Below are 70,696 nucleotides of genomic sequence, written 5' to 3'. Positions count from 1 at the left end.
TTAAGGACTAGAAGATGTGATCCTCCAACTTTCTTTCTAGAGGAAGAGCTGCCCAGAGCTCCTGTGCCTGTTTATTTTCCTTCCCTGCTTGCTGGGGCCCTGAGACACCTCAGAAGTCTCAGTTTTTTTCTCAACTTTAAAATATAGAATTTTCTTGATGTTTGGTTTTAAATATTCTCCTGTGACAGCTGCAATTCAATCGCTGTAGTGTTGTGTTTAAGAGCCTTCTGGAAAGGAACTAGCCTTTAAACAAGTAAAAGCAGTGTTACCAACTCTCACGATTTTGTCGTGAGTCTCACAATAATTGTTTTCCTTAAAGCCCCAGCTCCAGGAGTCAAGTGGATCTGTGTTGATTTCAGCCTTCATTCTTAAAGAGAAATGAAGTTTCTAGCCCTCCTGGCTGTGGAGAAAGCTTCAAAATGTGACCCCAGTGCACTCTAAAGGCTCGAACAGCAGAAGGCAAATAAAAAGAACCCTAAATCTATTTTTTGTACATAATCTCATGATTTTAAAACCAATCTCATGATTTTTGGTGAGCCTGATTCATGATTTTTGAACATTTGGGATTGGCACTACTGTGAAAGTGATTTGAAAGTGACAGTTTCACTCCTGTTTAAGGTTAGTTTCTAGTCTGTTCTTGCAGGGGGGTAACACCCCTAGAGCCCCAGGCAGGTGCAGTATAAACTCATGGGGCCTAGTTGCCCCTAGTACAGCGTTTCCCAAACTTGTTGGGCCCCAGAACACTTTTTAGCCTATTACAGAACACTTATAATATTATTGTGTAGTCATTTGGTTTTCAAGTAAAAAATTGTGTTATTTATGCTCAAATATATTTGATTTTATAAAACAAAGCAACAATACAAATTTAAAATAACTTGAACTAACAATTTCTAACTGGAAAGCGCATATAAAGTAGTACAAAAATCAAGTGCAAGCGTCTTTCACGGAACACCTAGTCACATCATGCGGAACACCAGTGTCCGCGGAACACAGTTTGGGAAACGCTGCCCTACTACGATGTTTCCAATGTTAAATGATCTAGTTCAAGCTCGATGAAAAGTGATAGAAAGTAATCTAGGGTTTTTTACAGTTGTTTCAATTGTATTCCAGAGTTAGCAACAGAGAATAGACATTACAATTTTAAGCCTAACCAGTGTCCCTTAAGTGACATAACATAAGATGTGAGAACATGTTAATATTAGAACTAAGTGGGTCTAATATTTATTTAATCCTCTTTTTTTAATAGGAATTAGATACAGTGCCCTATCAGCTAATTTATAACTTATCTGTAAAAAAAAAAAACCCTAGAGTTTTCAAGTGCCTAAGTAGCCCCTGGAATCATGGTTAAAGTTGCCCCCCCCCCGCCAAATCTGAAATGTGGCCCCTGTTCCTGCCATATGCAAAAGCCATATAAGGAAGGGGAGTGACATCATCTAGGTTCTGCACTGACTCCCCACCCAAGGAAACTCCTGGAAACACCTGAGGAACAAACACTGGAGTGGACCCAGGCTAAAGGGATTTTTAGCCTGTGAATGGAACGCTTGGGATTCTAAGCTGTAAGCAAGTGCAGCTTGGCCCTTAAGAATCTGCAGCCTGCTTGTATCATCACGTAGGGTGAGGATCTGCTATTCATATCCCACCTGTTTAGTGTATTAAGCTTAGTTTGCATTTTTGTTTATTTGCTAGGTAATCTGCTTGATCCGTTTGCTATCCCTTATAATCACTTAAAATCTATTTTTGTAGTTAATAAACTTGTTTGTACTTTGTCTAAAACCAATGTGTGAGAGTCAGAACTCAGGGCAGAAAGCTGTGGCATAGTTCTCTCCACGCTGAGGGAGGGGGTGAATTTTATGAGTTTGGGCTGTACAGTTCCCTGGGCAGCGCTGGACAGTATAATTTTGGGTTTACACTCCAGGGGGGCGGGGATGCTTGAGTAGCTGGGAAAGTTTCCTAGCTGGAGCCTTTCCATGCAGGGCTGATCACAGCGTCTGCATGTAACTGCAGGCGGGTGTGTCCCGGCCTGTATGGGTGCTGGTGACAGAGCAGGCTGGAGCCTCGAGAAAGCTTGTCACAGCAATACAGTGTAAAGGGAGCCCAGGATGGTGGGTCAGGGGGGCTCAGTGGTACCCCAGTTCCAGGTGGCATCCTGGGGGGGAACCCGAGACACCCATCTCAGTCCACTCCCGCCTTCTGAAGGAGGCAAGAGCCAACAGCTGGAGACAGGCAGAGGAATACAAGGAAACAGCCTCATCGATTGTGCTCTCAACACACCCAGCAGCCTGAGTATTGCCAAGTTTTTTATGGGCATCATGGCAAAGAAGAGTTTTGAGAAGGGATTTGAAGGTGGACAAGGGTTGCACTGTGGACCCCATGTAATTGTATCAAGTTATTTACCTGTGCTCAATATTCAGTGCTCCATGGAAACTGAGAGGTGATAATCCTCAGTCCGTTCCTGCAACCCTCATTCACAGGGATAATTCCAGGAGCTAACAAGACTGGTCTTCTTCACATTTCAAGAGGACTAGAGCAAATATTAGCTTGGAAAAAAACTAAATAATGCAATCAGACGTCAAAGCCTTAGCACCTTAGACTGGTGACACATTGCAAAACCTTCCAAGCTCTTGGGAAAGAGAATATCCAAGGTTACCTGGACTGGAGAGGTGGCAGAGCAGGTGCCAGCTTATGCCAAGTTTCCCATGTATCAAATGACGACTGACAAATATGCAGCTGGAATCAGTCTGGCTCAGCTGTGTGTTAGTGTTGTTAAAATAGGTATTAGGACTGTAAGAATGTGTTTGGTGTTTACGCTTTATTGAATGCCTCTGAGTTGCATTAATCTCACTCATTAATCACAGCTGTATCCCATACTGTAAGGTAACATTTGGGCATTTATGTTGTGATCCTCTGCGAGGCGGGAGGGATCGCTCAGTGGTTTGAGCATTGGCCTGCTAAACCCGGTGTTGTGAGTTCAATTCTTGTAGGGCCCATTTAGGGATCTGGGGCAAACATGTGTCTGGGGATTGGTCCTGCTTTGAGAGACAGTTGGACTAGATGATCTCCTGAGGTCCCTTCTAACCCTGATATTCTACAATTGTGTAAATCATGAGACAGGAGAAAGACACTAGCTAGTGCAAAGTGCTGATCTTCAACAGAAGATGCTACATCCCACCCAACAGGGAAGGACTATCAACACCAGATGAATGACTGTGGGATGATAAAGAGGACAAAGGATATTTCCTGTCTTGCCCTTCCCCTGTGAAGAGGAGACATGCAAGTGGATTCCTCCCAACAGCTGAATTTGCAGCTCAGAGCACATGGGGGAGGAGACTAAAAACCCCTAACAAAAAGGAACTGTGTCTCTGTGCTGCTCAAACAAGGGAGGGCAAGGTCTACTAGGCATGACCAAGAGGTCCCCAGCTGTTAAACCTGCCTTAGCCTCAAAGGACATATAGAGCTTGTTTGTATTACATTTTGAAACTTCAGATGTAACTCATTTGTGTATCTATGGTTACCTGCTTTAACCCTGTAAATAACTCTCTTGTTCCTTGTCCTATTTAATAAATCTTTATATAGTTTATTACAGGCTTGGCTACAAGCATCTTTGGAGTGAACTCTAAGGTAGGACTGACCTGGGGTAAGTGGCTGGTCCTTTGGGAGTAGGCTTAACCTGAATATTGCTGTGATTGTTGGTGTAAGGGACCATCCATCACAAAGGCAGGCTCAGCCGGATGGCAAGACAGAGCGGAGCACCCAAGGGGACAGTCCGTGACTCCATGTGAAGGCTGTCCTAGTGCCTGAGGAGTTTTCACTTGATACTCGGCAGGGAAATCCAAGCATAGAACTCACAGCCAATTTGGAGTATGTGCCCTAGTTCCTAAATCTGCCCTGAGGTTGGTCCTCATGCTCTACAGTCACTGCAGGGAGCCTGACAGTGGGAAGAAGGCGGTTGTGACATGCAGATCACTTGAGATGCATCAGGCAAAGGAGGCACAGGAGGCTGCGCATTTCAGAAATATTGAACTACCAGAATTACGGAAGACTCAGGCAATGAATTGCTCTCCCCTGCCCTTCCTGCCATGCCAGCACCTTTCGCTATCCAGGCCGTGCTCTCACATGACACAGAGGTGCACAGAGCCCTAGAGAAATTGAACTATTTCTTGATAACTACGATGCATAATCTTTAGGAATGAACACGCACCTTCAGCTGCAGCATCCCACCTCTTCACAGCCCAGGTTGCTGGGTGCACCTCACCCGGATGTTCTGCTCACTGCACAGGCTCTGCACTGTACATGGTGGAGTTCAAGCCTTCTTCTGATTTTCAAAGCCTTTCGTGGGAATGGTAGGAGCTGCCTGCGAAACACCTTCCCCTCCAAGATCACAATCTCCATCAGCTCCATTCCTATGGGACAGTGAAAGTACTGCCAAGCGATAGGGGGAGAGCTGTCAGAGCAGGAGGCAGAACTTTCAGAGGAGCTGAGCATAGACTGTGTAACCTCCTGCCACAAGAGAGAATAATGATGATGATTTTGATAGCACATTATAGAGTGGACAGACACACAAGCACATGCCCTAATGAGCTCACAGTCACCTTTGGGACATGATGCATTAGATGGGGGGAAAAGGTGAGGAAGGCTCTGAGGGTTACAGCAGTGAGCTTGGTTACTCAGTTTAGGCATGTAAACATGCTAATAATTCAGTTAAAACTTTAGAAGTATGATTCCTTTCCTAGGAGCATCGCTGAGACCATATAGTTAGTGGTGAAAGCCAATTGTTCATCACCCAGTGACGTGTCCCTGACCGAACACCACACTAGCTTCCTATGAACAAACTTGGCTAAAAGTCCTAGCAGCAGGGAAGCCAAAACCAAAACTTGCTGGGGACTGTTAATATCTCTGACTTTGACCTTCCCGATAGCGCACACACAGGTTACCGAACCGCCGCACACAGATTGCAGAAAGCTCTGTGCACGGTCCCGCTCTGTGTTTGCTTTGGAAAAGACCTTTCTTTTCACGTCGGGACTATTGTTTTCCAACTATATTCAGTTCCATTGAACTCTGTGCAAGGACCTTCAGGCCCATGAACGTTGATATTGCTATCTAGGGCCAACAAATCAATGGGAGTCGGAGCTTTGATTGTTTGAGGTAAAATGCAAAGATGAAGAGGGGCATTAGCTTCCATAGGCTGGTGGATTCCGAGCCATCTCTCTTGTTTTACAGAGCCGGAGGCCCCAGCTCCTGCTGCCATGTGAGTGTGAAAAGCTCAGCTTCCGGTTTTTTTTAAAGTAAGTTTCCAGCCTCGCTGGTTGCAGAGAAAAGCTTGAAAATGTGACCCCCAAAGGCTCCAGGCCCAGCTGTCTCCTGATATCTAAGCCACTCACATGGTATTTTGGGGCGTGACTCATGTGTTTTGAACCTTTTCGTTTTACAACAGTGGGGAGAACAGAAGGATCCGGCGAGGTTCTGGCTTTAACACCCCAGCTGCTAGGAAACGCACAATTAGATCTTTAACAATCTGAAACAAGCCAACATCTGAATACCGCTTTTTGTCACGCAAAACCCTCTCAGCGTTCGCCCTAGCGCTGGGCGAACCACTCCTGGTGGACAAGTTACAAGATGAATTTCACCCTTCGCCCCTGTACACTCTTGGATCTTAACACATTGGTTTGTTATTTGCAATTATTTAAATTTCAAGGGAATTTTTCAAGGGAACCGATGTCAGCCCTGGGCCTGGTGGGTTACACTCCAGCAGGACGTTTAGATTTGCCCCAAGTCAGGCAGGACACTGTGTGCTTCCTGCTGACTCTCACAGTCTATTTAACCCTTGGAGACAAGAACCATTTGCAGATACTGAGAATGCAGCCAAGCCAGATACAGCAGCCTCAGGCCTGTGCTAAATTATTATCTTCTTGCAAGTTCACTAAACAAGTTCCCCCCCAGCCTGCCTTGAACTTCACTGAGCTATCACAGGGTTGCCCAGGAGGCCTATCCCCCACCTGGGTATGCTCTTCCCTGGCCTGGCAAGGAAAAGGCCCCTTTCTGCTCAAGACACTACAAGGAGCTGCACGAAACAAGCCGGGAATCTTCCAGAGACTAGCTAGGTCTCCAGGTATGGCGGGTGTCTGCTGAGCTGCTGCTGGTGTCGCCTGTTCTTTCACGGACACTTGGAGGAATGTGGCTCCCAACAAGCCACCTCTACCCAGAAGACACTTTGCCTGCTGGGTACTTTGGGTCTGGTGATTTAACCCTTCTAAACAAGTAAAGTGAATCTCTGGTTCTGAACATAACCCTTCCCGCCGCACCCGCCTGCCTGTCTTCGAACTGCATGGAAATAATGGCTCGGGGAACTCCAGGCAGCGGGCGAGTTCCATTTCAGAACCCATTCCTCAGAGGTATTTACCTTGATTTGTGAGGGTGGGAGGTGAAGAGGCTCTCCAAATATTTTCTAGCTCCCCAGTGGGAGGCTGAGCTGCTCTCTGTGGCGTTTGTTTAGATGCATTATGAGAATGGTGCCCGAAGGCTTAGAGGAGAGAAGTGTCTGACTCAACACCCCTGAGTCAAATATACAGAAGCTTCAATCCCAATCTGCATCTCAGCTTTGCAACAGACCCTCTCTTCAGAACGGGCTGCCCCTAAACCTGTCAACCTTAGGAAAGTTCCCCTCAGGATTTGGACCCAAACTGCAGCTCAGACTTGTCGTTTATTCGCAGTGGAAGCTGTGGCCCCAGAGGCTGGATTGGAGACTTTAGCTTGTCCTCCTCTGGGGCAAAGGCTGGAGAACTGCCATTGGGTTGCCCTGGTCGTCGAACAATTATTGGTAGAACTCTATTCCCCCATTTCAAACCCCCTTTTCCAGGCATGTCTTGCATTGGCCCAGGGCTACGTCTCTGGTGCTGGGTTGGGTGGGTCTTCCTTGCCATGGGTTGCTAATTCCCAGAATTCCAGGGGGCAGGGCAGCGGGGACCGTGCAGCAATAGCAAACAGCTGCTTAACCTTTCGGTTTCATTTTGACCCTGTTCTGCCCTCCAAACCTTCAAACCAGGCCTGTTCCCCATGCAGACGGCATGGGGGAGAGGGGAATCTGTGCTCTGATCAGCCTGATCCAGCAAGTGTGACTCTGCAGCTGGACTCATGGCAATCTCCCAAAGCCTCATTAATCCCTGGTTTCTCCTTTCCAAAGTCAAACAGGAAATAGCAGTAAGGAAGGGCCTGGGATGGGGGTGGGGAGAGCACCAGCTGCAGCCCGAGCTCCGTGTGGTGTTTACCATTGCCAGCCCGGTGTGCGTATCCTGCTTCTCATTCTTATCCCAATACACGGGGCTAGCGAATGGTCAATGTTTCTGTGTCCAGCTAAAGATGCAGCAATGTTCCCCCTTCCGCAGTTTTAGCGATATCAGCTCAAACCTGTTGAAAGCACAGCAGCTGGCTGCCCACCAACAGGCGTGTGTGCGCACCGCACCGCATCGCACCATGGGAGTCACACGAAAGTGAGGAGACACGCGATGGTATCCATCTGATCTGTCTGTGTTCTCTCTCTAGAGACTCTAGGTGACGGCTGGGAAGTTGCCTTGTGGTTGGGGTTGCAATGGCCTTGCATTTCTTGCTTTTCAAAGGTGTTAACCCTGCCCAGAACAGCTGGGGTGCAGGGCACTCTGACCACAACCTCTGCCTCCCTGGAACTGCCCCTGCTGCCCCAGCACACCCTCACTCCATGGACTGGTGGGGAGGAAACTGCAGGGCTGTTCTGCCAGCCCTCTCATCAAGGGAATTTGTGGGTGGGGAAATCTGGCTGGTTTTCAGTCAAAGGAGCAGCCCGGAGGGGCTGGAAGGCAGCCCACAATGGGGACCAGACCATTGATAAAATATCCTAAAAAGTGAAGAAATCAGGCATAGGAAGTGCTCACCCACTTCCTAGGGCTGATTCTCACACTGTGCAATACTTCCTTCTGGAGGAGAGCAGGCAGGACAGGACCTGCTCTGCCTCCAGGCAAACTCTCCTTGATGGTACAGGTAGTCCGGCATGGAGTGTGCTGGCGCACGCCTTCCTCTGACGCCTCTGAGGGCTCTGATGCAACCGGTAGCTCTTTTACCTCCACCCCAGGGGTCTCCTGCGAGACCTCTCCAAGCTGCCGGTCTTCTGCCAGGACCTTCTCCAGACCTGGAAGCTGGGCTCGGCACCAGGTCCATAGCAGCCAGCAAGGGGGAGGACCTCCTCACAGAGCCCCAGCTGCACAACCCTCAGCTCAGTGTGCAGGTAACGGAGTCCCACTCTGTGTGCTGGAGGTGGTCCTGGCAGGTAACACCAGGATTGGAGACCTCCTGGACTGGGTGGATCCCCTGGTGCTCAGCCAGTGCATGGGGCTCTCCACCCCTGGTGTCCCTGGTGCATACTCCAGGAGGTAGCCTTACTGCCCGCCTCTTGGGCCTTCCTCAAGCGGGTCCTATAGGACAGTGCTCCCCGCCAGCCCCTCACCCTCGGACCCCTTCCCTGTGAGCCCCCCCGGCCACCCGGGCTTGCTGTGTATCCTGCAGCTGGTCCAACTCTGAACCATACCAAGGAAACAGCTGTACGTGCTCATGCTCCATACACTTCACTTCCTCACCCTCGTGTCCTGCCCTGACACCAAGTGCTGGGTGAGGAGCACTGGTGGGCCAGGCTGTATTCCACCCTAGTCCCCTGGCCCACCAGGGATATTAGTTGGCAGCTTCTTCCAGCACCTATGTGCCAGGAGGAGGAAGCTGGATGGGGAGGTGCCTACAACTGTGGGGCATATTTCCAATTCTCCCTTAGGTCATCTCTCTGGGCAGACTTCCTCTGAGTCACGTTCACTGGCTCCCTGGACACCTTTGAGGAGTAGTGGGCTCTGCCCGGGGTTCTCTGCTCTGTGGCCCCCTCTGGCTCCTTGCTTATGACCCTGTGACCTTCTTATATAGGCTCTATTACCCTCCACTCCCTGTCCTGATTTTTCACATTTGCTGTCTGGTCACCCTAGTTCCATCATGGTATTGCTTGAGTGGCATTACTGTATCTGCATGGCTCAGGAAGTATATGCAGTCAAGCCCTCCCTGCCTTCAGTGCCTGGGGTTGCTTTTAGCAAAGCTGAGCATTATTGTCATCAAACATTCGGATTCCTTAAAAATATATTGAGCATAGTGTAAGTCACTGCTGTGCCTGGGGCCAGACCCTGGTCATGTGGGGACTGAAAAGAAACCTTTGTCATTTAGGAGCAGAATTGAGAAGTAACTCAGGCCTGGTCCACACTACGCTGTTAAACCAATTTTAACAGCATTAAATCGATTTAATGCTGCACCCGTCCACACTACACTGCTCTTTATATCGATTTAAAGGGCTCTTTAAATCGACTTCTGTACTCCTACAAAATGAGAGGAGTAACGCTAAAATCGATATTACTATATCGATTTAGGGTTAGTGTGGACTCAAATCGACATTATTGGCCTCATTCTTTTACAGTAGCTACCCACAGTGCACCGCTCCAGAAATCGACGCTAGCCTCGGACCACGGATGCACACCACCGAATTAATGTGCCTAGTGTGGACGCGCACAATCGACTTTATAATATCTGTTTTATAAAATCAGTTTAAGCTAATTCGAATTTATCCTGTAGTGTAGACGTACCCTCAGTGTGTGGGAAACATGCAGAGACCTCGAGGATCCAGGTCACAGAGAGTAACTATTGTGTCCTGTGTGACAGAGGCAATCTAACTGGTCAACCAGTAGCAAGAGTGGGATGCCAAACGGCACTAAAGCACTTGGCAAACTCCAAACATCTTTAGCCAGCTCAGGGCAATGTATAGTATCTCTGCAGGGGGAATGGTTGTAGTAATTACTAGCTGCTGTGACATTAACTCTTCTACAACCTGCTCTAACTACCAACATCTGCTTGCAGGAGAGGCAGCCCTGAATGCACCAACTGCACACTAGCATTGCTGATTAGATATATACTAAGATCTGTTCCTGAACCACAGATCTACTTTCTAATGGAGTGCAGCCAACAGAAGCCAAGTCTAACACTGAAATGCTGCAGCCCACAGAATATATTTGTCTGATTATTAGCAGCACCCCCAGCTCCCACCAGAGATAACGAGACCTGGGCCTGCTCATCACACTTGATTACGATGACTTGCTCCATGTGTGCAGCTGCAGCCCCTATAAAAGAGAGCACAGAGGGGTGGGGCCTCTGCCCCACAAAGGTCCCAGCAAACTCATTGCAGGGCACAGACTGTTAGAGCTTCTCTTTGCTTGTAGGTGGGGTGACTTTTAATTTGGCCTGGGATTTTGCAAACAAATGCATCTGTACTAACTGCAGCTCTGTTTAATGGGTTTTCAGGGAGGGGACGAGAAAGAAAAGTCGGGTGATTAGAAAGAGGAAGCAGAAAGAGGATCAGAGAGAGCTAGCTGGGCTAACACAACGGGGGAAAGAAATCACATGTTCACACACACACACACACACACACCATGGATGCCTGCAGCTCGCAACCACGTTTCTAGAAGCTTTGTTTCACTTTCAGGTCCCCACTGAGCTGTGCAGCCTTTTCTCTTCCCCCCACCCCCCGCCTTTGTGGTCTAACCACTTGGGTTCACAGCCCACGCAGTGACTTCCCATCCCATGAACTGAGCCAACTCTCTCGTTTGAGTGGGTGGGCTCCACCCCTCGGCTGCCTTCACAAACAGGCTGTGTAAGCGGGGGCAGATCCAGTGGCTGTGATGGGGAAAATCAAGCCCCACACTGCAGTTCAGACTCACTCCCTTTTCTCAGGGCACAAAACAGATTTCAAAACAGGAGCAAGGCAACCTGGACGCTTGCTAAGAACTCCCAGAGTTGTTTCTGGCTTCCAGCGGGCTGGGAGAGGATGCAAGCCTTTTCCCTAGGTAGGCTCTGTCCTCCCCTCCCAGGTCACCCAGGTGACGAGCAGGCAACCTGGGCTCACTGTGTAACCCCTTCCATGCTGGAACACAAGAAGCACCCTTACAGCTTGTCACAGGGGCTCCACGTAGGTTTGAAGGTCTGCCTGCGCTGCTCTGATGGGGGTTGTTCTGCAGATATTGTAGCGTTCTGCAAGCCATAGCAAAAACTTCCCATCCAGCTGTGCTGTGCAGCAACTCGGTACCGAACTCAGGGCTGAAATAGAATTCAAGGCCTATGCACTGGCCATCAGACCAGCTCCCAGGTGACCCCCACCCTGTGGGGTCACAGAGGAGAGCCCATCCCATTAAGGAAGCACTTCGGAGCAAACGCTTTCAGGGATCCTGCCTCTGCAGTCAGAGGAACAACCAGCCATCGCTCCTTTCCGTGCCCTGAGGCTGTTCGTTGGTCAGGGAGGTTCTGATTACAGGCTAAAGCAGTGACTTAGGAATCAATAGGATCCCATGCCCGCCAGGTGGTATTCCATAAACGAGAGCCAGTCCAGAAACAGGTCTTGAAAGCAAGAAGCGGGTTGCTTAAGCATGGATGGCATGCAGGAGTCAGACTGACCAAATGAACAGACCAGGCCTGGCATACAGGGTAGTACGTTCTTGACAATCCTCAGGGTAGCTTTCGGGGTGAGGTCAAGAAGGGTATGAATACTGGGGTACACTGCATCCATGTGGCATCCTTTTCAAAGCTTTGGAAGGATTGAGATCTGGAGGTTAGCGTGGGGGACTGAAAACAGAACTCCTGGGTTCTAGTCTGAGTTCCGTTACTGACTTAGCGTGTGTGACCTTGGGCAAGTTCTGCCTCAGTTTCCCCACCGTCACAATGGGAGATGCTAGTACTTACTGCAAGGGTGTCATGAAGCTTAATTCATGTCTATCAGGAGATCCTTAGCTAGCAAGCTCTGTGCAAATGCTGCAGTATTACCTGAGTGTTCTGCAGCCATTTGCTTTTACTGACTTCTGAGACGTGCTTAGTTTCACAGTCTCTGTTGAGTTTTTCCAGCTGCCAGCTCAGCCCAGGGCCTGAAAAACCCAGTGGTTCTCTCTGTTTCTTACCTCATCACCAGCGCTCAAATCCTGGATTCAGAGCTTTACTGGTGACTCAGGTATCCAGCCCATCCATTCCGCAGCTGCTGTTCTGGCTCTGCAGGGCTAAGGTCAGTAAACACATCTCTGAGCCTAGTTCTTCAGTCCTTACTCACACTGAGTAGTGCTTACTCAAGCTAAGAGCTTCACATGTTGTTGGCTACTTTGTGTGTTATCTTCCCAATGACAACATAACTTACATTGGTAGCAAAATAATCCTCCCTCCTAAAGTGATCCTACAGCACTTGGCAAACTGTGTTCAATAATCACTTCACCCATCACTGAAATGCAGCCACCTCTGGGGCTGAGCTAGGCAGCTGTGTTTAAAGTTAAAATGCAACAAAAAAAAGTTAATTGCTTCCTTACCATTGCTCTCAGTGGTGATCTCTGGGAACTCTGGAAGCTGGGAGAGCCCTGCCACATTGGCATAACACCCATTGAATCCAATGGGGCCATGAGTTGGTCTCCAGATCACTAGATCTTTTGCAAAGCTTCTCAGCTCTGAGCCAGCTCCTTCCCTTCCACCCTAGGCTGCAGTAGGGAAGCAGACAATGATTATATCACAGATCAGCAGAACAGGCTTTTCTGCCACTTTGTGTTAATGAATGGCCTGAAAGTCTCCGAAGCACCAGAAATGGGAAGGCTGGGAGGTAACTCAACAACTGAGCGGAGCATCCGACTGGCCAAGTCTGTAAGAACAGCCGCACCAGAATAGCCCAGTACTCTGGGGTCCTGTTCACTGGAGCCAGTCCCATATGCTTTGAGGGAAGATATAATGATGAAGAGCTACACTCCACCAATTCCCTCTCCCGCCAGGGGCTGGTGATCAACTTCTCCCAGGAAGCAGGAGGGTTTGATAACCTTTGTCATTTCCTAGTGTGCATTAACTGCAGCTGTTGTTCTTGTTCAAAGGACCAAATTCTGATCTCAGTCATGCTGGTGTGACAGACTTAAAATGTCAGCTCTCCCACAAAGCTCTAAATAACACCATGCAGACTGATAGCAGTAGGAAGGAATGTCTGTTATAACAAACCTCTTACATATCCTTTAGCACCTAACTCTATTTAACCCTTTAAATGTCTCTGCAGAAAGGAGAAACTCTTTTAGCTGCTTATAGCTGAGGGCTTGTATGGATTAGAGCTATTTGGAAAACAGTCTCCACCTCACAGGAAACTCTGATATTTCAACATTTGTTTTCATCTGGAGTTGAGAAAAAAAAGTTGAAATATGGAAAACTTTCACCAAACAAAAAGTTTCAAAAAGTTTCAAACCGGAAATTTTAAACTGAAAAATGCTGATGTTTTCGATTGCAATGGAACATGTTGACGTTTTGAGTCAGAATGTTCATTCCAAATGACCATTTCTAGTTTGTTTGCAACCAAACATCTTTCAAAGTGTCTATTCAAAATGAATTTGTTGGTTTCCATTTTCCTGATGAAAAATCAGAAAATTCAATCAAACTGACATTTTCCAAGGAAACCTTCAATTTGAGCTGTTTCCAAGCCCTAAATTTCAACTAGCTCTAATAACGGACATGCATTTTAATCCCACTGAGCCTGGCAGCGTTTATGGTCTATGTGATATGATGCAGAATCTCCTATCAGCTGACTTCTGAGTTCACAAAGCCCCCTGATCAAATTAAAGCCAGAAGCTGTCTGGCCCCAGGTGTTCATTTTCTCGCTATTTGAATCACTTCTGCGTCTTCCCGAGCAGGCTTTTTCAGTGAAATCACTCTAGTGTTTTTAACAGCCTGTGACTCAAAGCCTTGACATTGTAAATGGCTTGAGATATGATCTATTCCAGGCTATAGGGGACCTTCACTGTATGACTTGCACATGCTGTGTCTCTAATGAGGTTCCCGTTTGCTGTCACAGCACGTTCACAACACTAACCAGAACCAGAAAGGGCGCAGTGGAATATAAAAAGACTGTGGCTTAGCGTGTCTGCGTGTGGGGAGGGAGTTTTGTATGTGAGTGTGGATACATGGGCGGGGGTGAGCATGTGAGACTTCAGTCACCCCTCAATGGCCATTCCCAAATAGCCTTTTGGTCTTTCCATTTCATTTGGAAGACGTTAAAATTTGTGCAAATGGTCAACACAGAAGCTTTTGAAAGAAGTTAAAGGGGGTCTGAAGTGCAGCCCAGTTAGTCACTTCCTGGATCTCCAGGACCTTGGGGTGGTTGCACATGCTCACCCATCGTTTACACCTAAGAATAGCGGGGCCAGATGCTCAGCTGGTGTCAATCGATGCAGATCTGTTGGTTTCATTTCCACTGGGAGGACTTGTCCCATAGTCTGCTATTTCTATCTGAAAGAGGAAGGGTGCCATGCTATTGACCCAGTCTAGAATCACACACAGCTGCCAGCAGCACCCCCCTCCCAGTTTGGGTGGTGCAATCCCAGACTTCAAACCCCAGCTCTGAAGAGCCCGCTCTGGACACTGGAAGCCAGCATGATGCAGGTGCTGTTCTGCATAAGCCACTCCCCACCACACCAGAAAACCAGCAAGACCTGACCTTTAGGGCAATGACCAGGTCCCTCTCTTCTGCTCCCGGGGGGCTCTGCAAAGAACTAGCTGTTTAAATGCAATCCCTCGAGGTGCATACCGGGTACATTTATTCTGTGTGCCTGCAAAACATATACCAGCACGTGGGCTGAATGTGATGTTGAAAGACCCTGAAGGGCCTGATAACCCCATGGACACAAGGAGGTTCAGTTAAGAATGAGAAACCTTTACATGCCACTGCTTCTCCTAGGCATCGCTGGTATCGCTGCAGCCCCTGCTGCTTTCCGAGCCCTGCAGTGTCACAGAGGGAAGGACTGAGGGATGTTCAGTCCTGACCCTGGCTGCCATGGCTTTGAGAATTGTCAGATTCAGTGCAGTAACAGCTGCTAGCAGTCCTGTTGCCTGATGCACGACTGGAAGGTGCTCAGATACTGCCATGATGGGTGTGGTACAAGAACTGGGATAGAACAGAACAGTGTCTAGAACAGAATTGCTGCTCAAACGCAAGGCAGGTGTTGCGAGGTTCTTTGTTAAGTTCTCCTCGTATGTTCAGTATTTGGACTGCAACAGTTCCTTGTCATAACATATTCCCAGATTTGGACCTTAGCGTCCAAAATATGGGTGTTAGCATGAAAACCTCCAAGCTTAGTTACCAGCTTGGACCTGGTAAAGCTGCCACCGCCCAAAAAATTAGAGTGTTTTGGGGCACTCTGGTCCCCCCAACAACTTTCCCTGGGGACCCCAAGACCCAAATTCCTTGAGTCTCACAATAAAGGGAAATAAACCATTTCTCCCCCCCCTTCTCCCTTCCAGGTGTTCCCTCCCTGGGTTCCTGGAGAGATACACAGAAGTAAGCTCCGTGAATCTAAACAGAGGGACTCCACCCTCCCTATTTCCAGTCCTGGAAACAGAAGTACTTCCCTCTTCACCCAGAGGGTATGCAAAGTTAGGCTAGTAAATCTAACACACAGAGATTTCCCCCTGACTTCTTTCTCCCACCAATTCCCTTGTGAGCTACTAACTCAATTCCCTGGAGTTCCCCACTAAAGAAAAACTCCAACAGGTCTTAAAAAGAAAGCTTTATATAAAAAGAAAGAAAAAGTACATAAAAATGGTCTCTCTGTATTAAGGGGACAAATACAGGGTCAATTGCTTAAAAGAAAAATGAATAAACAGCCTTATTCAAAAGAACACAATTCCAAACACTCCAGCAAGTACACACATGTAAATACAAAATAAAAACCATATAAATCACTATCTGATTTTTTGTACTTACAACTGGGAAACAGAAGATTAGAAAAGCAGGAGGCAGAAAAATCCTCTCATAGCCGAGAGAGTAGAGGCAGAACACAAAGAACCAAGGACTCACACACAAACTTCCTTCCACCCAGATTTGAAAAAGTCTTGTTTCCTGATTGGTCCTCTGGTCAGGTGTTTCAGGTTACTCCTTTCCAGGTAAAAGAACATTAACCCTTAGCTATCTGTTTATGACACTCCTGTCTTTCAACTGGTGCATGCAATATTCAGGGCTTAAACAAAACATCTTGCAGTCACTGCCAGACCAGAGAAGAGAGTTTATCTCGTCTAATATTCTGCCTCCATCAGCAGCCAGTCCCAGGTGCCTGGGAGGAAAGACACAACCCCCTGGTAATGTACCTCACAGTGAGCCACTGTACTCGGAGGGAGAATTTCTTGCTGACCCCGCATAGTGATCAGTTTATGCCTTGAAGCATGAAGATGAATTGTCCTTGTCGTTGTTCAGCCTGGATGATGTGATTACAGATGTTGTTTTTTCCGCATAGAACTTCCTAATCCTGTCATTGGTCTTATTAAGCTAAGGAAGTTTTGGATTCATCTTTTGTCTTCAAAGCCAGCCAGCCTGATTTTACTTCCATATTTGGGAGACGGGCGGAATGCATCCCAGCTCTCACTGAACATCACTCCGGTGATGTCCTGCATCAGAAAGTGACAATTCAGCGGCCCTCTAAAAAGCCCTCCTCTCTGTCACAGAGTGTGGGGGAGTCAGGGCCCTGCACCCCCATTTCCTGCCATTCACCCTGACAGCTAGCCAGTAAAACAGAAGGTTTATTGGATGACAGGAACACAGTTCAAAACAGGGTTTGTAGGTACAACCAGGACCTCCTCAGCTGGGTCCCTCTGGGGGGCAAGGAGCTTAGACCCCTGGCTTGGGGTTCCCTGTCTCTTCCCAGCCAGCCCAGAGCTGAAAAACCCCCTCCAGCCAACTCACTTCCCTCCCCCTGGCTCCTCCTCTCCCTTTGTCCAGTTTCCCAGGCAAAGGTGTAACCTGGCCCAACCCCCCTCCTAGCTCAGGTTACAGGCTCAGGTACCGTCCCTCTAATAAAGTCACCCCCTGCTCTCCAATCCCCCATGCAGACAGTCCCAGCAAAACTGGATGACATTCCCAGGTCAATCCACCCCGCTTCCTCCTGCGTCACACGCTCCTTCTCCCTTTTCTTAGCAAATGCTCTTTGTTGATCTAGCATCCTCCCAGCTCTGCTCTGTTGAAAGGAATATTTGGATATCCTTAAAAAGTGCCAGACTGTTCACGGTGCAGAGGCTAGCACAAGGCCTGTGGACCACTTAAATTCCATCTTCTATGAAGATGTTTCCACCAAGGCACATGTGGTCCATAGACCTCTGTGCCAGGCTGAATGCTGCCTTCTGTGCACAGAACAAGTACAGGCTAGTGTTCTCCTGCCACAGACTCCATATAGTTCAGTCTCCATGTTCCAGTCAGCGCTAAACCAGCTGACAAGCCGGCCAGCTGTGCTGCTGGAACTTGGACTGAGGACAGCAGTTAGTTTCACACCGGTCACTACACAGCTGTAACCCTGGGTCAGTTCTGAACCAGCAAGGTGGGCAGGGAAGGATCTTTACCTAGTTCCTGGTCCCCTGAACCTTCTGCTTCCCCGGCATGCATGTCAGAGCTGTTCTACGGCACTGATCTCTTCACAGTCGCCACCCTCAAAGTTAACAAGAAGATGTCACCACATGACGGTAAATGGGAATTTTGCAGCTAAGCCCCTGAGAAAACCTCACTCAGATCTGGATGTGAAGTGCAAATCATTAAACCAGCTTGACCTCAGAACACTCCCTCTTCGACCAGAATAGCCAGCCCGTCTTCTCTGTCCTTCCCTGAGCACTCCGGACTTCTACCTAATCTCTTGTTTATACATGATAGCGGAACTAAGGGCCGTGTCCTGCTCTGAACTTAGTGGGCATGTGGCCGGAGACATGAGCACAGGATCAGGCCCCCTGTCTGCGTCAGTATGCCGGTCATGGAGGCTGTGTTGACACTTGTATATTGCTTAAAATGCCTCTCTGCGGCTCTCGAGCCCATGTGGCTCCATCAGAGGCCAGTGGGAGCACGAGGATAGACGGTGCACCGGGGGACGAGCCTCACCCTGCACACAGCTGGTCTCCGTGAGATGGTAGTTAGTGTGTTTGCACGACTGCTCCCACAGTTGCTACCGCTGATGGAGCTGCATCCCCTGGAAACAATGCTTGCCATCTCCACCACCCCTAATGACGGATGGTGCCTCGTCCCAGAGGATGCATCCAGGGACCTGTGTCTAATGGGATTGAGAAAAGCATATTATGCAGAATCTTCTAATTGTCGCTTTGGGCTATTTTCCACATTATGAGCAATTATAGCACGCAGCCACCTGACGTGCATAATACTCTGGGGGGAGGAAAAGGCAGACTCGGCTCTGGGGCAGGGCTCAATGTTGGTTAGCTAAGATTAGCAGCTAACAGAGGAGGTAACAGAGCTAGCACCTGAGGGCACGTAAGGCCACACCAGTCCCAGAGCAGGTCAGAAGATCTGCTCCCCACCCTAGATCCAGCCAAAAGCAAATCCTTCCTTCCTACATGTGATTTTGGCGTGTTGAACCTTATCGGTGGTTTTCCTGTGCTCATTTCCATTTATAGCCAATTCACCACAGCTATTTTCTTGTTGTTAACACCTCAGCTCTCCCCTGCCCCTGTGCCATAAATAAGGGGTTGATGGTCTGCAGTTGCATCACATATTTTTAAAGATGGAGACAAGGCATCAGAGCCCACCTAATAAAGAGGAGTCGATCACATGGACTTTTCTACATCCTCCTGCTGCTATGCAGCCAGCAGAGTTAGTCTCTGGCAAGCAGCCTATGGATTCTGCTATATCTAGGGAACTAGAGAAGAGGAGTCCCAAGCTTTCCAAATGACAGTTGGGCTGGGAAGGGAGGCTTCCCAAAAGCTGTGTTAAGGGAAAGAACTCTTCATGGAGATGTTTGCTGATGCTCTTTCGTTGTTTACTCTTGTCATGTAAACTCTTTTCCAAACTCACCCAGATTGTCTAGTTTATTTTTTTGTACATTTCAAGAGCACAGCAGAGCTGATGGGCAATGCATTCAGATGCAGAGGCCACTGGACTGGGTATCAGAAGAACCTGGGTTCTGTTCCTGACTCTGCCATTGCGCTGCTAGGTGAATTTAATGTACACCAGGACCTTCCTGTTCCGCTCTCACTGCAACCAAACTACCTACACTGCTCTTGCTGGCAATCACACTCCAGTTAGCAGGCCCCCTTCTCCTCCCAGCTAGCAGGAACTTTTCCTGGACTTCTAAAACTTCTTGAGAAGCATGACTTTGCTAATCTCACGTCATGGGGACAGCTGAGTTCACTTTGCTTTCCCACGGGCACAGGGTTTCTTTATCTCTGCCCTCCCCTTTTGGCTGGAATCTTAGTGCCTCAGTCCCTTTGCTGTGTGTATGCCTATAATTGGGGCATTAATTCCCATCTTACTCAGTCCAAGTGTGTGTGTGTCTGTGTGTGTGTTAAACTTTTTAACTTTTTCAGCCAAAGTTATGCTAAGCATCCAGCAGAGAAAAAGTCACCTTGGGCAAAATGAGATACTAGTGGAGCTTACGAGTGGTTGAGATGCGTAAGACGGGAAATGATTACATCTGATAACACAGATATGGATGAATCTTCTGGTCTACCGGAAACTGCCAACTTCTCCTGCCAATCTTGGTCATCAAAAAGGAAGCATTGCACACCTAATCCAGTGCTGCTACCAAGCCAACCAACCGCTCACTAGAGAGGGGATTTCACTGTGCAATAATATGAATTATCCTTTGTTGGTACTTTTATCATCCTGTATGATCAACCCACTGAGCACTCAACACAATGGGTAGGTGCAATTTAAGTAATTTACACGTCTAAACACCTGGCTTATGTCTGCAAAATTGTAAATACAGGAGAGTCCAGTTATGGCTATGCTGAAAATCAGACCCTAAATAAAATAGTGTAAATTTACCAGTCACAGGAATGCAGCCCCTCTGGGCTGGAATTCAGCAACCAACGCCATCCAGCAGCACCAATGCTCCCCTGAAGTTTGCGGGGGGGAGGGTTAAGTTGAGCATGTGAAGAAGAACTTCTCCATTTGCTTACCACTGGAAGGACTCGGAGGGGGAGGCTGTTGGCTCCAAGCGGCATGGGGCCCTATGAAATTGCTTTTTCCCTCTCCGCCCGTGTTGCGCGGGGATGCGAGGGAGCTAAGCAAAGGACGTGGCTGGGAAGAAGGTCACTTATTTTTTGTTAGTAAATAGTATTTTTTGGAATTCTGCTTCTTGGGCCCAGTTCTTACCAGGAGGTGAAGCTCCACTGGGCGCAGTAGGGCTACACCAGGGATGTGTGCAGCCACATACATGCAGTGGCTAATGGCTTAAAAGGAAACAGCAGGATGCTGCAGTGAACTGGGAAGGGAGATTTCCCTCTCCTCCCAGCTGGCAGGAACTTTTCCTGAACTTCTCAGACTTCTTGAGAAATGTGTTCTTCCCAGTCTTACATCACAGGGACAGCTGAGTTCACTTTGCTTTCCCAAGAGCACTGGCTTTCTTTGCCCGCGCCACAAATTGATGAATTCAGAAACTCCCAGCAGCGCCTCTTTCCTGAGAAGTGAGGGGCAGAGTGCACAGAGAGGGCATAGGGAAGAGAAGACCTCGAGGACTAGAGATGGGTTGCATCCAGCTTTGAAGCCAGCCCAGTGCGTAGGAGGGGGACTGTACTGACTATTTGAGCTTGGATCAGCTTTCATGACAGCAATGAGCTAATTCATCTTCACTCAGCACCACAGTGTCATAGGTACCTTTTAGTGTCCCCTGGTGCCCAAAGGGCAAGAAGCCTTCCTGTGCCTCCAACGCTGTGTGCAGCCCTGCACAGGGGTGGGCACAGTGAGGCTGGGAAGCCCACACACTGCATATGAGTACCAGCGCCAGCATCTCTGGAAGAGGAGTAGGGTCAAGCAGGGGTGGCTCTAGGTATTTTGCCATCCCAAGCACGGCAGACAGGCTGCCTTCGGCGGCTTGCCTGCAGGAGGTACACCGAAGCCACAGGACCAGCGGACCCTCCGCAGGCATGCTGCCGAAGGCAACCTGCCTGCCACCCTCGCGGCGACCAGCAGAGCTTCCCCCTCGGCTTGCCACCCCAAGCACGCACTTGGCATGCTGGTGCCTGAAGCCGCCCCGGGGTCAAGACAAGGCCCTGCCTTCTGCACTCCCACACTGGCAAGCACAGACAGCTGGGCCGTGTACCTCACCCTCCCTTCAGGCTGGCAGAGGTGATGGGACAGACCTTCCCCTAGGGGCTCGGGCTCTGCCCCAACTCCCCACACATCCCCCTCTGGCTTGGGGCTGCAGCTTAAGTTCACAGTCACGGCCCATGCTATTCAGGCAGCCCCCTTCTCACTGGCTGGCGTGCGGTGCCCCTGACACCGATGGAAAGCAGTGGCAGTCGTTTAATGTGCGATACTGAGCAGAGATTAGCCTACTCATGGCAGGGAGCTTGTGATTAGCACCCACCAGGCAGGGGAGGAACAAAAGAAAATGAGAAGTGAAAATAGAAGGAGCATATTGGTTTGTAAGTACAAAGAATTTATGATAAAGCAAAAGATCTTTAAGTAACAATTTCCCACCAAAAAATGAGAAGTATAAATTTTGCAGCTGGCTATTGCGCACCACCCTGGCCAGCAGCAGCACTCTCTGGCTTCAGTGGAAATCCTGATTGGAGGTGGCTCCATCTGCCTCGCTGTTCCCATGCTGCAGAAAGCAGCTGAATCCCAGACAGAGTTTCCTGTGCAGCCCACTGGACTGAAAGTTGCTATTCCCTCTCCAGGAGCCAGGCTGCAGAGCCCTGAGCTGCCCCCCAGCACATGGTCAGGCACAGAGCTGTCCAGCAAATGGTTTTCCCATCCCAAGAACGTTTCGGAGATTTTGAAAATGGTTCCATTTCGCATCAGGTCGAAACTGAGACCTTTGGAGAAACTCCAGACACTCACTAGTCACTAGGCATATGGTTATTCTGGGGGTCTCTCTTCCTCCTTGGCTTTAACCAGACATTCCAACCTTGGCCAGAGAAACCGGTCCCGTCAAAAGCGATATAATCCTGCAAAACATTTCCATCTCAATGAGTCATCCTTTTCCAACAAAAAATGATTTAATCAGAAAATTCCAGGAAGGAAGCCCCGAAAATCCCACAGCGGCAAGTGAACAGAGGATTTCAACTGAGCTGACCTTGCCCAGCCAGTGTAGGGAAGGGGGAGCAGCCAGGGACCTGCGGTTGGGGAGAAGAAAACTGGTGGGAGAATGAATCACACTGCTCTCCAAACCACCATTAGACCCACTTTGCAGTCTCAAAATGGCTCTTCTTTACCATTAAAGCTTGATCACGTTTCCACTGTAACTAATAGAGCACTCTCGCTGGCTGCTGAGAGAGCAGGGCCCAAGCCAGCCATGAGCACATCACTGGGGAATCAGGCAACAGCTGCGTATTCCAGAGCTGAACTTTTCCAAAAGCTTTGAAGATTTTGGATATGGGACTAGGTTTCAGGCCTTTTTCTAATTCAGAGGTGGCCAACCTGAGCCTGAGAAGGAGCCAGAATTTACCAATGTACATTGCCAAAGAGCCACAGTAATATGGCAGCAGCCCCCCATCAGCTTCCCCACCCTGCTCCCAGCACCTCCCGCCCACTGGCAGCCCTGCTGATCAGCGCCTCCCACTCCCGATCAGCTGCTTCGTGGCATGCAGGAGGCTCTGGGGGAGGTAGGGGGGAAGACAGGGCATGGCAGGATCAGGGGAGGGGGCGGGAAGGGGCAGTGGGGGCAGGGCCTGGGGCAGAGCCAGAGGTTGAGCAGTGAGCACCCCCCGGCACATTGGAAAGTTGGCACCAGTAGGTCCAGCCCCGGATTGGTGCCTATACAAGGAGCCGCATATTAACTTCTGACGAGCCGCGGCACAGGCTGGCCACCCCTGTTCTAATCATTGCACTGTTTGGAGGACAGATGCCCTCAGACTGAGCTCAGGTTTCCACTTCCAGCACTATCCTGGGCCGGTCAGATGGGCTCCAAGAACCACAAGTCCAGCATGCGTTTCATGATCCCTTTCCACCCTGCCGCTGCTGGGAAGTTACAACGAAATTTGAGGGGGTAAATCCAGCCTTGGGAAAGACCAGTGCTGTTTATTTCTGCTTTGTCACTACAAACTTAGGACACTACGTGACTTTAAAACAAAACCTGTCTGCTACTGAGTATGGAATAGAAGCCAAGACACTGTCATTAATGTACTGGCTGAAACATGGCACTGAACAGCACTTGATACACACAGTGAAGTACCAGGGAACAAGATAAAAATATGCACTGCCGTCTAAATCTGCACCTCGCATAGCCCCTAGAGGCTTCCGCATCCTTGCCAGGCAATTAGCCATGGGCCAGCTTCTACCAGCTACTGTCCCGCGTGGCAAAAGCGGGCAGAATCATTCGAGTCAGATTAGAACAGGTACGCCCACTCCAATTCCTGAACACCTACCTGGTTTTCTACTTGAAAGTCCAACCTTTCAGGATGGGTGGCCTGCCAGGACCTTGGTTTCATCGTATCCAGAAGAGAGCAACCCTCATCATCTTGCCTGAGCCCATGCTCAGTATTGACTCACAGGGATCATCAGCTACTGAATAAGCAGTGGCACTGTCTGTAGGAGGTGCTTGTCCTGGAAGGTCTGCCATCCACATATGGCCCAAGCCTAACCCTGTTTAGGTTGTGAAGACTAAAAAAAAAAAAAGAAATGAAGACAAAAAATCATGAAACTACCTATAAAGATCACTATTTAATCCTAAGAACATAAGAACAGCCATACTGGGTCAGACCAATGGTCCATCTAGCCCAGTATCCTGTCTTCCGATAGTGGCCAATGCCAGGTGCTCCCAAGGGAATGAACAGAACAGGAAATTATCAAGTGATCCATCCCCTGTCACCCATTCCCAGCTTCTGGTAAACAGAGGCTAGGGACACCATTCCTGCCCATCTTGGCTAATAGCCATTAATGGACCTATCCTCCATGAATTTATCTAGTTCTTTTTTGAACCCTGTTATAGTCTTGGCCTTCACAACATCCTCTGGCAAGGAGTTCCACAGTTGACTGTGTCCTGTGAAGAAATATGTCCTTTGTCTTAAATCTGCTGTCTCTTAATTTCATTGGGTGACCCCTAGTTTTTGTGTTATGAGGAGTAAATAACACTTCCTTATTTACTTTCTCCACACCCGTTTGTAATAATTTTATAGACCTCTATCAGATCCCCCTTTAGTAGTCTCTTTTCCAAGCTGAAAAGTCCCAGTCTTATTAATCTCTCCTCACATGGCAGCTGTTCCATACCCCTAATAATTTTTGTTTCCCTTTTCTGAACCTTTTCCAATTCCAATATAGCTTTTTTGAGATGGGGCAACCACATCTGCATGCAGTATTCAAGATGTTGGCATACCATGGATTTATATAGAGGCAATACGATATTTTCTATCTTATTATCTATCCCTTTCCTAATGATTCCCAACATTCTGTTTGCTTTTTGACTGCCACTGCACACTGAGTGGATGTTTTCAGAGAACAATCCACAATGAAGCCAAGATTTCTTTCCTGAGTGATAATCCTGCTCTGCTTTACCCTCCTTTATTTCTGTATAGTGTTTTCAGCTTGCAGGCTAGCTGGGGTCTCTCCCTAGAGCGAGTCAGATGCCTTGTTTGACCATGTTCCTACTGCTGAATTGACCAAGGTCTAGGAGGCTGACTCAGGTTGGGAGCTCAAGTGTTGGAATGTGGGTGAAAATCCAGCCAATATTACAATAATCCAGGACTATAGAAAGGCATGATCAGGAGACAGAGAGGCTGGAGTCATATAAACAGAAAAAGGCTCCAGGGCTCCTGATCTGACCCTGACCCGAGGGATGCATGGAGGTTGTGTCCTGTCAACAAGAGGGGATTAGAGCAGGAAAATAAAGGATCACAAATGGCCTGGCAGAAACTAGGCCTTGTGGGCTGGACAGTGAGGTGCTGGCCTAGTCCATGCTTTCAGGATACCTTCAAAAAGAGACTCTGGGGAGCAAAAATATGGGGAGTCCGTGGGGAAAGGCCTTTAGGCCTCCACTTTGCTCAGGAGACCTTGCCCTTCATCGGTGAACCTCAAGGATCATCAGAGAGACTCAGAGCTCTCCACACCAGCGGTTGCCATGGTTGCCGGCCCAGTGAGGACCCCAAGTTGAACCCCATGAGACTGTGCTCTGTCTTCCCTTCACTCCTATGTTCCTTTCTATCATTGTCCCCCCAGTCCGTCCCTGCCCCCAGTCTTCCTCTTGTATCCTCTCTCTTGCAGCTTTTGACCCGATCCTGAGACCAGCTGCATCTCTTGGCACCAGCAAGGCCAGCCCACCCCATTCTGCTCAGTCTGGGAAGGACCAGTGAGAGGCAGGGACCTGCTGAGGCCAGCCAGATTATGTCTGACCTGCCAGCCCACAGCATCCATCTCTGACTGACCAGCCACTTCAACTCTTCACCTTTGTCACAGTTCAGGGCAACTGCCCCAGTATTTCCCCCTCAGTGGTCCAGCCAGGCTGCCAATTCCTGGGTGAAGACGTAAGTCCCTCTCTCTTCATCACACCTTGGACTCAGAACAAGCATGCTCATAACATGTTTAGTCCACCCTCGATACAGTTCAGGGCTCTTTGATCTGGAGTTTCCACGAGTGGGTTTGTTTGCATTCCCCAGGTACTTCCTAGGAAATCCACTTTACAGGTATAGATCCTTTGATGTTCCTAATACCTTCCAGAAATTGCATTAGTCAGTCTCCTAGAGTAGGTACATACAGACAATTCCACAAGAACACCATTGCATTTTAAATAGCGTGGACCCCAAAGATGTTAAACTTAATTAAATAAAGTTTCATTTAATTCAATGAAGTTCTTTCAGGATATTGCACCTCTTCCCTCATGCCCAAACCCTTTTGTGTCTGTCTGTTAGGTGAATGAGGTGAGATCTTTTGTTGGTGAAAAAGAGAAGCTTCCAAGCCACACAAAGCTCTTCTGCAGGTCTGGGAAAGGTACTTGGACTGTCACAGCTAGATCGAAGTGAGACAGATAAGGAGTTATCACATGTTGCAAGAGACCAAGGTGAAGTGGCCTGTTAACATCTCTACAGTCACAGGACAAAGAGGGGCTAGCAGGTTACAGATCATTGTGATGAGCCCTAAAACCAGGGTCCTTATTCATCAATCATTTTTGTTCTAGCAGTTTTTAATTTAAGCTCCCAGGATCGTCTTTTGGAAATGTTGTGCAGGTTTCCTTTGAGGACGAGAATATGAAGCGATCGCTTTGTGAGAAGTGTTCGCCCACAGGTGATGGGGGTGTTTTAGTCTTTTATCATTTTCCTGCGTGAATTCATTCAAGAGCATAGTGATTGTCACCCAAAAAGCAGGCGTAACTGTAAATCTCACAGATGAGCTGAGTTCAAATCCAACAGCACGATTAACCCTTTCTTCCCCACCCTGAAAGACAGTTTTACAAAATAAGGAACTGCAACCAACAGCCTTTCCCTGAAAGGACTTTGATCCGGTCTGATGACGAGCGTATTGTCTAACCCTCTGGTTCCAGTTTCAAAACACTTTATGCCTTGTTTGGGATTCTTTTCCTTCGGTGTATCCTAATCGAGCTTTGGCATGAGTTTTCTCATGTGTTTGTCATGGGACGAAGCAGGCCAAGGTCCCTGCCCTTGAAACCCCGAACCTCATTTAACTGTTCAGTGGTTGTACAGTGACAGGATCGTATCAACACCTCTGGTTCTCTCGCGCCCCCCCCCCCACCCATTTCACTGAAATTAACACAATGCTGCACCCTTCCTAGTCGCTGTTTGAGAAGACTGGTGGGCTTGGGGCAGTTTGTCTGTGTGGCTGTGGGGAAGAGCTGTCCTTCATGCCAGTGCCCCCTCCTCCCATGCAGACAAAGCTCTTCGTGCCCACACTAAAGCACTGAAGTTTCATTGGTTGAGGGAGCATTTGAGGTGTGTCTCCTCATCCCCCAGCCTTGTTCAGGTGTTGCTCTCGCTCTTCTCCTCAAAGTCCTGGGAGATTTTCTAGCCAACGCCCCAGCTCTGCGTAAGTGCAAAGCTGGGCCCATAGCCTGCGGCAATCAGCTACACCAATGCTTTTATGCACATACAGCAGGTCCCATTTCTAACCAACAAACACTGTAGGGTCCAGCTATACTGTCATTTTGTTTACTTCTGTTATGATACCTTTGAATCACTCAGACACGCTGCAGTGAGCTAACTATCCCACCACTGGACATAGCCCATGTTTGATTACACTTGTGTATGTCTAAGGCCGGCTTAGAGGACTGTAAGCAGCGAAGTGCTGAAGGGAAGGATAGCTGGAGTATTGCAGAGAAAGCTTTAGGTGAGGATAAATGGGCTTGAGAGGCCTTGGGAATTTTAGAGCCCAAATAGTTCAATTTTCCTGTCAGACGGTTTTATCTGCACTCTGCAGAGGGTATTTTTTAAAAGTGAACCAAGTTGGATGGTTTCCGTCTGAGCCTCCTGAGCACTTGGCTCCTCAACCTCTGACCCCAGTCCTTAAACAGAGCAAGATTTCCTTCCGGTGTGTTCACCTTGTGTGCAGAAGCAGGCTGCCGCCAGGGAAGCCTTTTCCCATCTTTGGATCTCTCTGATAGATGCATTAGAGCCGGGCAGGAAATTCTTTTCCCAGCTGTGAGCATTTGAGATTTATAAATGTTTTCTCATCCTGAACTGTGACAAAAATCTCTCACCTTTTCACAAACTGATAATCTGGAGGAAAAAAATGTACTGCCACGTCAATCAAAAAGTGGCGTTTTGATCATTTCTGAACATTTAGAATTTGACTTTTTTTTCCACTATAACTAAACTGTAACTGACATTTCGAAACAAAGTTCTTTTGAAGCAGACAACAAAAGGTTTCATTTCAGAAATGTCACATGTAAAAGCTTCTTTTAAATTTTTTTTTTGAAGTAGGTGATTTATCAATGGTGACCGGCAGTTTTGATTTTGACAAGTCAACATTCTTCAGTGGGGAAAAGAAGTGTCACTAGAAAATTCCTGGCCAGCTCTCCCCATGACTAGTGCTTGGTGTCACTAGCTCACCTTTCAGTCACTCAGGTCAACACTGCAATTCAATACCCACGGCTGGCAGTGCTAACTGTCTCCGGCTCCTGGAGCTCGGTTAAGGAGCTGTCTAAGGGCAGTGCAGATGTTCGAACCCAGGCGGGAGCCTGGGCTTTAGGATGTGGCAAAGTGAAAGAGTCCGAGAGCTCGGGTTGCACCCATAGCCCAAACATCTATACCACAATCAACCAGCCCGGGGAGCCCAAGTCAGCTGGCCCGGGCCAGCCACAGGTTTTTAATTGCAGTGTAGACATACCCTGAATCACCCAGTGCTGGAGTGCAGCTGGACTGGAAGGTGCTGCTGATTAAAGAAGATCTCCTTCCAAAGCCATAGTGCTTGTTTCCACTGGAGTCCCTAATGAACTAACCCATTGTACGATGTGATCTGGGAGGGGGTCTCCCTCTCCTCCTCCCAACTTCGTCTCTCTCACTGCAGAGATGTGGCAAGACCAATCTGCAGAAAGAGGAGTGACGGCAGGGCACAGGGAGCAGCACCGGCTACAAATTGCAGACCAGGCACTTGTCTCCAGGCCACTACAGCAGTTCCTTGTGCTGCTCTGAGTCAGAGCCATGCAAGGATCTCCTGGGAAAGGCAGAAGCTATTGCCAGGGGCTATGGGGAGAGGCATTTGGTCTTGAAGGGAGAATGTGCATGATACGACGCCACCACATGGTGTCCAGTTCTCTCCGATTGATACAGGTATCAGACTTAAAAGGGTATTCGATGCTGCCCTTGAGCTATATTTCTCCCCCATACTACACACTACAATCACTTTACCCACCACTGAAGTGCAGCCACTTCTGGGTGCAACCCGGCAATTGTTTTAACGGTGCACAATAACAGTATAGGGTAGGAAGTGAAGATTAGTCCATTGGTTATTCTGCCAACACTGATCTCCATTTTACCACTCCGCTCTCTTGGAAGACTGTACTCCTCTCACAATGTAATGTTGCAAGCTAAAAAATCTAAGATCTGTGCACACAACTCAAAGCATGTGGGTTTCAGACAATAGCTTATCTCAGGATCTTTACCACTCTAACCCTTATCTTTCCCACACCAAGTCCCTCACTTCCAACTCTCACATACACTCCTGTTCCTCTCTCTCCTTGGCCTTGATCTGATTTGTATTCAGTGGGACCTCTTGCATACTCACCGGGAGCATGGGCTACAGAATCCGGCCTTACATTGCAAGATCCTCAGGGCAGGGACTTGCCTGTTTAACTGTCTGTCATGGACTGTGCACACTTGGAAATAACAACTACTTCCGCGTGGGCAGAATATAATTGTCGTGATCAAAATTTGCACATGAAACTGTCGGATGGTGAGTTACCACAACCTGTGAGGACATTGGTTTCATATCGCCACTGAAAGACCGCACCTCCAGGGGCACAGTGACCTGTGACATTGCACTGTGGTGTTCTGTCAGCAGGAATCACCACAATCACTCCCACCCACCAGCTGGGCTCTCATTAGCAGTCTCCCAGCCAAATCCTCCTTAGCTTTAGGATCCAAGGCCAACAGTATTGGGGCCATTCAGCCAGGAGATGGGGACATAAATTGTTATACTGTTATCAGCATTGCCTAGATTATCTCAGGCATATTTATCTGAAATTTTCCATGAATTTTACAGAGCCGTCTCTCATTACTCGAATTGTTCTTGAACGTTCCCTTCTGACTCCAAGCTGTTGGGCTTTGCAGAAAGCATTCTTGCCAAAGAGAGCACATTCCTATTTTTGTCAAAACAGCAAACATTGCCTCTAAATTAAGATCATCTGTTTTAAGCCTCCTACTTTTAATCAGTTGTGTTTTCTCCAGATTAAGAGCTACGCAAGGAATAGATGAGTAGCTGCTCCAAATTAAAAGCCATTTCTTGCTTAGCAATTTCTCTATCTGCAATAATTAACTGATCAGGGAGAATTCGCAGCCCAAGGTTTTTGGACTGGTTCCAGGTACTGGAAGACAGGGACCAGAAAATATTTTGCGATGTATTACTTAACCCAGTCAACCTTACAGCCTGAGGCCCCCACTGAGCCATACAAGACCAGTCTGAGAATTCTACCTGCCGATAGCAAATCCCAGCCCTGGGTTTCTTTTGCAAGCACTGTTGCAACTGAATGGATACAAGATACACAATGACCATAAGATGCAACATATATGTTGCACATAGGGAAGTTATCCATAGGTGCTCAAATACCTGCAGCTAGTCATATGTTTCTCCAAGCTAGCTGGCATCCTGCTGTGCTCCTTCATCATTTAAGGGCATTTTTAAATCAGCAGGTGCAGATAACTTGCCTACGAGAGTTATAAAAGATCTGGCTCAGGAGCTCATTGGACCATTAATGTTGATTTTCGATAAGACTTGGAGCACTGGGGAAGTTCCAGAGGACTGGAAGAAAGCTAACGTTGTGCCATATTTAAAAAGGGTAAACGGGATAACCAGGGTAATTACAGGCCTGTCAGTCTGACATTGATTCTGAGCAAGATAATGGAGCAGCTGATACAGGACTCAATTAATTAAAAATTAAAGGAGGATAATGTAATTTAATGCCAATCGGATCAACTTCTGTCAGTGAGCGAGACAAGTTTTTGAGCCACACAGAGCTGACCTGAAGAAGAGATCTGTGTGACTTGAAGGCCTGTCTCACCCACCAATGGAAGCTGGTCCAGTAAAAGATATTCCCTCACCTTCCTTGTCTGTAAAAAATTAACATGACACATATTAAATGTATTTAAAACTGGCTGATAGGTCTCAAAATGTTAACTATAAGCAGAGAATCGTCATCATGCGGGTGTGTTTCTACTGGGGTCCTGCAGGAACTGGTTCTTGGCCCTATGCTATCTAACATGGCTGGAAGAAAACATAAAATCATCACTAATAAAGTTTGCAAATTAAACAAAAATTGTAAAAATGGTAAATAATGCAGCGGACAGGTCACTGGATCACTTGGTAAACTGGCAAGCAAACAATATGTGTGGCTAAATGTATGCATAGGGAAGCAGAGAATGTTGACCATATGTACAGGATGGCAGACTCCATCCTGGGAAGCAACAACTCTGAAAAAGAGTTTGCGGTAGTGGTGGATAATCAGCTGAACACAAGCTCCCAGTGTGATTGTGGTCAAAAGGGCAACTGCCATCCTGGGATGCATAAAAACAGGGAGATCTAAATAGAAGTGGAGAGGTTACTTTACCTCTACATTTGGCACTGGTGCAACTGCTGCTGGAATCCCATGTCCACTGCTAGTACCCACAGTTCCAGAAGGAGGTTGGTAAATTAGGGAGGATTCAGAGAAGATTAAAGGTTTAGAAAACCTGCCTTATGGCAAATGACTCAAATTGCTCAATCCATTTAGCTTAACGAAGAGAAGGTTAAGGGGTGAATTGATTCCAGTCTATAAGTACCTACATTGGGAACAGATTTATTTACTGGGCTCTTCAATCTAGCAGAGAAAGGCATAACCTGATCCAGTGGCTGGAAGTTGAAGCTGGGCACGTTCAGACTGGAAATTAGGTGTAGATTTTTAACAGGGAGGGTAATTAACTATCTGAACAATTTACCAGGAGGTGTGGTGGATTCTCCTTCACTGGTTATTTCTAAATCAAGGGTTTTCCGAAAAGCTCTGCTCTAGGAGAATAAGGTCACTGGCCTGTGCTATGCAGGAGGTCAGACTAGATGACCTCTGTCCCTTCTGTCCTTGGAATCCATGAATCTGCAATGGTACAGTTAGGATTCTGATCCAAAGGCCAGTGAACTCAATGGAAAGACTCCCACTGACTTCACTGGAGTTTACACCCAGACCTTGGGGCACTAACTGGATAGGCCTGACCTGTCAGTGTGCTGGGTCCTACCCTTGTCCCTGGTGGACATTTGCCCATGTTACAGAAACTCCTCACAGTCTGACACAAGTCCACAGCTAAGATCTCCGAGGACCAGGAAGAGCGCAAGGGCCTGCAAGTCAGGGCTCCCAGGACATACCAGGAATTGGAATAGTGGGAGGATTGCAGTGAATTGGCAGAGCTGTACATGGGAACCTTGCACATGGCCCCCTCTACCAAACACCATCTGCCTCCCCCTACCATGCGTACTGAGCTCTTCAATACATTGAAAACACAACCTGGTGTCAGCTGGGCTTCACGAGATGTTCCCAGGAATCCCCGTGTAAAACCAGTCGGCCCAGGTACCCATCCTCCTTGTGCACCTCATATACACACACACACACATACACAGAGAGAGAGAGAGTCCCCCGTCTCATTAACAAGTTGAGGATGCATTTTCCGCAATGGCGGTTCTCATTTATACGCCTTTTGTAAGGTGCCATCAGGGCAGGATAATTCATCTGTGCTCCATAAACAGCTTGGTGTCGGTTAATGAGGGCATTGGTCTCACAACCTCGCATCCCAGGATGGGAGAGCTGAACGCGCCCTTTCCAATGGGTTATTTTCAGCAGCGTCTTTCCAGCTTCTCACAGGCTTTTGGGAAGCCACTTGAAGAAATGGGCTCCCGCTTTCCTCCGTGAAATCCAGCCCTCCTCAGTGCGGGTCTGTAGGTTGTAGGGGGGTGCAGAGGTTGTCTGAGTGTCTGTCCACAGGTGTGTGTCCAGGGCTTTCCACCTGGACGTGGCCGTCCTTGTGGCTGTCTCTCCTGGATTAACCCTGTAGCCCTCAGAGCAGCTCAGCTCTGACAGGGCTCAGCAGAGCCTTTCCTTAATGCTCCCCTCGAATTCAACTGCCCTTCCAGCCCCCTTCAAGCCACACATGTGCCAAGCAGAACAGAAGCCGCATACTGCGCGGGGAGCAGGGGTTATTCATTTAACCAGCCGGCGTGATGCCTGCTTCTTGATTTAACAGTCTGGCCTTTCTTGCTGGCTCCCACGCCTAGCGGGATGCATCCTGCCTGCCCCTTTGTAGCTGAGCTGCTGGCCAGCACTTCATTAATCCTTTAATTTTAGTGCTCAGCCCAGATGCTGGGGCTGGCTGGGGCTTTGCTAATGGCTTTAAACAGAAGCAACCTCCATGGGCCCAGTTAGAACAGGTACCTTTCTGTCCAGGAGCCTTAGCGTCTGATCCTTGGCAGGGTGGGGGTGGATCTGGGACTTGGGGGAATCATAGCAGCCTCTGGTTTATTTGGAGCAACGTGGGAGATCTTCTATAACTGGGGAACGAGGGATTGGGGCTGATCTTTGAGCTGGCCAGAACCAGGCCTCCCCAGGTAGCAGACCTCAGCCCAGACTGTGTGAGGTTGTCTCAGACCATTTGGCCCTGATTCTCCTCTAGCTGGCATTGGCCTAAAGCAGGGGTGATGCATTGGAGATGAGAGAGATCAGACTCAGGACTCCACCGGTTGTATAGCTTATTAAAAACTCGTGAGCCATGACCCTGCACCGCGCCTAGCCAGCCACTGCCCTGCCCTCCCTGCAGACCCCATCCCAGGAAGGCCAGCTGGAGACAGGATTCCAGCGTCCAGTTCACCTGCTTGGTAGTAAAAAGCAGCATCAACACCCCAGCTCCAGCCATCTCTCATAGCTAGTGAGCTGGGAACCCTGCCTCCTGTTCCTGCCCAAGATAGCAGCCATCCATACAGAGTTACCCAGAAACATATCACACCATTGCCGGGCGAGGCCCCCATAAGCTTGTAAGCCCCTCCCCCAGGCTCAGGCAATGAGCACCATAGGGTGATGCTGGGCTCGAGTGGGGCCATGGGAGCGTACTGATGAGGAAGGGAAGGAAAAAGGCATCTGCAACTCACTGGCCTCATAAAGGCAGCCTGTGCCAGGTCATGAAGAGAGGTTCTCAGGAAGATTCCCATGTCTAGCTGGATACGACGGGATTTCAATGGGCTCCAGGTGCGGATAATGACTGGGCCTTGGGCTAGCAGCAGTCGATAATATGATCCAAACTCACCAGCTGTCCACTGAAGCTACCACCCAAGCACCTTCTGCGCTCTTCCGGTGGCCACAGTCACTTGGTTTGCTAGCCCAGCCTGGCTGGCCAGAGTGAGCTGTGTTGGAATGAAATTCAAGATCAGTTCCATGCTATCCAATGACTCACAAGCATTGATTTGCCCCATCCATGCCAGCCCAGCCTGTTAGGACCTTCTTTAAGCCCCAATTAAACCTGGCTCCTAAACACAGTAAAAACTCCAGAGCAGACAAGACCTCAGAACGTGTAGAAAGTTCTCGCACCTGAAAAGGGACATCTAATTCCTCTAGGGACTGGCCAGTCAGACTCAGGGAAAGGGCTAACAGACAACCAAGGGTGCAGGGACTGAAAAGATTGGACTACCTGGAGTAGGGAGGAAATGAACACATACTCGAGGGACTGACAGGAAGGAACGGATGCTCCTCTGAAGCCCTTCTCCTAGCACCAGAACAACCAGAAAAACAGCACACTTAAAACTGATGGAAGGAAATATTTTGCACAACATAAAATTAGCCTGCGGAACTCCTTGCCAAAAGATCACAGGAGCTTAGCAGCAGTCAATGAAGGATTAGATATTTAGCAGGAAAATGAGAATGTCCATGATTACTTTAAACAGAAGTAAAGAATTAGGGCTATAAATCCTTTTGCTTCAAGGCAAAACTTGACCACGTGCTGCCTGGGAACTTCCCGTATGGACAAGTTGGCACGTCCGTGCCCAGGATGGGGATTCTTGTGCCTCAATCTGAGTCAGACGGCCCCCTGGTCGGAGAAGGTGTGTGCTTCTGTCTAGAATGAGGTTCTAGGATGTCACAAACTGGAATGCAGCAGCACATTGCAAGTTTACACACTTCGTCTTCCCTTTTAATTACAGCAACAAAAGTGCAAACATCAGTGCTAGAACCCCAGGATCCCCTTGATGAGACTCACACTCATTCCAGCCTGACAGCAGTGAAGTCTGGGTTTTGGACTATATCATTTGACTCAGGACTGACTCAGATGGAAAAGAGATTTGAAAACAGCTGCTGCCCGCAAGCATCTTCAACCATTGCACAATGCTTCACTGCTGTTGACATGCTAAGGGCAAAGCTCTCCAGGGGCTGTGAATGCTTAGCATCCTCATCAGCCCACTTCCCTTGGGACAGCATGTCCCTGTCAGTTATCAAGTAACCAGCAAACCAGTTTAGTCTGAAGTGAGGACTGCGGACACCACCACCTCCGAAACTACTCAGAGGATGCTCATTGCTAACATGAACATGGCCAAGGCGTTCTGATCCTCGATGGACGCTGGAGTCCTGCGTGTAGCACCAAGAGGCAGAACAGCAACATGGGCTGTGGAAACAAACCTCCAACATCTTGTCACCACACCAAGGACAGTTTAGAAAAATTCAACACTGTGGCAACATTGGGAGCCGTGGCATCGATGGGGTTTTCAGCTGCCAACGCTACGGTTTACAGCTAATCCTCCTGGGAACAAGTCTGGTCAATACAGCTTAAAAGGAGCGTGATCAGCTGAAAAACAGCCATCACTAGGTCTCCCTGCACTGCAAACAGGGCTGGGGAAGATGGAGCCTTATCGTCCTTCGTCTCTGCAGGGCATTGTCCCAGCCACATAGTTCACATTTGACGCTGTTACGGGGCTGGAGGTGACTTGCACCAGCAGTGACTGCATGGTTCCCAGAGAAAAGGGGGCTTCTCGGGACCATGTGTCGGGAGGGCTCCTGGACAGGACATTGCTCTGCCTCCAACCTACACAGTGTGTCCAGCATTTCGCATTGGCCACAAAACACTCTTCCACTGGAAAATGCTGCATTGCATTGTTGAATTCCAAATGTTTTGCAGGAGTGTATCGATTTCATTGAAATCTGACGACAAATTTTCCAAGTGTTTTGACGGAGCACTTCGACCTTAACAAACGAAGTGTCTCCGTCCCACCTGTGGCTGCTGGCCTGACCCTTCAGCCCAGGAGAGAGGGGCACTGCACCCAGAGTCCGGCTCAAGCCCTTTTCTCAGGCGTCAGCTTTATTTCTTCCCCACAGAGCTAGTACAGCACATCAGTCATCCCTTCCCCCTCGCACAGGGTCTTCTGCAAGGGCCTATCAGTTTCCTACATTTCCACTTTACAGGCCACTTCTCTGTGAGTTACCCTGAGTACAGCCTGCTTCCTGTAGCTCATCCTTTTACCCAGGGGCTTCCTGCCACAACCTCTCCCTTCCGGCAGCTCTTCCTCCAACAGGGCCACATGCTGGCTTTTCTGGTCCCCTGCTCCCTAGCTGATCAGTCCCTGCTGGGAGGTAGCTGATCTGTCACAGGCAAGGCTTGGCCCAGCTCCTCTTAAATTTCTAAATGAAATTTTGTGGGAAATGTCAAATATGTGACTGCCTTTTTCAATCTGGGATGAAAGGACATTTTGCAATGTCGACATCTCCCATGGAATCGAGATTCTGCCCTTCGACAGTTCTAATTCACAGTTCCTGCCCAGCCCAGGGTCGCTCTCTCTGCCTCACCAACTGCCTGCATGCAAAATCCTACGAGTGGATGTGGCAGAGATGGGTCCCAGGGGCCTTAAACCAGGCCTAGAACTGGCTGAATGGTGCTCTGCCCAGCCCTCTGCCTGGCCGTCATCAGAGGGGGCATACCAGAGTGGGCAGGATGTGTGGTCAGAGTGCTCTGTGCTGCAGCTGTTCACCAAGGGGGGTCCACTGCAGCCCAAGCAAGAGTTAGAGCAGCCCTGAGGCCTCTCTAACATGCTGAGGGCCAGGCAGGCACTTGCCTACTCAGTGACCAGGGGAGCACATAGCTTAAAGCCACACACCCCTCTGGTTCCTGGGCTGAGCACAGGGACAGAGGAGCTGAGAACTGGCACCATTCTATGGGTGTCCCATGAGGTCTTCCACTTCACAGGTGAGACTTTGTGATGCCACCTGTATAAAGACTCTGGCCAGTCTATTCCTGTTTTCTATATACGCAGGTCAGGCACCAGCATGTCTTAGCGCCCTCGGGCTGCTACAATGGGCTTTATTTCGGTGTGCTAACCCCCAGCGTGGAGGGCTTTCCAGGTGACACTTCTGCATCGGGATTAATAGTCTGTTTCTCCAGGAAACCCGAGTCAAGCTGCCAGTTCAGCCCCAGAGCCCCGCCCTCTCCCGCTTGCACCCCAAGAGGAATTGCTTCAACTCTCAGCAGTAGTAGGCTATTATTCCTCTCCCTCAGCTGGCCCGGAGGAGAGGTGACCCGCTGAGACCTGGCCCAGAGCCGCAGCTCAGCCGGGCCCACGTGCGCCAGGGGTCCCGGGAGCTCTGTACTTTGGCCCTAGCGGACCCAGACCCCCTGCCCCGAGAGGGACCCGCCTGCCCAGCGCTTGGAGATCGGCCGGCGAAGGGCGCTGCTCTCACTGGCGGAGGCTCCGGCCGGCCCCTCTCCCCCGTCACGTGGGCGGGGAAGACGCCCGGCTCCCTGCGCTTAGTTCAAACCCGCCGCGGAGCAGCGAGCCGGGCGAGCTCCGAGCCCCGCGCCGGCCAGCAGCGCCCCGGCTCCGCGGGCAGCCAGGTAGGGTGTCCGCGGGGCGATGCGCGCTGCAGCGGGGGCTGGGCTCGGTCCTGTTCACCCCCCGAGCCCATCCCCGCAAGATCGGGGCCCCAGCGGGCAGGGGCCGGCCAAAGCCCCCGGCTGGGGCGGAGGGGGAGAGGCCGGAGTCCGCACCCCGCAGTCGGGAACCCCGCACTTGCTCTGTCCCCTCGCCTGGAGGATCAGCCCAGCAGAGCCTGGCGCTCTGCACCCCGGGCACCGCCGCCTCTGACATCCCGGAGACCGGACCCTGCGGCGGGGCAGGCGGGACAGTGGCCCTGGCCCCCCGCCCACGCCCCTCCATGCAGCCAGGCTCCCCGAACTGTCCCTGGGAGGGGGGCTGCCATGGCGGGGGGGCATGGGGTACGGCGGCATCAGTCCCGAGTCTAGGTTAGGGATGGGCTGGGCTGAGATTTGCCCACGAAGTGAGATTAATGTCCCCTCCCCCGCTACACCCCGAGTCCCCCCCCCCGTCACAGCAGCATTTTCCACACAACCCGATACTGCCCCGGGCACAGGCGCCCTCGGAACAGTCGGCTGGAGCGGGCGCTTGGCCGTGTTTTCAGCCCAGGTCTTTGGGGTCCCCTGGACCCCCGCTGAGCCCCTCCCCCCAGCTGGGACCCTCCTCCCCTAGAGCATTATGCCACGGCCAGGGTGCCCACAGCAACCCTTAGGTGAACGAAGCGTCGTGCCCACCGGTTCTGCTGACCTGCCCCCGCCGCTGCCGGGGTCCCTGGGGGCGGGGAGCAGCTCCAAGCCACCAGGCGCTTCTGCTCCCCACAGAACACACACTGGAACAGGGCAGTTTTGTTTCTGCTTTTCTTTGCGGTGTTGTGATTGTCTGAGCACCCCGCCCTGCACTAGCCCTGGCTCCCTGCAATGCCTCTGGGGGCCATGGGTGTGGCCCTGCCTTTGGGGCACAGAGCTTGCTTGGGGAGGGGAGAGACATGTGAGGGGGTGTATTGCAGGTGCTGGGGGGGAGATTCCAGTGTGTCCCAGATCATCCCCCCCAGCTCCCTGCTCATCCTCACTTGCCCCACCTTCATTTCCCCCAGCTCACTAGGCAGTAACTGCGCAGAGAGCACAGATGGATGAGTGGCCCTGCGGAAGGAACATGGAGGGGAGTGAGCAGCAGGGAGCTGGGGTGTGGCAGGGCTCGGGGCTGCGCAGTGTCCCATGGGTGGGTGCAGGAAAGTTGCACTGAGGAGTGATGGGGAGACATGGGCCAGCAGGGGAAGGGAGGGGGGGCTGTCCCCTGACAAAGCCCCTCTGTCGAATTTCTGCCAAAAGGTCTTGGTTTGGGGCAGTTGAGAATGTTTGAAGCAGGGCTCAGAATGGAGGTGACCCTGTGCCATTGATCAACAGCTGGAGATAGCGGTTTCCACCCCAGCCACGTGAGATTTTGGGTTTGCTGACATCATCTCTCAGCTCCCTTGGTGTTGGTAAGTTTAAGTCTTGTTCAGATTTGAGAAGGACAAAGGGCTTGGTCGGGAAGCTGGAAGCAGTGCTGTCAAAGGGTTCCTGTTAGACCCCCAGAAAGTCATCACTCTGGGGTCAGTTCAGTCTTTAAGGCCCAAAGGGACCATTGTGATTACCCAGTCTGAACTCCCACAGAGCACGGGCCAGGGAACCTCACCCCCAGCTTCCTGCCGCCAGCCCAGTCATTTCTGGCTAAGCAGAGCCGGTCTATTAGAAAGGGAGTTACAGAGCTCCGGGGGGGAGTATCACCAGGACCCTCCGTTGTGCCCACAGTTAATGACCTGGGCTTAAAAACGTGCAACGGACAAAGTGCAAAACCAAAGACCGACCCCACAGGTCTCTGTCCCAGGGACGAACCATCCTCCCAGGACGGGGCTACACATCATGCTTGAAGTTTGATCCTCCCCGGGCAATTCACCATTCCTGATCCGACAACGATCAACCATTAGCCTGGTGTGACTGAATGAGCTGGAGTATTTGCCAAGCCCCTGCTGCTCTGAAAAGTTTTCCCTAAGGGAGCCCGCTGCCCTCGGAAACCAAGGCTCCCTCTCCACCTCCAAACCATGCAAATGTAAGGGGACCATTGTCCCCTTACTAACACCCAGTGTGTGTGTGGGGGGGGGGGTTTGCTAGCTCCCAGCACCAAAAGAAAGGGGAGGGGTCGAGGGGAAGGCAGGGGCCTGAGACTGAGAGTCCCCAGGAACAATGGGGAGGGGCCAACGCTCCAGGTCAGCCTGATTGACAGGGCGGGCAGGATAATCAGGGAGTCAGGAGGCCGAGGGGTCCTGTCCTCCCTGTGAGCTGGAATTGCCTGGGTCAGACAGAGTGGGACTGAGCTGGGGAACAGGGCTGTGCCATCCAGACAAGCAGGTCAGTGCTGGGAGCAGAGTCACAGAAGCAGCCGATGGAGCAGACCTGCCCTGGGAGCAGAGCTGCAGCAACCAGAGCCAGAGGGGCCAGAGAAGCAGCCCAGGGGGCTGGAGGCAGAGCAGCAACAGCATCCGTGCTGAGGCAGTGTGGAGCTGGGGCTGAGGCAGAGTGGGGCTGGGGCTGGAGCAGTCTGGAGCCGGGTGCAGTGAGCAGCTGTGGAGAGCGAGGGGGACCCTGGGCAGTGGGCCCAGCGCAGGGAGACGCCCCAGCCAAGAGGCTCTGCAGGCCAGACTTGGAGGGGGATCATAACCCTGACAGGATGGGAGCGACACTGGGAAGAAGGATCCTGCCACCTAGAGCCTCAGGGCGTGTGGCCATCCTCAGAGCAAGTGTCTGACCTGCAGCATCCCTGCAGCACGGCCAGGGCCTGGGCAGGGGCCTGAGACGTGTGAGGAACAGACTGAACTGCCCTGACGTTCCAAGACGCTGGCTGTGCCATCCCCATGCCACAGAGCGGGGTGACGGGTTTTCCTTTCACTTTCCCATTTTTTCCTTATTTTTTTTAATTGGTGGCTGTTTAATAAATTGTATTTGCTTAGAACTGTATGGAATGATCAGTGGGTCAGGGAGGTGCCCAGTGCAGAGAGCCCCCTGGAGTGGGCACACCCTGCTGTCAGTGACCACGACAAGATTGGGGGTCGAGCCCCCCAGGAATCCTGGGCCCAGCCTTGTTGGGGTTACGAGGAAGCGGAGCCCTCAAAGTCAGGCAGGGCTTGGGGTAAAGGGAGTGGGAGCGAGGACTCAGATGGTAGCGTATAAGCCAGGAAAGTTCCCCACAATAGCGGGACCATCCCCCGCTTACACAAATAATACCTGACTTAGTGGCTGTGCGTGTGTTGTAAGCAATTCACATTTGGCAGCCTCAGCCACATTCTTTTCTCCTTGACCCCCATCCTCCATAAAGCCACCCTGTGTGCACAGGGCGAGGAGTGTTCAGTGGCTTGTCCTGGATAAGAGGGAGAGTCCTGGGGAACAGCTACAGGGTGATCACACAGCAGGGAGGGGTAGAGGCTGCCTCTGCTGTGCTGGCTTTCCTCTCTGGGGTTCACAGCTCCAAACAGCTGCATCCTGCAAACACCCATGTCCCTGGAGGATGGCTCGAGCTGCCTGGTCTTTGCTGGGCCCTTTGAATTGAGGAGGTGGTAGCCCGGTGTTGGCAGCTCGGCTTCTCAGCTTCGAGCCAGGAGACCAGTAGGTTCTGCACGGATGCAGAGGAAGGTTGAAATGAAAATATCCTTGACCCAAACTCAGCCCAGACCCCACCGCTTTCCTGGGACACCAGCTGAATTCCAGAGTCTCCCTCTTCTTGTCTTCAGCTCTGTGTTTCCCAGTGTAACTGGGATGGGAAACAACCGGGAGCCCACCCAGAGCAGAGAGACTCGCCATTGTTCTGCCAGGTAGCCCGTTCTCAGGAAATTGCCCTGCGGAAGAGATTAGGGTACCCGCTGCAGGCCTGCCTGGGCTCATGGCGCAGTGTGGATGGAGCCTTCCCTTCCTCTGGCGCCTCTGTGCCAGGGCTGGGTGCAGTCCAGGGCTTGGCAGTGAGTCCAATGCCTTTCCACAGAGCAGCCCAGCTGCCCCTGCATTGCTGCACACATTGTGCCCACCGGAGGCCCCCAGCAGTGTGCCTGGCAGAGGTGTTTTCTACCCATCCCTACTGCGAGCAGCAAGAGCCCTGAACTTTGCATGCTTAGCTGGCACATTGGCCCTTTGAGGCTCTCATATAGCAGAGAGAGGCACTGGCTTCCCCTAGGTGAAAGAGACCCAGCTCCTTCCTGGCTGCATTGTGAACTGCATTCTGCTCCCACTCTGATGCAGGAATGTAATGAACAAAGCACGGAGCCTCGCCTTCTGGGCTTTAATCCTGAACTAACTAGCAAAGCACCAGAGATGAACCCCTTCAAAGTTGCTAACAGCCAAGTCAGCGGCCCACACATCCATGGAGCTGCAGCTTTAGGGCGGGTGGAGCTGAAGTGTTGGTCTGGGAAGGAGGAGGTTACACTGTGCCAGCCTAATCTAGCCTCCCCAAGCCTGGGCTGGATTCCCCACTTTGCTGAACGAATTACAGGCCTCTTGGATATTCAGAGTCTAACTGGTCCTTGTCAGTTGTCTTCGGGGCACTGATGTAATGATGGGGCAGGGTCCCTTCAGCACCACCCTCTCCTGCTTGAGCTGAAGGAGTAATTCTGCTAGCAGTAGTCAGGTGTTATCCTCTAGTGGATAACGGTGTATGATACATGCACATGCTATTTCAGTGCATTACACTGAATTTGACTTATCCTGCCACTGCCAATTTGTTGTTAGTAGCAGGGAAAACCATCCTTTTCCTTGGAAATACCTTTCTGTGGGAGCAGGTCGCCCTCCTCCTCCCACCAATCAGCAAGTAGATTGTTATTAACTGTTCTTTGCTTCCTACCTTAAACTTCCTGGATGCTGTTGCTATGTGCTGTTAAAAAGCTGCAGCATTCCAACCCAGAGTAGGCTGCTTTTCAGTGGCCGGTGAAGTGATCACCATGTATAGCTGTGTATCAACATCCATAAAACTCTTGGGAGTGGCAGGTTCTGCATAAGCTGCGATGATGAACGTTGTTCACTCACCAATACAGCTGCCAAAAAATGATCAGAGATGCTCTTCCCCCAGCCCAAGGGTTGAGGGTGTTGCTGCCATGCCCCTGGTGTGTCCCTGGGATGAAAGGAGTAATCTCTATCCCTAGGTTCGCTCGGTGCACTGAGCTCCCACTCGTGTGCCACGCAGGCCCATTCATCATGTTCTTGTACGTCTACAGACTCTTCCCTTCCACATCTTCCCCACAGCCAGATAGTTCCCCTGGGGAGATTGGGATCAGGGACCACTCCGAGCTGGGCCGCAGGTGCAGCACGCTCACCTTGTGTACCCCCTAGCCCAGAGCTGTTGCTTCAATCTCCATTTTTCCATCATGCAGCACCAGGAAATCTGTGAATGATTTACTCATCTTATCTCTCAAACCCCGCCCTGTGCTTGGCTCTAGTATTTTTGACCTACTGCCAATGCTATAAAGCATCTCTTTATGAATCTTACACTTTAATCGGATCTGTTTTGTTTTTTCCTGGTACAGAGAGTGAATTGGAGCATGAAAATTTACCTTCATCATCTCCCTGATCTGGTGCATTTAAACACCTGGAGTTACTGTTCTTGCTTCATCTCTGCAGTAACTTCCAAGGCTTCTCTGGTAGCTGGGGGTTCTGGTGCCAGGTCTTTGTGCTCTCTGCAGGTGTCTGGATTGCAGAGAGCCTCTTCCCACTAGGTAACTCTATCCGCCTCAGTGGAGTTACCCAGGCCTAGGCCTGTCAGTCTGTCCGCAGGTGGAAGTCTCTGCAGGCCCCTGATCATTTCCATGTGGAACACACACATCTGGGGAGAGAAGGAAGGAGGATGTATTGTCCTCTTCAAACTCAGTCCATCTGAAAAGCCTTGAGGAAAGGAGGTCACTGCTCAATGTGTGAAATCGCACGTTCGCTTTCTCTTAAATCAGCGGATCTCAAAAAGGGGTACACAGACCCTTGGGGGTATGCAGATGTCTTCTGGTGGTACATCAACTCATCTAGAGATGTGTCTAGTTTTCCAACAGGCTACATAAAAAGCACTAGCAAAACAAACTAAAATTTCATACAATGACTTGTTTATACTGCTCTATACACACTGACATGTAAGTACAATATTTATATTCCAGTGGATTTATTTTATTTTTATATGGTAAAATGAGAAAGTCAGCACGTTTTTAGTACTAGCATTCTGTGTCACTTTTGTATTTGTATGTCTGTTTCTGTAAGCAAATAGTTTTTAAGTGAGATGAAATTTGAGAATACGCAAGACAGATCAGCCACGTGAAAGGAGTACAGGAAAGGTTGAGAGCCACTCTCTTAAATACTTAGTGATACAAACAGTGGGAGGGAGGGAAATAGGTGAATCCTAGGGCTGGAAACTGGGAAGTCCTGAGTTCTAATCCTGATTCTGACTTCCTCTGTGACCTTGGACAAATGGGAGCTGCTGCCTGCCTCCGTGCCTCAGTTTCCCCTTCCCAAAGAGGATAAATAATGCTGCTTGCCTGCCACTCGGGATTGCAAAGGTCCATTAGCTCAAGTTTCAAAGTGCTTTGGAGACAAATCCCATGAGGATTGGCTGCCAAGCACTCTTTTGTGTTGTTGGAGTTTGTTAGTGTTATCTTTACCCTACCTATTTCTGCCCTCCCGGTGAAGGACACAAGCGCAGACCTGTACTACCAGCTTCCCCCAGGGGCAGTTCAGTCAGAGCAAAGTGGTTTTCCGTTTCACTGCATGAGACAGCACGGGGAAGACATTGCTTCCTTTTCGTGGTAATGGTATTTTTGAGCGCAGACAGGACTCTTGAGTTATTTATAAAATAGCCACACACCAGTAGAAATTGGCTTTCCGAGTGTAATTCTCGTGTTCGCTTTTTAATCATGAAAGAGTTTCAGAAACTGTTTGAAAGAGACTTAACTCATTTCACTGGCAGGACTTCACTGGACCATATCACAAAACCACATGACTCTCATTAAAAGAAGTTACAGTTGTCTCTAATGATGTGCTGCTACCGCGGTATTAACATGATCATAAACTGTGGGGCTTGGTTCTGCTCTTGTCGTCACAGGTGATACACTCTTGTAACTTCACTGATTTCAATAGCCTGATTCACGCCTGTATAGCTGTCACTACGCTATCTGGTCGTATTTGGGCGGAGGTGAATGCGGATGGTTAGTCTTTGCTCAAGACAGCTCATGATCCAGCTAGTGGGTGCTGCCAGCCGAGGTTGGGGAGCACTGTCAGAGTCAGAGGCAGTGTGGCCAACTCTTCCAATACCTGGTGTTTCTCTTAAAGCCCCAGCTGCTGGAGTCATGGGCTGAAGGGAGAATTTCAGCTTTCATTTTTAACTAAGGACATTTCTTGCCCTAGTGTTCTTGGAGGAAAGCTTGAAAATGTGACCCCTAAAGGCAGAAAGCAAACAAAAAGAACCTCCAGATTTAGCATTTTTAAGCCAACCTCATGATTTTTGCAGCTTCACTTATGGTCCCTGAACACTAGGAGTTTTCCGAGCTATCCTGACCCTTGCCAGCATGGTGCAGCTTTTCCATGCAATACAGTCACACACACAACTGAAAACAAGCACTTGGCTACCCCCACTGCAGGTAACGAACCCCTGATGTGCAGACTATCCCTACTGCCAGGAGCCACCTTGCGCTGCACAAGTCCATTCGCTCAGGGGAAGAGTTACTTGACAGGGTTAATTAGGTTCACAGGAAATCCAATTTGTATTTTAAGTTCACACTTCTGATTCATACTGACTGAGCCCTGCAGGGGAAGGGCAGAGTCATTTCACTTGTTAAAAAGGGAAGCGGATTGTTACTAGTCTGCAGGGTGTGCTGGCAAGGCACAGGGAATAGTGCCAATAAAGAATGGAGGCACATACCCCAAGGGACGTTATTGTTCCGATCCGGACAGACTAGTGGAGGGGCACATGCAGGGCCGTGGGAGATGTGTGTGTGTTGGAGGAGGGTGCCCGGGCATCTGTAGGAGTCGCTGCTGAAAGGCTTTGCCAAAGAGCCCGCTTGGGAGCAGTACTGGAGAGGGAAACAGCTGCAAGCATAAGCAGTGGCCCGAAGAATGCACAGATAGGTTCCAGTTTCCTTTTCTGAGACGGATCCTTGGGAGCGCAGGCGCTGATGTGCCTGTCTCCTTCCCAGAAATATGCCATGCAGAGCAGAGAGAGAATTGTTTTCCGTTAAAGAGAGATGCTGGGCCAGGCACTCTAGGTGCCAGCTCATGGCTTGGGGGAGTGCAGAGAAGCTACTGGGTGGTAATGGTTCAAAGAACCAGCCAGGGGCAACATCCTGGCTTCTTAAGGATGAACTTCCTTGCTCAGAGCAAAGCGAGAGCGAAGCCCAGCCTTCCCCTGGCCCAAAGGTCCGTTCTGCTGCCAGCCTGGACACCTGCCATTCAGTGCTCTGTAGGGCGGAGAGCAAGATCTGGAGTCTGGGGTCCAGCCACAGGGCCTGAGTCTCCCCTGTCTTACGCTGATTTGATACCAAGGCAGCTCCATTGACTTCAGATCATGGCAGCTGACAGCAGCATAAGTGAGTGCTGGCAGCGGGCGGCGGGAGGTGCGGGTTTGGTTTCTGGTCCGTTCCTCCCTTTTCAAGGGGACTGGGAAACACCGCATTGATCCGAGTCCCTGAGAGGGACAGGCGAGCAGAGCAATCCCATGGAGTTGGCTGCAGGGGCCTCGCTTGGCTCAGCCAGTGATGTTCCTGGGGTGGCTGGAACCACCAAGTAGCCATTGCTGCTTTATGCAGCAGCCCCTCGGCCGCGTCCCCGTCGCACTGGCTGCAGGCCTGATTCTTGCCCTTTCCTTCCAGAGTCCGAGCGGTGAGCAGTGGCTGCAGCTCCGGGCCTGAGGCAGGGACCAATCGGAAGGAATGATGTAGCAGAATCTCCCTCTCTACCTTCGCCAGCCTGACCATGTGGACGGAGCCAGGCATGGTTGAGACCCTACACGACACAGTCCCTCTTAATTTCTCAGAGAGGAGGAGAAGAGCAAGGAAGAGGGAGAGATTGAGACTGAAAGATGGCTGCCAGAGAGGCACCTGGAGGCTAATGTACTGATCCCCAGCTGGTGCCGATACGTGAGAGTGATCTATGGGCGTTATTTCTGCGTAGAGCCCACGTCCTCTCCTAGCTCTGGGTGCAGAGTCCCCAACTGTTTCCTGGCACCTTTACAGAGCCAAAGAGCAAACAAGTGAACACAAATCTCTATGCCCAAGTGCGAGGCTGGTTTGAGCAGGGCCCTGGGGACATCCATTGTGGGCTCCAGCAGGACCCTCTCTCCAAGCAGCTGCAGAGCTCAGACAGAGCTGGCCCATCATGGGGGCCCAGACGAGAGAGGACTGATTGCCCGCGTCTCCTTGCCATGAGTCCATGTCAGAACAGCACAGCTGCTCTGAAAGGCATGGGCTGCAAACCACAAATGGTGCTCGTTGGGATGGTGCTCACCGTACTCATTGTGGTCACCATCTGCGGCAATGTGGTTGTCTGCCTGGCTGTCTCCTTCAACCGCAAGCTCCGCAGCCTGACAAACTGCTTCATCGTCTCCTTGGCCATCACCGATCTGCTGCTGGGCCTCCTGGTGCTGCCTTTCTCCGCCATCTACGAGCTCACGCGCGAGTGGCACTTCGGCCCCACCTTGTGCAACATCTACACCAGCCTGGATGTCATGCTGTGCACGGCCTCCATCCTCAACCTCTTCATGATCAGCATAGACCGGTACTATGCCATCACAGCCCCGCTCCGCTACACCCAGCTGGTCACCCCTCTGCGGGTGGCCGTGGCCATGTTCGTCATATGGGTGGTCTCACTGATGGTCTCCTTCCTGCCTATCCACCTGGGCTGGAACACCAATGGCACCGGCGTGCAGAACATGGGTGTGAACGATAGCTTGGTGTGCAAGCTGGCGGTCAATGCCGAGTATGGGCTGGTGGATGCCTTGCTCACCTTCTACCTTCCCTTGGTTGTTATGTGCATCATGTACTACCGCATTTTCCGAATAGCCAGGGAGCAGGCCAAGAGGATCAGCCATGCCACCTGCTGCAAGGTCGCCAGCCCTGCGCTGCTCACTGTGAAAGAGCACAAGGCCACAGTGACACTAGCAGCTGTGCTGGGGGCTTTCATCATCTGCTGGTTCCCTTATTTCACAGTATTCACTTACCGAGGGATGAAGGGGGACAAGGTGGATGACATGTCCCAGTCCATAGTTTTATGGCTGGGCTATGCCAACTCAGCCCTGAACCCCATCCTGTACGCTGCTCTAAACAGGGACTTCCGGACAGCCTACCAGCGCCTGTTCCACTGTCGAAGGGTGGGGCCCCTCTCCAGGAGCACTCCCCTCACCCCCACACATCTGCCCCACGCCAGGGCGAGAGCCCGCAAGCAAGCACGGTGCATGCAGGAAGAAAAGCCTCTGAGGATGCAGGTGCGGAATGGGAAGAACTCACTCACTCGAGAAGCCGCAGAAAGGTAATGCTGCTCCCTTGTGTTGGTTTGGTGGGGAGGTCCGGGATGGGGCAGAGGAGAGCAGGGACAGGGACATCACATGGCTTCGGCTTTATGTCCAAATTAGTTCTGGGCTTAGGCTTGATTCTGCCCAAGGCACAGGACACACACCCAGTGAACTTGGATGCTATTGTAATATCTCTGGCCACCTTGGTCTTGCACAATATGGGCCAGGTAACAGAAGGGATAGAACTCACTTCCTCTTGCTCTGCTAGCACGTGAGTGACAAGAGAATAGTCCCTTTGTAGTGTGCAGTATAGGGCCATGGACACACAGCTGGGCAGTTCCAATTCCATCTACCAGAGGGCAGTGGTAATAGCCAGTTTGTTACAAGAACAAATGTGAAAGGACCCCTTCAGTCCCTCTGCCCCTTCCCTAAGCCTGTGAAGTTGGACAATAGGCTGGAGAAGACGGGGAGGATGGGGGCTAATAGGAACTAGCCCGGATTAGCTCGAGAGCCATGTTTAGCTCCAGTGGGGAGGACAGCTGGCTGCGTGTTCCCTTGCAGCCCTTTTGTCTGTTGCCACTGGTACATTGCAGCTCATCATGCTCTGCATCTTAAAGCAGGAGTGGCAGCAACATCTACCGCTGCTGTTAGAGCACAAACATTGGTCCCTCGAGCAGTGCAACACGACCGAGGGAGAGTGTCTATCCGGGACAGGGACATCCTGCAGCACCTCCTTCAATTCTGGGACAGGGTTGGGAGAGAATTGGGTTTTTCTACAGCACAGGGAGCCCCATGCGTTCTCTTGAGCCGCACCACTGGGACCCCAGAGCACGGCCATCCGAGTCCCTACCCTGTAGGGCAGGGCTGAAACTGGCATGTTCACAGCATATGTACAAAGAGGTGAGCTCAGACATAGAATAGCCTCGCAGAGAGGTTGCAATGTGACACTGCACCCGCAAACCCCAAAACAGAGCGTGAGGAAACAGGCTGCTCCCTGAAACAGAAGCACAACTCCCCCCACCTTGCTTTACGCTGCATCTTTCCACCCTGGCTCTCTGCTGCTGGAATCAGGCCACCCAGACCCCGTGCCTTTCTCAGAGACCTCTGCCTGCAAGCAGGGCCAGGAGATCCCTCAGCCTTCCAGTGACACGATGTTCCAATGTTTCCCAGCAGCCGATGCTAATAATACGAGAGGCAACCATAGCACCTGCCAGCTAAGGTGTCCACCAGTAAAAAGACCATTTGCACATTACCGTGCCGTCTGCTGGAGGGTCACACGGCTCTTTGCCAACATTCGGAATGAACCTCGTGGGGCAGGGGGAGGGGTATTATCTTCTGCGTGTTCAGGTCTGGCTACCTTCAAATGCTACAGCAACTGTAGTGCATCAGTGTAGACGGGCTGTTTCCTGTGAGCTGCTGTAGCCGCAAGCCCATCTGGCTGTAGCTGCTAAACTCCAGTGCTCCATGGGCAGGTTTCTATTGCTGGCGAATTCAACCAGCAAGCAATTTCTACTCATGTTTCCGAGAGTCAGGTACAAGCTAAACTTAAGGCGAGATGCACTGGCTTTTCTTGTGGTTAATATGCAAATATGCATGCAAATTAGGCCATTCCTCAGCATCTCCGACTCGGAGCCCAGTCCCACACGCTGACCACCATCACTTCCATTCCATGCTGAGCCGGACAAGCAGTGGGAGGGAGGGGCCGCGGCCGCAGGGCCTGGAAAGTTGTGCGGTTGCTGTACCCAGGAGAGGCTTGGGAGAGGCTAGGGCAGATTACCTTGCGAGGCTTCACCAACGTGCTGGATGGAGCCACAGCTGTGAGCTCTGAGCCAGGCCCTGCCAGCTCCCCTGCTCCCCAGAGCCCGGGGAGGAGAGTCTAAGGTTGGAGGGAGCACCGATCCTCCCACTCCCATGAAAGAGAGAAAAAGGAAAGAATGCAGCTTGTTTTCCTTTCTCGCTGTGAGTGATTCCTGCTCCTTGCAGGCCTTTCAGCTGACCCCGAGAAGTGGCTCAGAAACGTTCCACCCAGCAGATAAGCGTGTACTCTCTCCCCGCCGCCTTCCCTGGGAGCACCAACAAAGGGCTGATTCTTGGCTTTATCCTGGCTGATGCCAGTGGTGGAGAAGCAGGTTTCCTACCCTGTGGCTGGAGAGTATCATGCCGGTGCCCTGCCGGGAATGGTGCTGCTCACCCACGTCCCAAAGTGCCCCCAAACCCCCATTGAAGGTACAAAAGGCTGGACCCAGCGTGGTAGGCTGGCAAAGAGACCCTGGAGGAGTAGCTGGTCCAAGCATCAGCTCCTCGTTGCAGAGAGCTCCGGGGCCTCCTGCATGTGCTGTGATTGTAGGACATTCCCTTCCCACTGCCAGGCTCAGCCTAGTGAGTCTGTGCTCACCTCTGGTCCCAGCTGATTCAGGCTCTTGCCGAGGCTTGAGAGAGAGGCTGTAGCGAGCTCAACCTTTAGACATCCGGAGGAGGGATCTGCACTGGGTCTCCAAGTTCTGCAGCCTGACCCTCTTTACAGGGCTGGTTCTGGTGAGGGCCGGTTCTTCCCCCAGGCATGCCCAAAGAGAGCTGGGAGAGGACCCTCAAGGAGCACTCTGTTTATTTCTAATAGCTTCCTGATTTTAATTTGCTCGTTAATTGTAACTTTGATCGGTGCTTCTTCTTGGTACCATTTGGCAGAGCCCTCTGCGGTGCTGAGAACAGGAGAGGGAAGGCAGGGCGGAGAGCCACTGACCTTGCAGCCAGGGGGAAGGGAGGTCCTCTTCCACCCACAGCTGGCTATTGGGAAGTCGTCTCCGAGGAGGAGCTGGAGGAGAAAGGTCAAGGCTCGCTCATTTCCATGGCCTTTTGAAAGCAGTGGGAGCAGCCAACTCCCATTTCCCCTGCTCCTGCCTGTCTCCTTCACAGATACTGGGTCTCAGCCACCCTCTGTCTGGCCTAGTGGCCCTGCTCGGGCCGTGGAGGCAGGTCTGTCTGGGTCCCTCTGCATTCGTGGCTCTGCATTGTGCACTAAAGTATTGACAGCGAGCGAGAAGGGTGGAAGAGGGAGAGCTAGTCAGCATCTCTCGACCCTTCATTCCAGGAGATCAAGTCGATCTCACCACGAAGGTGTCACGGAGTCCTTGGGCGATGCTCTGGAACAGCTCCCCACAAAGCCAGGCAGGACTTCGGGGAGCCTCCTCTCCCTTGGAGCAGACTTGTTCAGGGCAAGAAGCTCACACATCTTCACCTTCAGCATCCTCTGCCGCTCCGTGCACTTCCCACAGCGAGCCCACCCAGGCGGGCTCCTGGGAATGCCACAGGGTCCTGCACCCCCACTTTGCAGTCAGACGTGACTCTCAGCCAGCCAGTAAAACAGAGGTTTATTCGATGACAGGAACAGGGTCTAAAACAGAGCTTGTAGATACAGCGAACCGGACCCCTCGGCCGGGTCCATTCTGGGGGGCAGTGAGCCAGACCCCCACGTCTGCCCTTAGCCAGCTCCAGACTAACAACCCCTCCAGCCCCTCCTCTCTGCTTAGCATCTTCCCCGGGCCAGGAGGTCACCTGATCCCTTTGTCTCCAACACCTTCAACTGGCACCTTTGCAGAGGGGGGCCCAGGCCATCAGTTGCTAGGAGACAGAGCATCAGGCATTTAGGTGCACTGGCCCTTTGCTCTGTAGCAATCACACACCCTGATTCCACCACCTAGATATTAAGAACTGCATAGGGGACACTGAGGCACCAGCACAGTATTCAGAGCAACCTTAAGAACATTCCCAGTTTGTCACAGAAGGGAAATAGGATTTGAAGCTTTTCTGTTGTTGAATTCTCTTGGGGCAGGATCGGGAGGAGTTTTCACTCCTGCTCCGGTAGCTGGGAGGCTTGGCTGCCAGGAAGCTGTCGGGGCAGGATGGCGACAAACAGATCTGAAAAGGGATCAGGACTGGAAAATTCTGGCCCCATTTTCTTGCGGAAATGAAGGTACCAGGTTTAACACACAGGCTTGCGCCTGTTTACACAGAGCGAGTGAGTGCGCACTCATTTCAATTACACGTGCATTCCCCTAGCCAGCATTTGGCCTGAGCGTGATGGGAACTAGCCCCGGTTCAGGCAGAAGCATAGCAAAGGGATTGCTAAAAGAAAAGGAGCTGGGATGCCAGTAATCCCTATTTTCCAGCCAAAAGGGGAGGGCAGGGATGAAGAAACCCAAGTGAACTCCGCTTTCCCCATGGCGTGAGATTGGCAAGGGCGCACTTCTCAGGACATGGTACTAGGCTAGGAGAAGCCCTGCCGGCTGGGAGCAGGTCGGTTCCTGCTAACTGGAGCGGCCGGAGAGCCGGGGAATGGATAGTGCTGGTTTATGTGCAAAGGGAGCTGCTGTGAAGGGCATAGCAATAGCCTGACTGGCTCTGAGACCTGAGCTCAGCGCCTGGGTAAATCTCAGTGAGGCGGAGCAGTCCCAGGCTTCCTGCATCGCGCTGCTAGGGCTGGGGGTGAGCTCAGCTCCAGCCGGGTCATGGCGCGGTAGAGTTGTTAATTATTGTTATTTTGTGTATGACCAGAACATCTTGAGAGGCCCCAGGGAGATCACAGCCCCAAGGTGCCAGGTTCTGGGCAGACATCAAGTGAGAGACAGTCCCTGCCCTGAAGAGTTTGACCAAGTATCATTATCCCCATTTTACAGATGGGGAAGTGAGGCACAGGGAGATTCAGTGATTCACCAGGAGAGTCTTTGGCAGAGACAGGGACTGAGCCTAGGGCCCCTAAGTCCTCATCCAGCCCCCTTACAGACTCTTCCCGATGTACCATATTCTGGCCTGCGTCTTCTCAAGTCCATCTCTGCATTATCCGAGGGCCCCACGAGAGAGAGGAGAAGTGCTTGAAACTGACAAAGCAGCACTCGGTCCATCCGCCATCCCAGGGAGAGCACAGAGCTCATTTGAAATGCACCATCGACCGGAAACAATCTGCTGCCAGGGGAGTGAAATGGTGCGATCGGTATGAAACCACAAGGGGAGGAGCTGAGCCCAGAGTCACCCTGCAGCTCGCTGCACTGGAGAGCCCTAGTCATGCTGGGTTTTCTCTTTTCCCCCACCCCAGGAGGGGTTCCCTGGAGTCCCACTCACCCATCCAGGGGCCTTCTCCACTGCCCCTTCCTGGCAAAAAGCCTGCCCCCAGCTGCCTGGCTCTCTGGCAGAGGGAGGAATGGACAGGGAGGGGCTAGTTCTCCCCACCTGTAGCAGGAGCAGCAGGCCCCATCCATGGTGGTACCCCAGTGTGGAAGGGGATGAGCTCAGGAGCAGGGCTGGAGCCTCCGGAGTCCCAGTGCAGTCGCTCGTGAACTGGCCAGAGGGGTGCTCTCGACACAGCACTGCAGGACCCCCCTTCTCTCGCCAGGGAGCGCTAAGCTCAGGGGCTCCAGGCTCCATCTCGCATCCCCCACCCACCCGCGAGGCCGGGCACCACTGAGGCACTGGGTTTGGTGCATGCTAAGGCGGCAGGGCCCGCAGGCTAGAGGCAGCCCTCGCGGGGCCATGACAGGGATCCCCCCAGCTTCCCGGCACAGTCTGTCGCAGCAGGGTGTGTTCCCTTCCTCAATGGGGTCCCATCTCTAGCAGGCCTGGGGGGCTAAGTGGGGAGAACCAAGGATCAAAGGAAAACCCAGCAGTAGGCTGGCAAATTGCACCAAATGCCACGAGTGGTGACTACTGAGCACGGAAGCCCCAAGGAGCCGTGGTCTCCTAGCAGGAGGCTGCAGAGAGGGCCAGTTGGTAGCTGCCCTGGTGCCCCATTCAAAGGGTATGTGGGTCCTTCCATCCTAGACCTGGGAGCCGCTTCCTTTCCAAGGGAGGGAATTCCATGGAGACAGACAGCCGTGCCCCCTGCACTGGGGAGAAGATGCTCTAGCAGAGCTTGAAGCTGCAAATGTCTCCCCGTCTCTGTGGGCTGCCTAGGCGATGGGTGCAGAGCAGGGACCAGCACCCCCTGCAGGCACCCTCCCCACTCCTTCTGTATTGCATGGACGGTCAAAAGCTAGCTGGCAACGTCTTGATCTAGAAAGCACAGTCTCCGCTGGAGACTGCACGCTAAAGCCCCAGCAGCTGCAACCCCAGGGTCACTCTGAATGGTCACCAATGGTCTAAACAGTGGTCCCCAAACTTCTTCTGCCATGCCCCTCCCTTACCCATAATGGAAACCGTCCGCACCACATGGGACTTGTGGTCAGGAGCGTATTTGGGAGCTGTGGTGGGAGCCGGGAGCCAAGGTTGGGAGCTGGAGCTGCAGCCGGGGATGGGGGCAGGACAGGAACCAGGCCAGAGCTGGGGGCAGAGCAGGGTTGGGTGGTGCTCCCTCCCCACCCCCATAGGGGCTGGCCTGGGCCCCGCCACAACCCCCTCGGAAGGCACATCCCACAGTTTGGAGACCACTGGTCTAAATAGATGCAGCTCTGCTGACTTCAGTGGCATAGATAAATTCAAGAACTAGATAAGTTCATGGAGGATGGGTCCATCAATGGCTATTAGCCAGGATGGGCAGGGATAGTGTCCCGAGCCTCTGTTTGCCAGAAGCTGGGAATGGGCAGCAGGGGATGGATCACTTGATGATTCCCTGTTCTGTTCATTCCCTCTGGGGCACCTGGTATTGGCCATTGTCGGAAGACAGGCTACTGGGCTAGATGCACCTTTGGTCTGACCCAGTGTGGCTGCTGTTATGTTCTTCGCAGAGAGCAGAGTGCGGTGTTAGCAAAGGGGCCACTTTCCCCAGATCTTAGAGCCGCAGCTGGTCTGTTCTAACTGGGACCAGACTGGGGCGCTAATCATCCTATTTATCTGAACTCTGAAATACAGAGAACAGGATTGATCCAAACTAGATGGTTTCATTTTGCCCTGTGCATAGCGCACTCCCCTGCAGTCTGCTGGGTTCTTTGTCACAGCCGAGCATTAGCAGGAGAGAGACCAACATCTGTGATACTTTGTTAAACTCAGAACCTCCCTAAATAGGAGAGACGCCTTTTCCCAAGGAGTCAGCCCCCCACACCTCCCAGTCTGTCACCGAAGTAAGAGGCCAGGTTTTCAAAGGAGCTCAGCTGATCAGAGCTGCTGGGCTGAGTTCTTTGTACAATCTGATGTGTTCAGTGAAGTGCCCGAGTGGGATCGGCTCTCTGGAAAATCAGTCCCAATTGTGCAAGCCGGGCACTGCTGGAAATCCAGCCCATTACCCTTCTGCAGGGCAGAGACAGAGACTGGATCAGCAAATACTGCAAATGTTCTCAGGCAATGATGTCATTCAATGGGATGCCACCACCCGGGGCAGGGAGTTCAAACCTGGCCACTCCATCTGCAAACAGAGAGAAAAGGGGGTGACACAAATCATGAGAATCCTGGGGAGATTTCCAGAAGAGATGGAAAAGACTTGGACTGGCTAGAGAGGCGTTTACTAAAAGGGGAAAATGATTAATGGGACAGAGGAGGGGCTTTCCCCTCGCCCTCTCTCCAAACCCTGGGGAAAGGAAAGGGAGCTCATTTAAAACTGGCCAGAGGAAACACTGCTCTGTTTGCACAGCTCAAAATTCACTTGGAACTCACTGCCACTAGAATCCAGCGAGGTGAAAACTTAGCAGCCTCAGACAAGGAATGGACATGTCTGTCACTCGTGGGACATCCCCAGGGATATTAGCGAGGTTAAAAATGTATAAAAGGTTTGAATGAGAGAGAGTCTAGGTAGCAAATGCCACCCTCCCACACCCGCCAGCAGACAGTCAGACCCCTGCGGCAGGCCAGGCCAGGCCAGGCCAGCATGCTGGGGGCACTCCGGAAGATGTGGTGATCTGTGAGACATGGGAAGAGAAATGCACCTTCCCTGGGGAAATAATCACATTACCGGCCACAAATGGGGCCCAGCGGTCACTGTTATCCTGGTTCCTCCCAGCCTGCTTCGCTCTCTCTCGGTGCCAAGTGATGCAAACCAGAGTGCCGGGGGCACTGCCGGCTCTGGTGCGGCAGAGACGTATGAGAGTAACAGGCAGCAGCCCAGAGCCGCAGCGGAACACTGAACGGCACTGAGTGATTTTTTTTTTTGTCTTTAATTTAATCCTCTCCAGCTCTGGAGTTTTCCCCTGAGTCTTGGCCAGCCCGCCGCAGTAGGCTCCGCTCTGGGACACGCACTCTCAGCCTTTGATTCCTGGCTGTCCTCCTCCAAAAGCCAACGAGGACAAACCTTAGAAGGTCACAGTTAGATTTGCCACTGGGGGAAGCCTAAAGGCAGAGATGGGGCCACTGGGTGAGTACCTGGACAGCGATGTGCAGTGGGAGAGCTTGGGATGGGCAAACACTCTCCCCCATATGCTTTCGGTTGCATTTCCTACCTTCCCCCCCACTGTTCTGAGTGCCAGGGCTAGTCGAGCCAGGCTCAGCCCCAGGCGTAAGAGAGCAGGAGAGGAAATCCCACTAAAGAGAGAGGCACTAAGCTGTGTTGAGTCTGGGGCCGGCGGGCTCGGCCTCTGCATGTGAAAGGGGAGGAGAGCACAGGTCCCTTCCTCCTGGAGTTCCGTTCCTGGCACGTCTTGGTGGACGGGATAGTGTGGATCGGCACTGGGTGGAACTGATTGACAGACCGGATGAATGAGTTTCACGTCCTTCTATCTCACGGTAACAGACCTAGAGCGGATCTATTTGCAAACGACACCAGAGTGCAGCTGCCCCTCTCAGCCACTGACAAACCTGTAACTCCCGCCTGGGCTGGAAGAGTATTCAGCAATTTCCAGCCGGTTGATTACTTTCCACTGACTTTCCAGCTGGCCTGCACCAGGCTATTCTGCCTCATTTCCTGGGCTAACCCCCATGGGAACCGACAATGTGAACTGGCACCGTCTACCCCAGAGGTGGCTGCATTAGGAAATCACATTGCTGGAGCACTTGGGACGGTTGCCTTTCTCCAAGCCCATTTCAGCTGCAGAATACCAAAAGCTCTGGCACAGTTGCTGTAGGAACAGCGCCAGCGCAGCGGGCTTGCTGCTGCTGTACGCCACTGTTAGCCCTTCTCCCGTGCTCCCCTGCTGCAGGGGGAGGGTTTTACAGCTGGCCCCTGCGGTTCTGTATGTGGTGATGCCACTAAACTCCACGGAAAGCGGGTCTGAGTCACGCATGAAAAACTAGACATTTGCAGCAGGAGGCTTTATTTACCCTCCATTGGAAAAGCTAGGCAGGGCTTAGGCAGCGAAGGTCACGGTCACCTCTGCCGCTGGCCCACACATACCACCTGCTGATAATGCAGCCTCTGCTTTATTGACTGTGTCGCAGGGCAAACATCAGGGTCCCCTGTCTGCTGAGAGCCAGATACACTTGTTCTGCTGGCTCCACACCGGGCCCTTGTAACCTTGGACGTGGTCACACTGTGCCGGGGGATGGACTCCCTCCCTGCGCTCGCGAGCCGGGCAGGCTGGGAAAGTGGAGCGCCCAAGGCTCATCGGGCTTTGGCACCAGGCCCACCAGTAGCAGGGCACCTGGGGAATCACAGAACCGCTGCTGGATGTGCAGGGACGGTTAGCTGAGTGTAGCTTTAGCTTGGCAAGGCCACACGCGCCCTGAGGCCAGCTGGGTAGTTCCTGAGGTCTCTGCTCAGCCCCTCCAGCCGATTCCCATCTCCAGCAGGAGTGGAGCCTTCTGCTGACCGCCACTCAGCACCTCAGCCCTAGAGAGGGAGGACAGCCTTGAGTGCTCTGGGAGCAACAGGATCGAGGGGGTCACCCAGAGCCCAGCAAGCAGCTCAAAGCTCAGTAATGCAGAAGACGTCTCTGGCAGGAAGCCGATTCCAGCTCTGCAGCTTCTGCCTGTGGGCTTTGCTGGATCTTACCCAAAATAAATTTCCAGCAATTTTCTGTCCATCTTTCATTGCTGGCTTCCTCCTTCTCAGCCTTCCATTCTCTCTCTCTCCCTTCCCGATGCAGTCTTTCACCCAGAGCCTGGCAGATGCATGGTAGAGGACATTCGCAGTAGCTGCAGGAGACATTCCCCAAAGTGTCCAGCATGGGAGAAGGAGACTATTGATCATGACCTGAGTGGGTGGAACAAATCCACTGTCTCTCCCCCCAGTCTATGCTATAGTGCAAAGCACAGGCTGCAAAGGGGGAGGATGGTATCTGGCACCTCTCTAAGGCCTTTTGTGGGAGGATGACGCTGAGAGGGTCATAAATTATCACCATTTTACAGAGTGGAAACCAAGGCACGGAGCGGTTATGTGACTTTTCTCAAGGCCATACACTGAATCAATGGCAGAGGTAGGATGAGTTCCCATCCCTGGTTCTTACCACTAGGCGACACTACCCATGCTGAGCTGCTTGGTGCAATGTGGCACACAGCTGGAAAAGGCGGAGGCAAAGCAACCCAGTGGTCCCACCGTGTGGAATCCTCTCCGTGACAAAGCCCCAGGCCAAATGCTGCCAGGGAGGTGTTTGTACAGTCCTGGGCCCTGGGGGGAACTGCAGGGTGTAATATGCTCATGAGGCTGGGTCTCCCTGAGCTTTCCCCTCCCACCCTGTAAGTGCACATTCCGATCTATTCTTGACACATTCTAGACTAAATTCCCAGGAGACCTCTCCCTGCAGTACGTGGAAAGCAGATGAGAGTCGGCTGGTTTCTACTTTCCCCCTCCGTGTAGCGAGTGCCTGTTGTACCAGGTCTGACTTCTGGGGGTGGGGCCAGACTACCAGCCCTCCCTCCAGAGACCTGGCCCCTACATGACCGCATCACACTGACCTGAGAGGGAACAGATAGATCTGAGCTGCTCACATGACCACAGATTTCCTCTTGGAGCTGCGCAGGCAGTGAAGGGAGGTGCCAGTGGGTGCTCACGCCAATCTGAAACCTGCCTTGGGCACAGCCAGGCTGGAGCTCGACTAGCAGGAACCCCTGTGAAATGCAACTGGCGCTCAGCTGCGAGGAGCTTCCAGGCTGCGTATTTGATTCCAGCCAGGTGTTCACAGGGGGTTGTTTGGAAATCTCAGTTGCCCAGTCAGGGAGCAGAAACAGCACCCGGTGACGTCCCATTGCTAGCCAACCCAGGGCAAACGTCGGCATTCAGATATGGCCTCTGCACCCCACACCCTGTGCACGGGATGCACAGGGCTGGAAAGTCCGGGCTCATTTAGAACGATGGAGGCCCAGGGTCTGCGTCACAGACAGAAAAAGAAGCAAAGGTCAGTGAATCCATAATTCCTGGTGCAGTGGCCAGGTGATGGTACTGGGTCACTCCCATACCTTCCCAGGGGGTTGAAATGCAAGGGCATCACTCTTCCCTCCCTGAACTGTGCTACTGACAGGGTTTCCAGCCTGGGCCCCCTCTGCTGCAGCAAAGGCAGGACAGTGGGAATGGCCAGGGAGTCTCATAAGGGGAGCATAAACCCTGGTCCCTGCGGCTGGCTGTGGCTTTGGATGGGAGGGTGAAGTTGCTATAACAGGCTGGGCTCAGAACTTGCCCTTGGCTTTTCCTGCACTCGCTGCCCTTTCCCCTGCAAGCTCCCCTTCAGTTTGGGCCCAGGAAAGGGGCTCTGGGAATGGAGGCAGTTGGGGGAGGTAGGAGGTAAAACTAAACACTGCCCGTAGCACGTGTCCAGCAGATCTAGTGAGATCCACCCTTGTTCCTTCCCCAGGAGTCCCGCCCCATCTGGCTCATCGTCCTCCACCATCCTGTCCTGCTGGAGAGGCCTCTGGCTGGCCAAGTTCCTTCCCAAGGGGGGCATGTGGATCCCAGCATGTGAGGAGCCGGCGACAGAGCTGCAGAAGAGGGTGAAGCCCCCAGGACCCCCTAGGGTCATTTACTGTGTCTTCTCCTGAGCCAAGATGCGTGGCCCAGGCGAGTGCTGAACGCCATCAATACCGGGCAAGCCTTGCTCAGGACCCAGAGACCCAGCCGAGCACCACGTCCAGCATCTCGCTCTCCACAGGCGGAGCACTTTGGGGGGTGTTTGCAAACCCAGGGACATGGATCTGTAACATAATCCACCCTTCTGTGTGGGCACGACCCTGTGTGGGCACGGTTGTGGGTGTATGTGTGTACACACCCCTGTGTGGGCACGGCTGTGTGTGTGTGTGTGTGTATGCACCCCTGTGTGGGCAGGGCTGTGGGGGTGTGCGTGTGTACGCACCCCTGTATGGACACGGCTGTGGGTGTGTGCATGGGTGTATGTGTATATGCACTCCTGTGTGGGCACGGCTGTGAGTGTGCAGGTGGGTATATGTATTTACGCACCCCTGTGTGGGCAAGGCTGTGGGTGTGCACGTGGGTGTATGTGTGTACACGACCATGTGGTTGTGAGTGTGCACGTGGGTGTATGTGTGTACGCACTCCTGTGTGGGCACGACTGTGGGTGTGCAGGTGGGTGTATGTATGAACGCACCCCTGTGTGGGCATGGCTGTGGGTGCGCACGTGGATATATGTGTGTATGCACTCCTGTGTGGGCACGGCTGTGGGTGTGCAGGTGGTTGTATGTATGTACACACCCCTGTGTGGGCATGGCTGTGGGTGTGCATGTGGGTATATGTGTATACACGCCCATGTGGGCATGGTTGTGGGTGTGCACGTGGGTGTATGTGTGTACACACCCATGTGGGCACAGCTATGGGTGTGCACGTGAGTGTATGTGTGGCAGATGGGTGTATGTACGTACGCACCCCTGTGTGGGCAGGGCTGTGGGTGTGCACGTGGGTGTATGTATGTACACACCCCTGTGTGGGCACGGCTGTGGGTGTGCAGGTGGGTGTATGTATGTACGCACCCCTGTGTGGGCAGGGCTGTGAGTGTGCACGTGGGTGTATGTGTGTATGCACTCCTGTGTGGGCACAGCTGTGGGTGTGCAGGTGGTTGTATGTATGTACACACCCCTGTGTGGGCATGGCTGTGGGTGTGCACATGGGTGTATGTATGCGCACACTCCTGTACATATATATATGGGTGGGGACAAATTAAATTATTTACATCTGGGGAAACAAGCCTCTCCCCAGAATGACACTGCTTGTTCTCTGCCTCTCCTTCTCCCCACCCGCCCCACCTCTCCTGGCTAGATGTGGCTAGGTCAGCCTGTGAGCTCACAGGGCCAGGAACCGTGTAGGGTCAATTCAGTAAGATGTTGTGAGCCAGATAAACAGTGCGGAAGAGAGGGAGGAGCCGGACACTTGGGGCTGTGCCAGGGCAGGTACAACCCACCGGAATGGGGTGTTTGGGGCTGAACCCCCTGTGTCCCCACAGCCCAGTGCAGCTGGCGCTATATCACGAGGCCACCTCAGGTTCCCAGGCTCAGGCACCATTTTCTCTTGTCTCTGTTGGGGAGATGCTGTTCATGGCTCCTGATAACCTGAGGCCTGGTGTCTGGGCAGCACCATGTGCTACCGAGGCATCAACACGTCTGCATGGTGCCCTCGGGCCATGCCAAGCCTCCTCCCCAGCTGAGGAGATTTTCCAGCTCAGTCCCAGGGTGAGGTGCATCCTGAAGGTCTCCTAGTGCGAAGCCCGGCCCCGCTGAGCTGATGGCTGTTGGCTGGGGGACCGAGCAAAGAGCCAGGGCCTCAGCCTGGTCTCCAGGGTAGTGTGCCTCCTCCTTTGCTTCCTATCTGTGTGAGCCCCAGGGGGCTGAAAACTCTCGCTGTGTGTGTGCGTGTGTAGCCAGTGTGAGGGGAAGCCCCTGGGGGCTACCTCTCAGCACCACCTTAGGAATGAATAAAGCTGACTCCTCCTGTCCTGCAGCAAGTGCTGATGTCCGGTCCTTCCCCTGCGGGGCCGTGGGGGCTCCTGGCCCCGGCTCTCAGGTGAGCCTCAGGCAGGTGGGGTTGTTGGAGAGAAGAGGGGATGGTGCAGCCCCCCACCTGGCTGTAGCATTGGGCATTCCCACCCTGGGTCTTTGCCTTTCTTGAAATGGTCCCCGTGGGTGCCCAGCTCGGTGTCTTGCGATGAGCCCAATGGCTGGGAGGAGGCTGTTTGTCAGAGCAGGGCTCCCAGGGCATTTGTCAGTCACTGGGCTGCTCTCCCCTGCGGAGACATGTGGGCCACTGCCCCGGGGCACCTGACCTAGCCTGTGGCAGAACAAGTATGGCACAGCCCAAGCTGGGTGCAATGGCAGGGCGCGGCGCAGCGCAGTGTGTGACACTGAGGGTGCTCCTGTCTTGTGGGGTCCGGGCATCTCACCACACTAGCACACACGTTCGTCCTTTGCCCAGCTGCTGGGCAGGGTGAGCAGGATGCTCCCGGCCTCCAACCCAGCAGCAACTCCCCATTTCACTTCCAGGGCCCCTGGAGCATTCGGGGATCGGACCCCGCTTGTTGTCAGCACAGCTGGGAAATGCTGTTCAGAAGAGCAGCCCCTAAACCTGCTGCAAGCCAGACGACCTGCTGTCCACTCTGGCCCCAGCGCACACCAGGTAGGGCTCGTTAGCAGCTGCTCGCTGCCGGAAGGAGAGAAATCTGCAAAGCTGAAAGGGAGAGCATCTGTCTCTGACTCGTGAGCTCAGCGTTAGCACCTTGGGCTTGGGAAAAGTGTAGGCCAAAAAGGCCAGAAGCAGCTACTCAGTTTGGGGGGTTCACAGCTGGAGACCTTGGGAGGCTGATTTTCAAAGAGACTAAGCAGCCACAGCTCCAGCGGGCATCACAGGGCTGGCTCCTTGGTGCCACTCCAGTGTGCCAAGGGGCTAGAAAGCAACCCCAGCAGGGCACGTGAGGATTCCCCAGGTGGAGGGGAATCACTGGGTAGCATGAAGCCAGCCCTGAGGCTGTCAGCCCCTGGCGGCGCTGGGGTCAGGGGAGTGCGAAACCAGCATATGCTCCCCATTGTCCCCACAGCCCGGTGCCATGCCCAGCCCCGCTCAGCCAGATCTGGGGCTTGCGGGCTGCCAGTGACACAGCTCCCTCACCTAGACTCACCTCCGCAGTGACCCACCAAAATCTGTTCCCTTCCCCCCGGCCTAGACACACGGTTATTTTCCTCCCGAAGGCCTGATGGCCACTTCCAAGCAGAACCAGAGGGAATAATGGCAGTGACTGATGCCTGGGTCAGAATTGGTTCGTTTCGAGTCCTTCCCCCACTGGCTCCCTGCCAACCATGTGCCGGCGCTGGCCACCAATGATGCCAGGCAAAGTTCTGCTGGATGGGACATCTGGGCTCCTCTGCCTCCTTCTCATACCGAGACGTCACTTCTCCCAGCTCAACGCAGACCTTGAAACATCTTGCAGGGGGCAAAGGGCGGCAAAAGATGGGGAGGGGGCTGGGGTTTAACCAGCTGGCCCAAGTGCACCGTAACGGGTAATGCCACAGCACACGCCCAGGGGAGTCCCAAAGAGAGACGGAAACTCACTGCAAAACTTCTGCCCAGCCCTGCGGACCAGTTCTGTGTAGCTGGGCGGCGTCTGCGTCTCCCCATCCAGTAAAAGCCAGAACCTTACCCACCTCGTCCCTGCGAAACGCGGGGAGCTTGGGAGCGCGCTGGGAAGCACGAGGATGGTGCGAGAGCACCACCTGTCTGCTGCCAGGGGACAGCTGCTGCAGGCCTCAGGCGGTCTCTCTTCTCCCAAAAAGCTGCCCTGAGGCTGCCCCAGCTCCACCCCAGCTCCCCCTGTAAGGATCGAGTGACCCTGAAAACGCCTCCCACAAGCCACCTGCCTAGCGCAGAATTCAGCCCTAGCCAGGCAGATTTCAAAGGGTTCCCACTCTGAGTGGGGAACAGTTTATACACTCGGGGGGGGAAGATTGAGATTGCCAAGAAAATTCCAGTCCTAAATCAGGACCAAAGAATCACAAGCTTGGAAATTTCTGTGAACCAATAAGCTGAAAAAAAATCCGTTTGGGTCAAGCTGAAGATTTTGTCTCTCTGTTTTGGAAATGTTTCATTTCTTTTTTTTTTTTAGTGTTACAGTCAGTTGCTTCAATTTCTAAACCCAAAGCTATTTGGAAACAAAGAAACCCCCAAATTTTTCACTTCAGCCATTTCAAAACTCCTTTCCCCCAAATTTTTCAGAACGACCCTTTCCCACAAACAGTTTTGGTTTCAACAATTTAGCGTTTTCTGACCAAAGTTTTATCAACAAATCTGCAAGTAGCTCTCCTGCAAGCTGCTCTGCACCTGGCATCGCTTGCACCTGGGCAAAGCATGGCTGGGACATGCTGTTCTGCTCTGGGAGCATGTTGCACACTGCTCGGGGGTAAATGCCATACGAGATGCGGTGCAGGGTGCACACAGTCCAAAGGTATAAATCAGCCCTGGTCAGCCTGCCGCTGTGCAGAGCCAGCCCCGGCACCGTGTGGTTCAATCAGGCTCCTGCTGGGGTCCCTGGGTCACAGCTCAAGCTCGGCTGATGGAAAAGCCTCCAGGAGCTGGGCCCACGCTGGGGCTTTATTTTGTTGTTATCCAGCTAGTGTCTGGGTGCGGGGCAGCTCAGGGCTGGCTGAGAGACGGGCTTTGTGAGGAGATAGGACCAGACCAGGCAGCCCAGTGGGTGCTGTCTGTAGTGAAAGCCCCGCTCTGGCCCTCTACACCCTGGGGACTAGAGCCACGTGTGGCTGCCAGTCTACCACGCAGTCGCCAGTTGTACGTCTCACCTCACTGTGGTGGGAGCTGAGGGCACGGAGGCCTTGCAGGGCACTCGATGCAGCAGGACTGAATTGAAGTGAAAGGAACTGAAACTCCCCTAGACTCTTCCTCTGGGATTCCCCCATCCCCAGGTACAGCACCAGGTTGCAACTGAGGTCCTGCGGGGATCCCTAGGACAGTACAGCACCCACAAGGGCCTGGACAGAGGAGTCCAGACCCCGTTTAGCGTCTAGGAGGATCTCCATTCTCTGGGCAAAGCAGCAAGTGCTGGAACCGGAAATGGCCGTGTCATAAACAGATAGTTAAGGGTTAAAGTCTCTTTTACCTGTAAAAGGTTAACAAACAGGGAACCGGACACCTAACCAGAGGACCATCAGGAAACAAGATACTTTCAAATCTCGGTGGAGGGAAGCCTTTGTTTGTGTTTTTGGGTTTTTGCTTTGTTCTTTCTGGGTCCTGAAAGGGACTAGACGTGCAACCAGGTTTCTTGCCAATCTCCCTGCTACAGTCTCTTATATATTCAGAATAGTGAGTAATAAGTAGAACAGGCAGTTATAGCTTTTTGATTGTTTTCTGTATTTGCAAATGTGTAGTTTGCTGGAAGTATTTTAAATTGTATTTTGCTGGGGGGAGGCTTCTTTCCAGTGTCTATAAGCTGAAAGACCCTGTAACTTTTACCATCTAAATTACAGTGTCAACTTTTACTTTTTTTCTTTCTTTTTATTAAAAGTTTTGCTTTTTAAGACCTGTTTGATTTTTTCCCCTTGTTGAGGCTCAAGGGAATTGAGTCTGTACTTACCAGGGAAGGAGAAGGGAGTGGAGAAGGGTGGAATCCCTTTGTTTTAGATTCACGGAGCTTGAATCTGTCTCTCTCTCCAGGATAACCCAGGGAGGGGGAGAGAAGGGTGGGGAACCAACCTGATTTCTCTGTGTTGTGATTCAAGGAGTTTGAATCACGGTGATCTCCTAGTGTACCCAGGGCGGGAAAGATCTGGGAGGAAGAAAGAAGAAGGAGGGGGAAATGGTTTATTCCCCTGTGTTGTAAGACTCAAGGAATTTGGATCTTGGGGTCCCCAGGGAAGGTTTTTGGGGGTACCAGAGTGCCCCAAAACACTATATATTTTTGGGTGGTGGCTGTGTATCAGATCTAAGCTGGTAATTAAGCTTAGAGGAATTCATGCTGGTACCCCAATTTTTTAGACTCTAAGGTTCAGATTGGGGATAGAATACTGCGACAGCCCATGTAACACTGACAGACACAGGTCGCTGTTGGGCAGGATCGAACCTGGGACCTCTGGAGCTTCGTGCACGAGCCTCAACTAGCTGTTAGTTAAGGCTGTAGAACAGACTCATTTAACTCTCTCTGTGTGGTCTCGGTGCCGCTCAATGGGACAATGCCACACCCAGAAGGTGTGTGGGCTGGGCCGTCTGCAGCTTTTTTGCCGCCTCAAGCAGCGAACCAAAAAAACCCATAAAGCCGATCGGTAGCACTTCGGCGGCAGCTCAATCGTGGCGGCACTTCAACGGTAGCTCAGAGAGGGAGTGAGGGACCCGCCGCCGAAGACCCGGATGTGCTGCCCCCTTTCCATTGGCCGTCCCAAGCACCTGCTTCCTGCGCTGGTGCCTGGAGCCGCCCTGTGTGGGGGTTACACCCGCAGCAGCCATACTGAGCCCAGCCCCTGGAGAATAGCTCACTGACACCGGCACAAAAAAACCCAACCCTGCCACCTATGAGAACAATTTGAGACTTATCTAATTGCAGAAATAATTGCAACTGAAGTGTTTAATTACCAGCCTAAACAGGAAGAGCCGCTCCAGATCCCTCAGACAAGGGCCTGGCTTTGGTTTTTTGATTATTAGATTACAGCCGGGGGGGCAAAGAGGGGGAGAAAGATTCACTAATTAAGGTCATGGAGAACAGCTACCAATTTGGAAATGCTGCTTTTAATTTTAATACTAACCAGGCTGGAAGGGAGAGGGGAAGAGCTCCTTAATGCGGAACATCTGCACCAGCCACTGTCTGCACATCTGCCCACCTGGCTTCCTCACAAGCACCAAATGCCTGGCTGCATTAATTCCACCGCTCACTGCTCAGTGCGCAGCGATTGACCCACCTTCCTGCCACGCTCCGTGTCGCCAGCAGGAGAGCGCTGTGCCTGGGCTAGCACAGTGCCGGGGGGAGGCTCTCCCATCCACAGGCTCCCACCCAGAGTAACCCTGAGCGCCCTGTTCTCACGCGGGGAGCTCAGAGCAAGCCGGCCCTGGAGTCTGGAACGCACTCCTGGCCTGGGAGGTCAGGAAAAGTACCAACCTCCGCTGCTCAGAGCAGAGTGCAAGCGCCTGCGCTCCGTCACGCCAGCAGCGCTGAGAAGAGCAGCCCAGCACCAGCCAGTCATGCTCCCAGGTGGGGAGAGAGAGAAATCAAGCCTCAAGCAAGGCATTCCCATGCCACGCTGATGGGCACAGGGTAGGCGGACAGATGAGGAGAAGTGACGGGAGCACCTTTGACAAGCACGGTTAGGCCAGTTTGAGGGATCTTTACTGAGCTACCCAGCTCTGCTGGGGGGGTTGGAGCTGAGTCTGGGGGCACATGACAGAACTGAGCTGCATGGGAGCACTGAAATGTTATGTCTGCCAAGAAATGAGTGTGGCATGGCTGGCTGGCATGGGCAGTATGGCACGGATGGGCAATATGGCACACATGGCATTATGGTCAGCATCTGCTGTATGGCATTCATAGGCTATATGGCATGTAGGGCATATATGGCTGGCATGGCCTTATAGAATATATGGGCTGACCTGGGCTGTATGGCACATATGGCTTGTATGGGAAACTGCTCCTCCTCTGAGCATTAGGCTGGAGGCCTTTTTGTTTCCTTTTGTTAAACTATAAATAGCAGCAAATACATTTGTGGTTTTCAGCCCATCATATGCCAACGGGGCATAAACCTACAAATCAAGCCCAGCAACATCCAGCATTCAAGAATCATGGGTTGGGCCTGAAAAATCTTGATGGCCAGAAGGTGAGAGTGGACAATGGGGGTTGGTCACTGGATAATTCCCCTGTCCTGTTCATTCCCACTGAAGCACCTGACCCCAGCCACTGCTGAACGACAGGATACTGGGCTAGATGGAGCGCTGGGCTGACCCAGGGGGGACAGTGGTTCCCGGTCTGCCTACTGCATCTGATGAAGTGGGTTTTAGCCCACGAAAGCTTGTGTTAGTCTCTAGGGTGCCACAAGGACGCCTCATTGTTTTTTCAAGGATCAGGGGTTATTTCTTCCTTCCTTAGAATGCTAGGCAGGAGCTAAGCTGAGGCCATTGCTCGGCTCTGGCTCCGGCCTGGGACCCAGCAAACCCAAGCTCCGCTGGCCAGGCGTTTGCCCTGCGGTTTGCATTTCTGACATTTCTAGCTTCACTCAAATAGCCCTTCCCCTTCCCGTGCTGGTGCGAGCAGAGCACAGTGCAAGCCACTAGGGGGCAGAAGCGTGCAAGAAACACAACCCTTGGCACAATGGATTTTGCCTCCCCAGGGCCAGCTGGGGAGAGACCCAAGGACAAAAGCTCCTCGCCAGGCCACATGCAGGGCTTTGGGGCTGCCCCGCCTGGGTAATTCCTGGAGAGCTCATCTGACTCAGCACGGGCTGGGCAGGCAGCACGGACACGTCCAGGCTGACCACTGGCCAAGCTGGCCATAGCTAGTGGAGCTGCCAGCCTGAGCATGTGAACCACAGAGCCCCAGGACACTGTCCCCAGGGCGGGCACTTCCATTTAGGTGACCTAGGCAGTTGCCTAGGGTGCCAGGATTTGGGCGGGAGGCATTTTGCCACTCTTGGCAGCAACTCGGCAGCGGGGGGTCCTTCCGTGCTCCGGGTCTTCGGTGGCAATTCTGCGGTGGGTCCTTCACTCGCTCCAAGACCCGCCGCTGAAGTGCCCCGAAGACTGGGAGCGTGGAAGGACCTCCCCGCCACCGAATTGCTGCCAACCGGGAGCACGGAAGGACCCCCGCCTAGGGGGCCAAAAACCCTGGCGTCGCTCCTACCTGTCTCTCCCCTCAGCTTTTGCACGGGGACAGGAGCGTAATGGCTAATAGTCCCTGGCAGCCCATATACAAAGCCTAAGCAGAGACAGATCTCAGCAGGGAGAGACCCGGCAGTCATCCAAAGGAACCACAGATGATGTTTTGGAAAGTTTCAGCTCCAGACACGTGGAGTCCGGAGTCCAGGCTGGAATGATCACACTGACGTCCAGAGCAAAGCGACTGCACCATCCCCGCACGCAGCACAGAGCCCAAGACTGCAGCTCTTGGCACCAGCCCCAGCGTTGGCAGCACGTCTGGCAGCACAGCTCACAGTGCCAGGCCCAGCAGCACGGATTCAGCACCCAGCCCCAGCTGAACGTTTCTTGGCACTGGCCCTGCTGGTACGGATGCCTGTGACCCTCCCTGTCCTCTATACACATGCCATCGCATCCATCCCTAGGATGTACAAACGGGGGTAGTGGGTAGGAGGTGGGAGGTGATTTTACCTCTGTCAACTGGATCCTGGAACGCTGCGTCCAGCTCTGGTGCCCACATTTTTAAAAGGGTGCAGAAAAGAGACACAAAAATGGAGAAAATGCTGGACAGTGAGTGATTTACAGAGCTCAGGCTGGTTAGTTTATCAGCTGGAGAAGTGATTTGATTACCATGTACAAGGACCTTCCTGGGAGAAAATACTGGGCACTGAAGGGCTCCTTAACTGAGTGGGAAAAGGCAGAAGAAGAACCAGTGGCTGGAAGCGGAAGCCAGACAAATTGCACTCGGAAATGAGGCAGACATTTTTCAGGGTGAGGGCAGGGCATAATTTGTAATTTTCACAAGAGATGCAGCAAGCCCAGAGGTGAACTGCCAAACCTCAAGGTGCCAGGGCTCAGCCCTGGCACAGATTAGGCACTGAGTGAGGGTGATTCACCATAGAACAAACTCCCCAGGGAAATGGCAGGTTCTCCGTGTCTGGATAGTGCCAGACCCAGACTGGCTGTTCTGCTGGAAGATTAGGGCGACCAGGGCTCCTGATTTTATAGGGACAGTCCCAATATTTGGTGCATTTTCTTATATAGACGCTATTACCCCTCACACCCTGTCCTGATTTTTCACACTTGCTGTCTGGTCACCTTATGGAAGATGCTTCAGTCAAACACAAGTTACTGGGCGCAGTCTGGGGGAAATGGATGGCATGCAAAGGCCTGACTCGCTGGCCTGAAACTCTGTGAAAGAACGGCTATCCTCCTGGATAACTGCCTGGCTCAAAGGGGCCCATTCCTCCACTGCCAGGAAGCTGGGACCCAGTGTCTTTAGCTGGCCCTGAGTGGGGAGCATGGTGGGGTTGGCAGGGGATGGGTGCAAATGCATTGGAAGTTTTCCAGAGCAATCAGGGCAGCAGGGAGGTTAGTGACAGACAGTGCAGCAAGGGCGTGTCTGCGAATGAGGGGGAGGTGAAGAGCTCTGCTTAGGAGAGAGGCATAGGAGAACTCAGCTGTCTCACCCCCATGGTAGCAGCTGCTCTGCATGGCCAGTCGGATCCTCGGGGCTGAGGGCACTTTGTGCAGACTAACAGGGACCATTCATGAGCTTCATCTTCCTGACCTCCAAATCCTTTCACGTCCCTGTGACGCTGCACAGTCTATATGATTTTATAAACATTTGATGAGTGAATATAACGTAACTGGAATATACTTCATGCAAAAGGTCTCTTGCAAGGTGTCATTACAAAGCTTATTATTTACTGAGTGTGGTCATCCTGTCTGTATAAATGTATCACTCTTGTATCTGAAACAAAAATAGGAAATGTAACTCTGAGGGCCTATTGTAATTATGCAAAGGATGGGCCATTAATGGTGGTTTGGAATCTTGATGCCTCCCATCAGCCAGGACAATTGACTGTGGATGGCTCTGTTGGCAGGCAGCCTTCCTGTGAGTCCGGCTGGGAGGAATGAAGGCTTGGGGTCTTACAGTGACATGGGATCGTGTCACTGAACCGAATCCATCTTTAACCTGGTGCTTTTCCAGTGAGGGGGGGAGGTGGAAACCCAGAGGGACAAAGGATTCCCGCCTTATGCAAAAGATATATAAATAGGTGGAAGAGAACAGAGGAGAGAGCCATCATGAGGCATCCTCT

General features: G+C 51.9%; 1 protein-coding gene across 11 annotated transcripts; it reads left to right on the top strand.

Annotated features, from left to right (window-relative positions):
* Nucleotides 1-37,441: 37,441 nt before the first annotated feature.
* On the top strand, nt 37,442-61,936 carry HRH2 (histamine receptor H2). Of its 11 annotated transcripts, none has more exons than XM_050961802.1 (5): nt 37,442-37,503; nt 46,341-47,994; nt 59,614-60,242; nt 60,443-60,494; nt 60,822-61,936. In XM_050961802.1, exons 2-3 carry the CDS (start codon nt 46,892-46,894, stop codon nt 59,795-59,797), a joined length of 1,287 nt encoding a protein of 428 aa, XP_050817759.1. In that variant the 5' UTR covers nt 37,442-37,503; nt 46,341-46,891; the 3' UTR covers nt 59,798-60,242; nt 60,443-60,494; nt 60,822-61,936. The 11 variants fall into 11 exon arrangements, with proteins under 11 accessions (XP_050817759.1, XP_050817758.1, XP_050817752.1 ...); XM_050961801.1 differs by having other exon boundaries at nt 60,443-60,594; XM_050961795.1 differs by having other exon boundaries at nt 59,614-60,338.
* The last annotated feature ends 8,760 nt before the right edge of the window (nt 61,937-70,696 follow it).

Source organism: Gopherus flavomarginatus, chromosome 7, assembly GCF_025201925.1.
Source record: "Gopherus flavomarginatus isolate rGopFla2 chromosome 7, rGopFla2.mat.asm, whole genome shotgun sequence".
Lineage (NCBI taxonomy): Eukaryota > Metazoa > Chordata > Testudines > Testudinidae > Gopherus > Gopherus flavomarginatus.
The sequence above is the reverse complement of the archived record's forward strand: the minus strand, read 5'-3'. Positions and strand labels throughout refer to the sequence as shown.

Bases quoted from the DNA above. Each gene is read 5' to 3' on its own strand.
- HRH2 (XM_050961802.1), top strand. From the start codon at position 46,892: ATGAGTCCATGTCAGAACAGCACAGCTGCTCTGAAAGGCATGGGCTGC. The intron at 47,995-59,613 runs GTAATGCTGCTC...TTCCTTCCCCAG, and splicing joins ACTCGAGAAGCCGCAGAAAG to GAGTCCCGCCCCATCTGGCT.